The sequence below is a fragment of the Piliocolobus tephrosceles genome, chromosome 9 (assembly GCF_002776525.5).
Source record: "Piliocolobus tephrosceles isolate RC106 chromosome 9, ASM277652v3, whole genome shotgun sequence".
In the NCBI taxonomy this organism is placed as follows: Eukaryota; Metazoa; Chordata; class Mammalia; order Primates; family Cercopithecidae; genus Piliocolobus; species Piliocolobus tephrosceles.
The window spans coordinates 37,387,501-37,459,388 of NC_045442.1; the positions used below are offsets into that span (position 1 = coordinate 37,387,501).

Genomic DNA, 71,888 nt, shown 5'->3' on the forward strand with positions numbered 1-71,888 from the left:
TAAGACCATGCAGCTTCCAGTAGGGCAGCTGTGGCTCCAAACATAGGTCTCTCCAGACCATGTTGTCACCAGTAGGTTCAGTTTAGGCCGTCACTGTGGAGTCTTAGAAACTGGAAGCCCACGAGGCAGAGGCGGCACTGGTCTTGGTGAGGATAGCATCAGTGTCTGCCATGTTGCAGGTGGCTGATTACCACAGTCCAAGAACTGATTAGAACAGCAGCTGTCACCCCTGACTGCTCATTAGCGTCCCCTGGGGATGCCCCTGCTTCACTCTGATCAATTAAGTCAGAGTCTCTGAGGGCAGGTTCTAGGCATCAAGAGTTTTTATAACCAGCCCCCCTACTGCCTCCTAGGTGATTCAGGCATGCAACCAGGATGGAAAAACCACCTGATTAAAGGCAATCTGGTCTCCACTGTGCCACTAAACTGCTCTAGTCAAGGCCACCAGCAACCCCCATACTGGGAATCAGAAGGCTCTTCTGACCTCTTCGGAGGCTACCTCTCAGCAGCAGTTGATGCAATTAACCAACATCCATTCCCCTTCTTGAATCAAATTGCTTTCCTGTGACCCCCAAACTTCTCTGATTTTCCTGCCTCACTCAACTCTCCTTGCTGGCGACACCCCCTCTTCCAGGCTGCTAAATATCTGTCAACCCCTGGCAGCTGTCCTGGTCCTCTGCCCTGTCTACCTGCTCATGCACACCTGTGGCTTTAAAACCATCCACAGACTGGCCATTTCCAAACGGACGTCTTCAGCCTCAGACCCCCTTTATCCAATTGCCTGCTTGGCACCTCCACTTGGACAGCCCCTAGACTACTCAGGTGTAAGGGTAATCTGTTTCTCCAGTATTACCTGCCTAAGCCAATAGTGTCTCCATTTTTGTTAGTCAAGCCCCAAACCCAGGAATTGGCTTTATTCTTCTCTTCCCCTCACCTCTCTCTTCCCCTGCCCCATATTTTTTTTCATCATCAAATGCCAGTGGCTCCACCTCCGCAGTAAGTCACACACTTATTCACTGCTCTCTTCCTACAGCAGCCACCTTCATCGCTCACCGGAACTCCACTAGCCAGCCACCTGCTTCCACTCTCTTCCCCTGTAATCTTCCCTCCACAGAGAAGCCCTAGCAATCTCGGTCACCAGCAATTACATCATGCATCTCTTCCACTGAAAAACCCTTGGGAAAGGCCCTAAGGATGAAAATCTTACCATGCCCTCCCATGCTGCATCAAAAGGGCTAAAACTCATTCCTTCGGGTTCTGGGAGTGCACCGAGCTTGCAGGGCTTAGCATTTGCTGTGGTTTCTGCCTGGGACTCTCCTCCCTCAACCCTTCACATGTCTGCCCTCTTCTCATCTTTCATGCACAGCTTCAGTGCCATCTCCCAGAGTCATCTAAAGCAATGGCCTCCTCTCTCACTTGAGTCGCTCTCTCCTTACATTCCTGTCTGCTCCTTTCACAGCGGTTTTCATTTCAATGGCCAAATTATTGGTTTAATTCTGTGGTTTTATTGGCAACTCATTCACCATTTTAAAGAGGCAAATCCCTAACAGGGAAATTGTAAGTTACAAAGCAGCCCAAGTCCATGGCTTCCTCCAGGTCTAGAGAGCTTCTCACCCAAAATGCAAAAACAGAGAGGGGGTGAGGCCAAACTCACACCAGGCAGTTCATTGTCCAGTGAGTGCAGCACCCTGAGGCGGCTGGAGCCCCCAGCAGTGCTGCTCCTGCAACAGAATGGGCCCCCACCCCTCCTCCAGACATCCTGAACGTCCATGCTGTTGTCCATGGAGCACATTGACTCCATCATGAGCAGTAACATGGTTAATGTGGGCTCCTGTTAGCTGGGGATGGAGTGGCCAGCCTCAGCCTTGTGTAACCCATTGTTTCCAAAGAGCTGCAGGCTGCAGAAGGCCCCAAGCTCTCAGGCCAGCTGTGGCTTCTTTGCTGAGATGGAGGTATAGCCAAGAAAGCAGCCTGGAAAGTAAGAAGGACAAAAAATCAAGGCAAAGAGGGTGGGTGAACCAGGCCATACACGGTGGCCATGGAGCAGCAGCCCATCTTTCCCGAGGGATGGACTGAGGGCTTGGCTACTCCCCTGACCATAAATGGCTTGACTAGGGTTCTCTTGGAGCCACCTCTCAGCCTGCCTCTGCAGCTTTGTCAGCTAACTGTTTCTACAAATGAAAGACACAAGCCAATAACGCCAGCGAGAAAGGAGCTTGCCAAAGGCAGTGTACGAAGAAGGTTCTTGGGAGACTATCAGAAATGGTGAGTGAGAGCTGGCATCTGTTCTCAATCAAACTTTCATTGCTTACTATAAAGAACAATTCCCAGGCTTCTAAAGCTCACATCTCCTAATTCAATTAAATGTACAATGAAGCAAACAGACTTGATTTTAAATTATTTTTGTATATGCAAAATACTAATACCTTTTTAAACTTCTCACTGAATATTTGCTGATCTTGTCTGTCTTTTATTTTGATATTAAGGTTTGTTTTTAAACCGCCACCCCCACATACAAGAGTGCAGAGCAGATGTTTCATTTATGTTCACTTTCTAGTTGAAGCAATGGATCTGATCAGCGATTTTATCTGTCTTACTTGTTTAATCTGGCTTTTTGTTCCATTATCAGCAACATGGATGGTCATCATTGATCAGAAATTTTCCATCTTTCTTGTTTACTTGTGATACATGTTTGGTTGTGACTCAATCAAATGAAGTTTGCTAAGTTAGAAGAGAAAACAGAAGAAGGTTCTGTGATTTACTAAAGAATTATGGAAACAACCTAGGTGTCCATCAGTGGATGAATGGATAAAGGGACTGTGGTTTATATGTATATATACAATTGAATATTAGCTTTAGAATAGGAGGAGGTCCTGCCATTTGCCATGTTTGTCCTATTTGGACCTGGAGGACATTATGCTAAGTGAAATAAGCCAGACACAAAAAGAAAAATATTGCATAATCTCACTTTCTTGTGGAATCTTTTTTTTTTTTTTTTTTTCTCACAAAAAGGATTATGAAAAGGAGTAGAACTCAGTCTTTGGAGTTAGGAAGATCTGTGGTCTAACCTGATCTCTACCATTTATAAGTTGGTGAACAAAAACCTATCTTGGTCTCAGTTTCCACAGGTATAATATAGGAATAATAGTGCTCCCTTCATGGGGAGGTTGTGAGTACGGCATCTTATACCCAGCATACCTTCAATAGCAGTAAGTTTTTATCCTGTCTTTTCTTCCTTTCTCTCACAAACTGCAAACTTATAATGAAGGACATTCAGCCACTGAGATCCCAAAGCGCCTTCAAAATCATTGTGTAGATATTGCATAGTGCTTAGGATAGCAGTAAGCAATAATTGTATTATATCAAATTTTAGTACTTTGATTATTGCTAATTCATACTTGCAATTCCATTCCACAAGAACTTTCCTATCCTTAGCTCTGTGCTGGCCAGGCCATAAAGAATATACTACCACGTGATCCCTAAAACACAGAGGGCATTTTACAGTTTGGGAGAAAGGAGCTGCCACAGATGATGTTACGGTATTCCCTTGGGTCTTATCTTGTGAAGTGGGCAAGGCAAGTTAGTAGCATCCCCTTTTGAGAATGGGAAAACTGAGCCTTGGAGAATAGATTTGTTGTGAGAAAATGAAGACCAGAGAGTTTGAGTGATTTATTCAAGACTACACAGCTCCTAAGTGGCTAAGTCTGGACTCGAATCCAGATCAGATGGCTCCAAGCCCAGGGTTGCATCACCCTACTCAGCTGTGTCTCTGAAGGGCACTGCATCAGATTCTTCTCCACCCCAACTTGTGCGATGTTTTTCTCTCCATGAGAGCACTGTACTGTGTTTCTACAAAATATGAGTGTCTTTCTAAAATTGGCCAAAATCTCCGTCATCCAAATGTTGATAAACAACGCATGCATGGCCCACTTGTTGCTGCACGCCCTCTTCTGCTGTCCTCCCAAAGGAAGCTTTGTCTTAGGGCCGCTGACATCAGTCCTCAGTGCCCACAGATGAGATAAGGCTCTGGGCAGCTGCATTCAGTGCAGCGACCAGCCAGTGTCCTTGCAGCACCTGTTGGTTTAGTGCTAGTGTGAGGAGAGGTGGTTAGGTCCCTCAAGCAAGAGGCCCCTGACCTAAGAGGCCCAGACGTCCCTGTGTTCCAACATCATCCCAGAAGCAGAGGTGCACAGTGCTGTCGGCCTGGGTGCTCTGATTCATCCACAGAGACTATTGGAGTTGCTTGGAAGCCCTGCAGAGTGGTAGAAAGAGGTTGTCACCAGGACTCTCAGGTTCTGGTGACGGCTAAGTAGTTGTTTGGACTTGGGAAACCTGTTCAAATTCTTGAGGCTTGGTTTATTTTCTATAAAATGTGGGTGTCCTATTGCCCAGAGGCAGAGAAGTGAGCAGAGTCACCACTGAAGCGTGCTAGCTGAGCAGGGCCACCTTGATTGAAGGACATAATATTTGGGGCAAAAGCTAGGGGGACTTACACATTCTACGTGCTTAAAACACTTCTGGTTCACAAAAGATTTTCTTGTTCATTAACCCATCTGAATTCCAACCCATCAGTAAGTCAGCTGAAATAGGTGTTTTGTCAGTTTGCCTGTGTTGGGGTGAGCTCCTCTGTTACTGTCTTTTGGGTTGGGGTTGAGTCACATAGACCGGAGCCCATTGACTGGTTTTGAGACATAGGCTCTAACTGTTCTCATTTGTCCATGAGGTGATTTTTGATGAGTCCCTGGGTTTCAGTTTCCTCTGCTGGAAAATGAGGATTTTGAGAGAGATGATCTTTCAGGTAATTCAGGTGTGAAACATGATTCTTTTGGATTCTTTAATGTTTCACAACATTCCTCTTGTTGGATAACATTTAATTTTAAAACTTAGTAAATGCATTGTTTCTAGAATGACAGAATCTGGTCTTGGGATGCTGGAAAGATGGGGAGCTGTGGTATAGGCCAAGCCCAGGGAAATCTCTGGGGGTCAGGGAGGCCAAGGCTGAAGGAGGGCCCTGCCAGGAGGCATTCATCCAGGGTGGCTGGACCCAAAGGGCTGAGGGTCCAGAAAGTGGGAACAAGACCACTTCCACCCAGGGAAAGAGGGGAAAATAGTTTCACCGGCTGAGTCAGAACAGATCCACCCATCATTCCAACCTAGGTAGGGAAGGGACTTGGTAAGAAGCAGCCTGGAAAGGCTGGAGTAACAGGGGCTGGGGACAGGGAGAAGAAAGGAGCCACCAGAGGCCCTGGGCAGGCTATTTGGTGCTCCATCGAGCCCACGATCTTTAAATTTGGACTCCATATTTGCGGGAGAGATGAGACCAGCTACTAAGTGAGGGGAGGAAAGAGAAGGATTTGCTGCTCCCCTGTCCTCCTGGCCACTTCAGCTCCAGCAGCCTAGAACCTCTGCCTCAGATGCAGCAAAAACAGAAGCCTTGCCTTCCCCAGGTAAGGATCAGATGTTCTTGTCAGACCATGCCCTTTGGGGGTCTTACCTTCTACTCCAAGGAGAAAACACAAAGTACTTCTAAATTCACCAGTTTTCTCTCTCAAAGGAGTTCTAGGGGAATAAACATAATTTTAGCATTTTGCTTAATTTCTAGTAAGTGTTTGGGGCCCTTATGAATGGGACCCCTCAGGCAATAGCCTTGCAGGCTGCCTCTTCATCTGATCCTGGTTCAGGACCTGGTTGGGGGCGGTGGCAAGACTGACTTGATGCTGAGGGAGGAATTCATGACAGGCTTCTTTCCTCCCCTTCCTTCTTTTGGGGCCCAGATTGGGCGTGATGATGGGGACTGGCTGAGTCTATAGGATGAATGACCTCTCGGAATCCACCAGGGTCAGTGAGTTTGAGGAAGTCAGGAGCTTGCTGACCATCCCTGGGAGCTTTAATATTTACTTCTATCTTGCAGAGTTTTTCACTGAACTTCACCCTGCCGGCGAACACAGTAAGTACAGCAGCCCCCATTCACCAGGCAATGCAGAGAAGACCCGTGCAGAATTTACAGTAGGTCTCTAGAACTCACATAAACCTCACACATGGTGATAAGTTACACAGACTTTCTTTTTTTTTCTTTCTTTCTTTCTCTTACTTTTTTTTTTTTTTTGGAGACAAAGTCTTGCTCTGTCACCCTGGCTGGAATGCAGTGCCACGATCTTGACTCACTGCAACTTCCACCTCTTGGGTTCAAGCGATTCTCTAGCCTCAACCTCCCGAGTAGCTGGGATTATGGGCGCGCACCACCCTGCCCGGCTAATTTTTGCACTTTTTTAGTAGAGACGGGGTTTTGCCATGTTGGTCAGGCTGGTCTCAAACTCCTGACCTCAGGTGATCTGCCCACCTCAGCCTCCCAAAGTGCTGGGATGATAGGTGTGAGCCACCGTGCCCGGACATTTACAGAGACTTTCAAAACGCACTCAGGAATAGTTGAGAGATGCTGAGATAATTTATTTCCATTATAAAATTTATAAATACACATTTTGAAAACGAAAATAGGAAAACAACAACAGCAATAAAACATTTAAACTCTCATCAGCAGAAAACTGGTATAACCCCTTCCTGTCCTGTTTGGCGTTACATAAATTTTGACTTTTGTTGCTTTGTACTATTGTTTCCTTACTCTACATATAATTTTATATCTAATGTCTTCCACTAGTCTTTATAACCATAACTGTTATATGGTTGATCACATAATCATGTGATCATATTATGATTGCATAATATTTTTTCAAGTTAATTATTTCTTTAGTTGATTAACTATCATTAGGAATAACTTTGTGATACATGGCATTATAGAGAATCCTCATCTGCATTTAAGATAATTTCCTTGTGTGTATTCTAAAACGGGAATGATTGGGTCAACAAGAATGAACATTTTATGGCTCTTGATTATGGCATTTAGTTGCAAGTAAAAATTGAGGTTTTCAACTGTCAATGGTAGAGTTTCGGTCCACAGCTGATCCTCCATCTTCTGTTTGCAGATTGCATGTAGATAACACTAACAGCCAAGGTGTGCTGCTATGGTTGAGCAAGGCATTTTCTGGCCCAGTTTTTTAGTGGGCTTGGCTGTGCCACATTTTTCTGATAAGTTGTATGATTATTCAAAGAGAATAAACTGATTCTTACTTGTAAGAGGACTCCTAAGCCAGTGCTCATTTTACTGAAACTTGGGGGCATAGTTCTAGAGAGTAGCATCAGGTTCTAGAACCTGGTGACTTATTGCTGGACCTGTGGTGCCCACCACTGTCTGCCCAGACCTCTGTGAACTGAATACACTGGCACCTGCTCCAGCCTTTGGTAGGGGGCACTTCTGAACCTCCCCAACTTGCTCTGCTTCCCTGCTTCAGCTTCTGCCTATTGGCTCCAGGCAAATTCCCTAATTCTTCCTCCTTTTCCTGTTAAAACCTTTCCCTTCCATCACTGCTGGAACTTTCCCCTGGCTGTGGGAACCCAGCAGGTCCATAGACACTCCAGATTCTGTGTTATCTTGGCCCATCACATCAAGAGAATGGAGAGAAGCAAGAAGCCATTGGGGAGTGGGGGTGAGTAGGATGGAAGAGGGCCCTTCTGTGGCCAGTCATCACCCTTTGGAGTACTTTCGTGGTTAACAGCTCATTTCCCTGAGAACTGTCTCTTCACCCCTTTGATCCCATGTAGAGCAACCAACCATCTTGCTTTGCCTGGTGTTTTCTGTTTTTAGCACTGAAAGTCCCGCAGCGCTCTGGACAATGGGGATGGTAGGTCATCCTGCCTGGAAGTCACGTTTCTCCTGCAGAACCCTTCCACTTCAGTGCAGCTGGGTAGCCTGGGAATGCCAGTGCCCTGGGAAGTGGGACAGAGGTGGACACCTGGATCTCTGTGGGGAGTTTGGAACAGGGCTCCCTGCTGGCCAGTCCCTGCTGAGGACTGAAATGTCAAGTTCAGTCAATTTGTCAGTTCAGTCTATACTGAACTGTCAAGTATGAAAAATGGGGCTCAGACACTGCATTAGGCCATGGAGGCCATGTAGCACAGTGTTTAAGAGCATGGATCCCAGAGCCAGACTGCTTGGCCGGGGGGGTGTCACCTAGGGCTGTGTGACCTTACACAAGTTGCTTCACTTCTCTGTGCCTTGCTCCTCTCATCTGTAAAATGAGATTGTCATAGTCCCATTAGTGTTCACTGGCAGTTGTATAGAATAAGTAAGTCAATATGGGAAAAATTCTTGAACAGCCTGGCACATCCTAAGTGCTCCATGGCATTAGCTGGTACAATTAGCAGAAGTTTATGAGGGCAGAAAAATCCATCTGAAGAGAAAGAGAGAAGCAAACATCAGAGAACAGTATAGGCAGAAGGCCATGCTGCTCCGGAGTGAAGGAGAAAGGAGGGTGCCTTCAGTTCACACAAGTTCCCCGTTCTGAGCTCCAGTCCCTGGAGAAACCAGCTTCCCACCTGTCCTTGGGCTCCATGGGACACTACTATATTCTTAGAGTTAACACCTTCCTTTTTTTTTCTTTTTGGTCAAAGCCGCCCTAAATGTATTTCTGTACTCTGAAGACAGGAAGCCTTACCTGAAACAATGGCCGATTCTTCCTACTACCCTTAGAAACAGAACACCTTAGGGAAATGCAGGATTAAAGTAATGTGGGGATGGGGGAGATTGTGGTTAGGTCAAAGTACAACCATTTAAGTACCAAGTGTCAGTGCCTGGTCATCAAAAACTTCTTTTGATGGGAGCTCTCTGGGAAAGAGGTCTGGGCTTGGAAGTCAAACACCCAAGTTTAGATTAGAGTTATGGTTATCTGTGAAACCTTGGACAAGTCCCGTAACTTCTCTGAGATCTATTACATTTTTTTTGTAAAATGGAGTTAATCATTGTCAAAAGTCCAAGCCCCAGGACTCCAATATACTCGATGAGACTGCTGAGAGTATTAAATAAATAACAGATCTGGACAGAGCTTTGCAAAGTGTAAAGGGATAACAAGAGTTCATACTTCTGCTCCTCATTCGATCCTCCTAATAACCCTAGAGGCAGCTACTACTATCCCTGTAGATATTGTATAGATGGAGACAGGCAGCCCCTTATCTTGTGAATGGAGAAATGACTGTTCTATGGCAGGCAGTGTGAGCCCAGGACCTGTGCTCTTAATCCCATAGCATACCACTTAGTGTGGTTTACATAGTTTCTCATGCAGAACTTTGTTCCTTTAGATTTCTTAATCAAGGTAAACTCTCGCCTGAAATATCTTATAGATGAGTGAAATCCAATAACCTTGCTTAAGAGGTGAACCAGAAGCATGTAATGCATTCGTTTCATGTGGAATTATCCCCAGGAGCATGGATATTTGACAACTTCTGCCATTTGCTTCGTCACATACTTACTTGAAAACAAGCAAGGCTTCCTTAAAGAGCCTTGCTTCCACCAGTATTTATATGTGTTTCCCTTCTAGCAATGGGGACAAGTAGGCCCAAAGTGTGCCAGGTGTTCTGACTGGGACACAAGGAAGCCCTTTTGAGTTGTAAAATGTGTCACGGCACATCCGCAGGGTGAATAATGAAGGCATTGCCTGAATTTCCTAATTCTTTTCTCCTGGTAGCCAAATTTTATTCCAGTTCTTACCTGGGAAGCAATCAAGTTAGGTTCTGTTTGGTAGTTGTTAACAGAAAGTTTAGCAAAGGGATAAACTTTAGGCTTTATGGCCTAACCTTTGGCAGATTGTCTTATATAATGTGTATTCTATAGACTTTTTGTTCTTTTACAATATATGTTCTTTTTCCATACAGACATCCTCTCCTGTTACAAGTGGGAAAGAAACGGTAACTATAACACTTAAATTTATAAAATGGGGATAATAATAATGCTCCATCCGTCTTGTGTATTTGTTTTGAGCTTTAGGTTTGATAGGTGAACTGTCACTAAGCACAGAATCTGGCTCAAGAATTATTCTTGACCAGCTCAGCTCAAAAGTGAGGGAGAACATGCAAAATCACAGATGGATTTCACAAAGTGTTGAGCAGAAGAAGCCAGACACAAGGAGTATATATCTTATCTTTGCATCTATATTATGCTGAAAAACAGACAAAACTACTCTATGGCAATAGATTTCAGAATAGTGGTCACATACAAGGAGGCTGGAAGGGATTTGAGGGGGATCCTGAGATGCTGCTAATGTTCTGTTTCTTCATCTGGGTGTTGGCCTTATGGATGTATTCCTCATGTGAAAAGTCATCAGCTTATATATTTATGATTCATATACTTTTATTATTCTTCAATAAAATCAATTCCCTCCAAAAGTGAAGGTGAATCCATTATTAAATGAGCTGCACTTTTATAGGGATTCTGCAGATTATCTTCAATATTTCCAGATAGTCTGCAAATCTGAAAACTTATGCGACTAAAAGCATGACTATTTCCACTCCAATCAAAGCAAAATAGGAATTTGAAAATTAATTGGTTAATGCATTTAGTGCAAATAAATTTTTTTTGAAAGGCTAAAGGTCACTTGTATTTATTTATTTTTTTATTATACTTTAAGTTCTAGGGTAGATGTGGACAACCTGCAGGTTTGTTACACATGTATACATGTGCCAGGTTGGTGTGCCGCACCCATTAACTCGTCCTTTACATTAAGTGCAAATAAATTTTTTAAAATTCATATTAAAATAGTGTGGTATGGCTGGGCACAGTGGCTCACGCCTGTAATCCCAGCACTTTGGGAGGCCAAGGCGGGCAGATCACAAGGTCAGGAGTTAGAGATCAGCCTGGCCAATATAGTGAAACCTCGTCTCTACTAAAAATACAAAAATTAGCTGGGTGTGGTGGCATGTGCCTGTAGTCCCAGCTACTTGGGAGACTGAAGAAGTAGAATCATTTGAATCCAGGAGGCGGAGGTTGCAGTGAGCTGAGACTGTGCCATTGCACTCCAGCCTGGGCGACAGAGCGAGACTCAATCTCAAAAAAAAAAAAAAAAAAAAAGTGTGGTATATAATAAAAGCTTTTATTTTTAGCCAAACAGGCGAAAATGGCATCTAATTGTTGTTCTGAATTGTATCTCAGCTTTTCCTATGTTGAGGAGACATTTGTATTTCTGTTCTAAAGAATACCTGTTCGTATCCTTTGCCCATTTTTCTGCTTGATAATTATCCTTTCCAATAGATTTAAACTGTTTAAATTAAGTCCTATGAAAGTAAGTCATTTCTCATGGGTGTTACAAACATTTTTGCACAGTATTTCATTACCCTTTCGATTTTGTAGATGATGTTTGTGATCCATGCAGATTTTTTGTTTTACTTTTATTCTATTGAATTTTTCCTTTATTCTTGAAGACTCTGGGCTTCCCCTGACCCTGTGCTTTTCATTCTGTGCCAGGACTGCGGGCCCTCTCTTGGATTAGCGGCGAGCATCCCATCCCTGGTGGCCACAGCCCTGCTGGTGGCTTTACTATTTACTTTGATTCACCGAAGAAGAAGCAGCATTGAGGCCATGGAGGTGATTACCAGCTTCTTTGGGTCCAGATGTGTAGGCAGGCAGTATTTCAGTGAACTGGCTTTTGGACTAAGGGTGTCAGAATTCAGGTCCCATGTCTATTTCCTGAGGACAGAATGCTGGAAGTTTCTGGGCCATAATTTCCACTGCAGACACGACATTAGGCACCAAACAGAGCTGATTTGTCATAAAACCTTCAGGTCAGTTGAGGAATTCCTGGCAAGGATAGTATTTGGGGTAACAAAAAGTAGCAGTGGAGAGGGATGTCTGTTGCCATGGCAAACACATGTCTGCACAGTGGGTGTGCTTTCTAAAGTTGAGAAACAAAAGCACACAAGCTTCACAAAGAGAGGCTGGAGATAATGTTAGGAAAGATAGGAGACGAAGAGGGGCTGAGGTGTCCATGTAGGAATGTATCCAGAAGTACGTGGCTCTATCTATCTTTGCCTTTTTCACACATCTGAACATGTATAATTCACAAGGGAATCTGTATCCTCCCCATCCAATCCATGCCCCCAATGCCAGACTGTTCTGGGGACTGTGTTTAGAATTCAAAGGCCACCTAGACCCGTATCCAACAAGGTTCCATGGTTGTGACAGAACTGTGTTATGTGGACTCTGGGTTCTAACTCCATTCTCTATTTATTCGCATTCACAGTTGTTATCATATGGGTAAGCATTAATTAAGAGATGGAAAATTCAGGTTCTAAACCAGACTCTGCCCCTTTATGATTTATATGATCCTGGACAACTTGATTAGTTCAACTCCAAAACAGGAGTCATAGAAACTACCCTCCCTATTTTAAGAGGTAGGGAAAGTTCTAAGGATGAAATGAGATAATGGATGATGAACATCTTTACATGTAAAGATGTGTCGACAAGCTGTAAATTTTAAACACATTAAGAAGTTTTGTGGTTAGTGGTGGTATTGTTTAAGTAATAGTTTCTCAACCTCTAGTGCACTTTAAAATTATTTAGGAAGCTCAAAATTTCCAATCACCAAAGCCAATTAAATCAGAATTTCTGGATGACAAAGCTGTGGCACTGATCTTGAAAAAACAAAAACAACTTTTTAATCATAATTTCAAACTTATACTAAAATAGAGAGGAGAGTATAATGAAGCCAATTATTAACTCATGGCCAATATTGTTTCATCTCTACTCTCACCCTGGATTATTTTTGGATAACTCACAATGATATTTCTTGGCTTGGGTATGGGTTTGGTTTGGTTTGAGGTAGAGATGTTATTAGATGCCTCTGTGTTTGTTTTGTTTGTTCTAATGCACACTCAGGTTTAAAAACCACTGATTTTAATCATAGTTATGGTCAAATGCTATGCCTCTTCACTTCTTTTTCTTTCTTTCTTTTATTATTATTATTTTTTCCAATTTAGGAAAGTGACAGACCTTGTGAAATTTCAGAAATTGATGACAATCCCAAGATATCTGAGGTAAGAACTCTTGGTTATACTCTCTCTATATACCATTCACACAGTAAACAAGCTAAGTGTTTTAAAGCCTTTCACGCACAAAAGCAGCACAGTATGAGCACATGTGGAAAGGAGATGACCAAGAGGAAGTTCAAGCACAAAGGAGGTTCTCAGTGCATTTTTATTGGCTGAACAGAAATTCAAGCTTCCTTTAATATTAGAAAATCAATTTAATATGATTAATTTTACTGACAAACTAAAATGGAAAACTCACGTGACCATCTCAATAGGGGAAGAAAGTTCAAAAAAATGTAACAGTGATATGAACTCTCAGCAAACTAAAAATAGAATGGGAACTTCCTTGACTTGAAAGAAGATATCTTTTTTTAAAAAATACAGTTAGGCCAGGCGCGGTGGCTCAAGCCTGTAATCCCAGCACTTTGGGAGGCCGAGACGGGCGGATCATGAGGTCAGGAGATCGAGACCATCCTGGCTAACACGGTGAAACCCCGTCTCTACTAAAAATACAAAAAACTAGCCGGGCGAGGTGGCGGGCGCCTGTAGTCCCAGCTACTCCGGAGGCTGAGGCAGGAGAATGGTGTGAACCCGGGAGGCGGAGCTTGCAGTGAGCTGAGATCCGGCCACTGCACTCCAGCCCAGGAGACACAGCAAGACTCCGTCTCAAAAAAAAAAAAAAAAAAAAAAAAAAAAAAAAAAAAAAAAAAATACAGTTAACGTCATACCTAACAGTAAAATGTAGAAAGCATTCTCTTTAGATCAGAAATAAAACAAGGATGTTCACTAACACCACTTCTATTCAATATTATACTTTAGATCCTAGTCAATTAAGTAGGATTTAAAAAAATTAGACAGTATAAGCCTGGTGCAGTGGCTCATGCCTGTAATCCCAGCACTTTGGGAGACTGAAGCGGGTGGATCACCTGAGGTCAGGAGTTTGAGACCAGCCTGGCCAATATGGTGAAACCCCGTGTCTACTAAAAATACAAAAAATTAGCTGGGTGTGGTGGCGGGCGACTGTAATCCCAGCTATTTGGGAGGCTGAGGGAAGAGAATCGCTTGAATCCAGGAGGTAGAGGTTGCAGTGAGCTGAGATCGCACCATTGCACTCTAGCCTGGGTGACAAGAGTGAGACTCCATCTCAAAAAAAAAAAAAAAAAAAAAAAAAATTAGAAAATATAACACCGGAAAGGAAGAAACAAAATTGTGATTATTTGCAGATGATATGATTGTCGACATAGAAAAGCTAAATCTGGCTGCGTGCAGTGGCTCACGCCTGTAATCTCAGCACTTTGGGAGGCCAAGGCGGGTGGATCACCGAGGTCAGGAGTTCTAGACCAGCCTGGCCAACATGGTGAAACCCCATCTCTACTAAAAATACAAAAATTAGCCAGGCGTGGTGGCAGGTGCCTGTAATCCTAGCTACTCAGAGGGGCTGAGGCAGGAGAATCGCTTGAACCTGGGAGGCGGAGGTTGCAGTGAGCTGAGATCGCGCCATTGCACTCCAGCCTGGGGGACAAGAGTGAGACTTCGTCTCGAAAAAAAAAAAAAAGAAAGAAAGAAAAGAAAAGCTAAATCTACAGAAAAATTACTTGAATTAACAAGAAATTTTAACAAATTTACTGTATACAAAAATCAATATACAAAAGTAATTTACACTTTCAACATCAACAACAATTAGAAAAAGCGATTTTAAAAATTACCATTTTGTGATGGTAATTGGTAATAAAAATATGTAGAATGCTATGGAATAAATCTAACAAAAATATGTAATACCTTTATGGAAAATAATAAAACTTTGGTTAAAAAAACTATTAAATAATACCTAAATAATGGGGGTCATATACTATGCTCTTGTTAATAATATTACAATGTCAAACAATGTTAATCTATATAATAAATGTAATTTCAATACAAATCCCAATCGATTTTTTTCATGGAACTTAATGAGGTCCTTCTAAAATCTATATGAAATAAAGTAGAAAAAGAGTTAAGAAGACACAAAAACAGATAGGTAGAACAAACAGAAAATAAATAGCAAGATGGTAGATTTAAACCCAACCATATCAGTGATCACATTAAATGTAAACAGTCTAGATACCCAAATTAACAGGAAGAGATATTCAGATTGGTTATAAAAACAAGGTCCAACCATATGATGCCTACAAAACTCACTTTAAATATAAATTCACAAACAGATTAAAAGTTAAAAGACAAAAAATGAGATACTTTGTTAACAATAAACAAAAGATAGTTGAGTGGCCTGAAAGCTCTCCCAAAGCAGTAAGATCAGGCAATGGTGGGTCTCTCCTCATTTGTTTTCTGTCTCTCAAGGACCATTGTCCTTCCTTGCCTGTTGTCTAATGTCTTGAAAACTATTGCTTCAAATGTTGTGTCTGATTTTGGTTATTTCAGGTGGGAGGGTAAATGTGGTTGCTGTTAGTCCATCTTGTACGGAAGAATTCTCTGCAGTCGTTTTTTAAAAAACCTATTTGTTTCCTTAAGAATCCTAGGAGATCACCCACACATGAGAAGAATACGATGGGAGCACAAGAAGCCCACATATATGTGAAGACTGTAGCAGGAAGCGAGGAACCTGTGCATGACCCTTACCGTCCTACTATAGAAATGGAAAGAAGGAGGGGATTGTGGTGGCTTGTGCCAAGACTGAGCCTGGAATGATGCAGCTCAGTCAAGGAGCAGACCTGGCACTGGAACAGGGTTGAAAACCCAGGGTTTTGTACTTGGAGAGGAGAGATGCCAAGCTGCTTCTTAATCAATCCAAATTTCATTTACAGATCTGGAACACTTTGGGGCTGATTTGTCTCCTTAGGGGATATCCCCAATATGGTTAATTCCAACTCTCAGACCTTGTGCTTTAGTTAGTACATGTGACTCACCAGATGGGGTCCTTAGATCCTGTTCCTGCTCCCAATGGGAATTTGCTTTTCTTTGTCATTTTGGGAAAGGGGCTTGGTTTCTGAGTGTCTTGCCTTCTCATCTTTTTTTTCATATCCTTTTTCTCAAAAAAGCCATCAGCTCTGACTTCCATGGAAGTGTTGCCAAGGTCAGCCTGGTGCAAGTTGGGATATAAATGAAACTTATGCAGGATGTATGAGAGGAAGCAGTTAATTGTTTCTGAATAACTCAGGGTAGAAATCACATGAAGCCACACATTCCCTGACCACAGGGAAGCACATGGCTCAGTCATGTCATACAGCAGTGGAAAGAATATGGATTCTTAAGTCACACCTACCACTGAGCAGCTATACGACTTTGGAGAAGTTGTTTAACATTTCTAAGCCTCAGTTTTTGCTTTTTTAAAGGAGGAGAAATATTTGCCTCATGTCATAATTGAAAAGATTAAATAAGAAATAAAGGGACGTGTCTGCTACTTAGTTGCCAGTCAAAATGTTAGTTCTCTCTCTCTGCCCCCTTCCTCCTACCTCTTCCCATATTGCTTGCCTGATAAAATAGCTAGTCACCAGCATTTGTTCCCCATAGTCACAGGGTCACACAAGGGAACATTTAGGGCAAACTTTCTGCAAGGCCTGTGGTCCAAACTGTTATCTAAAGATGATTCTAGGTGTTGCTGGTAGTATGTGAATCTTCCAATCTAGGTGTAATCGTGTCCTCATATGAATCAGGAAAAGCCAGGTTCTTACAAGTTCCAAATTCCATATACAGAAACTGGTGGTGTTACATTTAACCTCAAAGATGTTAATGTTGATGGAAATTCATGTTTCATATTAAAACACTTCGTCTTTACAATGAAACATTTTGCTTAATTTTTAAAGTAAGACATTATGATACCTCTGATGGCAGCTCCTCAAATAGCTTTAACTTTTGTGCTTTAGGGATAGTTGTTAAACTTACAGTTTCTTTTATGTTATTTTTTAAAGGCTTCAGATTAAACAAGAGTCCTTAAGCCCATGCATAGCATTGCCATTTCAGCTTGCTGAGGACTCTCTCCAAGGAGGCCAAATGGAAAAGGAGAGGCCACTTCAAGTGGTGCTGGCTCATTAAGCCTATTGGGCAGACTATAACCAGGTTGCCTTATTCTGTGTGGATTACTCCAGGACAGGCCACCCTCCAGCGTTCTCTTATCCCAGTAACTCCTCTTCCCATTTTCCAATCCCTCCCCAGCCTTTTTTTTATTTCCCTTCTGTACTCTTCTTTTGCCTTCAATACAAATTTCATTTCTTCTGTGACTTTGGTCAGACTTCCTTCTAGCATGTGTCAGCTACCCCACCCCCCAGCTGGCCTAGGAGACACGTCATTCATTGCTCCTACTTGTGTCTGTAATCAGAGAGTATTTAAGGAGGGCAGTTCTGTGATGGACTGTGTGTGTGTGTGTGTGTGTGTGTTGAAAATAAAGATGGCTGGGGGAAGGCAAGAGTTTCTCCAAGATATTATTAGAAATGAGGGAAATGGAGAAAAGACCCAAGTCCTTGGATATCATGGGGAAAAGCTGTGTGGCAGAAAGAAAAATCAAGAGGACCCAAGTGGATGGAGACAGGACCACAGGAATGGGCCAAGGAGCAACATCCTGCCATTCAGCCAGCTTGGGACAGGCTTTCACCTTCACTCCCATGAGGAGGCTTCCAGGCAGCCTGGTTCCTCCCAGTGGGAAGGCCTGGTCCAGGGCATCTTAAGTTCATTCACCAACTCCGTGAGCCACACAGATATCCTAGAAAATTCCTTTCTCACACAAGGCTTCTGATTGCTCAGAAACGTGCCCCTCTTCTCTGAATAACCAAGAACATGTTCTATAAACCCAATCTCTACCACATGTCAACACCTGCTCTTCAAAGCCCCTTTTGAAACTAGTTTTGTGCCTTGGCTTCTGGATCTAATTACCTTAAACAAGCAGATTTAGCCATTTTTAAAGAGACGTGCCCAGTCATCCTGGTGCTTGTACTTCTCTTGCATGTCATGAAGGACCTTGGATTTACTGAGAGCTCAGCCGTGGCCTTGGCTTTGATACTTACAGGTGTCAGCCCTTGGGCCGATTGTTGATCATCCAGAGCCTCAGTTCTGTACTTGTGAAGTGGAGACAGCAGTTCTCATCCCCCTAGCCCATGGAGTGGTTGTGAAACTGGATTGAAATATGCATGTGACTAAGCCATGTAGCTATAAAGTGAGGGATGACTTGTATTTTGGATCACTTATTTTAATTCTACTTATAATTCATGGCTTAGAATCTTTATTTAAACATTGTTTCTATTAAACTAGAAAGGTTCAGCATTTCTGTCATTTACTTCTGCTATGATACCCAAGAACTTATGTTGGAATGAAGTGAAAAGTAAAATGGCCATTCTTATGAACCTACAAAATGTTTGTGGCTTTTCTTTGTCTATATTAGAGAACACTGGCCCTGTCCTTGGAACCAAGATTATCCCAGGGATGTTCCCGATATTGGCACTTTCTCTGCCAGGCTAGAAGATGTTCAGTCTTTCATGGAGGGCAGCCCTGTGTGGTGAGCAAAATGATGAGACCCAAAGTCAGAAGCTCTGCTTCCCTAACCCAGGGCTGATGGTAAGTTGAGAGTCACCTTAGGCAGGTTGCACGATGCGTGTGGGTCTCATTTCCTCCTGTATCATCTGGTGTTTGAATTGGTCTGTCTCTAAAGTGACATCCATCCAGTCCAAACATTCTGCTTTGATTTTCCCCAAACCCTGCAAAGCACTCCTTCTGCCTGCCTGTTCCTCACTCCCATCAGCACAGCCTTCTATACCCTCTATGATTCTTCTCAGTTTCTGACTGCTGGTGGAGAGAGAGAGTTACTTATTTATTTTGCCAAGAAATAACAATTATTAGTTTTGCTTAAGGCATTTCTCCCTGCAACATTGCGATGTTAATTGAAGACAAAAAAGTGATAACTAATTTTTGAAAGAATGCGAAGTCATATAATCTTTGCACTCCCACCATCTTGATGAGAATTATTGCTTAATGCATGAATTGATTTAACAAATGTGCACTGGCTTCCTTCCAATGTCAGACAACCTGCCAGGTCCTAAGACAATGTTGGGGGCATAACGAAAATGCTAAACGTTTGTGGAAACGTTTCTCCACCCAATTGAATGTGAGTCTCCATCCAAGGAAACAATATCAGGAAAGCTTTTATACAGGTGCTTTGCTTCTAAGCTCAAAGACATAAAACTAGCTCTCTCAGGCTCAGATGAGATAAGAATCTATACTCTCTTTCTTTTTCCTTTATCTGAAGTTAGAGGAGAAGGAGAAATGGGCATAACACTTCAATCCTCTGAGAATTCCAAATGACTGAAAAGTCTGGTTATGTCAGGGCATACATTAAAGTGCTGTACCTCCAAGTAAAACTCAGAAAAAAACCTTCTCTCCTCCATCCTCTAGAGAGGCTACCTGAACTCCAACAAGTTAAGGGGTGAAAAATACAAAAACTGGACAGGTGAGACTGGGGAACATTTTGGAAGTTGGCTGAGTCTGTCCAATAGGCTGTAGAACTATTTCTAAAATGGATGGGGGCCTCTGAAGGATAGGCTGAGTGTACCCTGGGCTTAAAATCTGATTTGTAATGACAGAGAATCAATGTATCATAGACTTTCATTTCCAGGCTAAAATGATTTGAGAGATTTGATTGTGAGCGAGAACAAACCATGTTGATAAAATTCTACCATAAATGTGACTGATTTTGTCATGAAGAGTCAAACAGTGATTACTGTTGACTCACCTGGCCAGGGATTACCCACTTATGAAAGCCAAGGTAAGGAGATGGGTCTTTGTTTTGAGAGCTGGGGAAAGCCTAGCCTTGTGTCCCAGCCCTTCTAGTTTCTCTGCCCCAACCACTTAGGCCTCCTCTCTGCCCTTCAGATGCCATGGTCTGTCCACAAACATAGGCTTTCTCTCTGCAACTCAGACACATGGGAACCTCCAGCTGCAAGAGCTTTGTCTCTGCTCATTTTATGCCATGGCCCTCCTGCCATGTGGGCCTTTTCTCTGACACCATGGTCCTTGCACCACATGGCCTTTGCACACGCTGTTAGTGAGATAGAGCTGGAAGTTCATGGAGGCCAAGGTGAATAGAATTTGCAGCGTAGAGTACTGGAGACAGAGTTGCACAGAAACAGAGGAGATCCTTTGATTATTCTATTGATCAGCATATGCATGTGAGAAAACTAGCCAAGGCTGGAGAAAGAACCACACAAAGGGATTAGAGGGAACAATACTCTAAGCTCTAATGGGTCAGGCCTCTCAGTGGGAGGCCAGAAACAGTGCCTGTTCCCAAACAGCCAGAGTAGAAAACATCATAATTCACCAGGCATCAGGTAGAACACTGAGAAAAGTATTGCCTCAGTAGTGGGGAAGAATATTAACCCTGGATTAGACTATGTTAGTGCTGCCTAACAAAGCTCAAAAGCAAGATGAGGACACATGAAACTGTTTCCAAGTAAGTTAACCACATCCTGGAACAAAGTTTAAGAATATTAACAGGAATACAAAAATATCCAGGAAAAAATTCACAATGTTCACAATGTCTAGAATCCAATATAAAATTACCAAGCTTGCAAAGAGGGAGGAACATATGACCCATAATGAGGAGAATACTCAGTTAATAAAAACTGACTCAATATTGACACAGATGATATCATTAGTAGACAAGGACATTGAAACAGTTACACTATATTCCATGTATTTAATAAGCCAGAGGAAAAATTGAATATGTTAAATAGAAGCATGGAAGATAGTTTTTAAATCCTAACTCATAAATCTAAAAATGAAAACTATAATGCGTGAGAAAAATACTGGAGAGGATTAATGAAACTAGACATTGCAGAAGAAAAGATGAGTAAACATGAAGATACACAATAAAAACTACCCCAAATAAAACACAGATTTTAAAGACTGGGAAAAAAGTGAACAAATAGAGCATCGGTGATCCATGGCTTCTTACATATAGTTGCAATGTGTTTAACAGATAATCAGCTTCCTACTTTATCTGCTGTATCATACTGTGCTTGCCTCCAAGAGTTCTTCTGTCAGCCATCAGAGGGCGCTCTGCTCCCAAAGTAGGAGTCACTGGCAAAGGCTGAGTTCTGGTAACTAGGCACCACAATAATTGAAAAAAATTCTGGCCTACAGCAAAAAAAAAAAAAAAAAAAAAGGGCCAAAAAAGAAAAAAAATTTGGGCTAAAAAAAAAAAAAAAAAAAAAAAAGAAAGAAAAACAAAGATATGGGCATTTGTGGAATCTCCAACAGGCCTTTTCAAATAAGGAAAGCAGCATTTAGAATCTGTGAGGTTCTCTGATGGGGAACTCCTCTGGCATGGACCTCCTGGGGTTATTGTGTGGTGGAGACCTCCAGAAAATAGGGCTGGGGGGTTGCTCAGTGAAGGCGACAAGGCCATCTGCACATTTCCCAAATGTCAGCCACCTGCGTCCCTGTCTCCTCATTCTTGCCACACCCCCATTCCACTGGTAATATTTCCTAAATGATTTCCCTGACCTTGAGTTGCTTTTCTTATGTAAATAAGCCTACTCCAAAAAGGAAGCTTTATATCACTACCATCAATAAGGAACCATTTTCGTAACACCTCTCGAACACAAACACCTTTCTAGAACATAAGCTTTATGCTTATAATCATACAGGCAGAGATTTTTGACAGTTTTGTGATCTTTTCTATGCCCTGTGCCTAGAAAAATGACTGACATAGTAAGCACTCAATAAATATTTGTTGATTATATCAGTATGAAAATATTAATCTACTTACTACCTAGAATAATCTTGAATATCATAACTGAGAAACACTGAACAGCAGAAAAGACTAGAATACTGTGTGGATTTTGGGATTTGAGGTCAGTGGGGGTGGCTGCTGTTCACCCTCTTGTTGTCTCCAGTTTTTTTAGCCATCAGCTCAAGATGTGACACACACACACACAACCTGAGGCCCTTTCAGTGTGTTGGTTTCAGCCTGGACTGTCTTTAGGTTCCAGAATGGGCAAAAGTTTTCACCTGCCACTTCACACCCATTAAGATAGCTATTACAAAACAGACAATGCAGAAGATAACAAGTGTTGAGGATGTGGAGAAATTGGAACTCTTGAGCACTGTTGGTTAAGAATGTAATATGGTGCAGTTGTTATAGAAAACAGTACAGTGGTTCCACAAAGAGTTAAACATAGTATAGAATAACCATTGAGTCCAGCAATTTTATTACTAGGTCCCTACCAAAAGGATTGAAAGCAGTGACTCAAACAGATACTTGTACACCGAAGTTCATAGCAGCATTAGTCACAATAGCCAAAAGGTATTGTATCTCCCAGTATTCTCTTCCCAGCGGGACTGGAAGGAAGGGAGAAGGGTCGTCATGGGCCTCCCAGCTCTTTAGCAGGCTGAAGACACGGAAGCAGCTGGAACAGATGGCCTGTTAATTCCCTTCAAGGCAAAGGGTCTATGCCTCCTGGAGGAGGCAGGAGGAAAGAACAGGTCTGTAGCCTGGGAATTCCGAAATTTCCCTCAGCCAGGGCTCCCTCCCTTCCCTTGGGTACCCTCAGATGAAGATGCCAGGAGAGATTGACTTCCTGAGAGAGACTAAGCCATGGGTGTAGACAGAAGCTCCAAGATGGAAAAAAGAGGGAGATATTTCTTTGGTGGTTGAGGACATTGTTTTTCCTTCAGCATGATGGCAGGGAGAATACATCCTTTACGTGGTGTTGTGCTGGGATGTTTAGGGAACCAGCTGTACGATGGCCAGGAAGGAGCAGGCACTGAGCCAAGCTGAGCCAGTCCAGAGGCAGCACCCCTCCTCCACAAGCTCCAGAAGGGACCCAAATCCCCTCTGGAATCTCTGCATCTTCTAATTAAGCCTGTTTGTCCCCTTAAGAGAAACTGTAAGCTCTTCATTCTTCCGCTTGGTTACACTTGTGTTTTAAAATAGTTTATAATATCTGAGTGAAGAAAAACAGATTCCATCATCTTGTTTCCTTCTGTTTTTATTAGAGATAGACAGTATTTCAGCTACACTGTGAACAAAGTGGGCTTTGATGAGCTTCTCTGAATCAGCCACCAATGACAACATCGTTTCTCTTGAAAAATGCATTGTGAATTCTACGCAACAGTCATAAACATGGCCTTATTAGAACCTTACCCATTACCAGCGGCGCCTTCCCATGTTTCCAAAGCTATATATTTCTACTAGCGATCTGCATTTCACTAAGACCTAAATAACCCCGAACTTTCCTATGGCATCTTTTACTAATATGAAGCATAATTTATTTAACTTGAAAACAATAGGGAAAAAAGGTTGACAACATTTTCCTAGGCATTTCTTTCCCATGGTTCAATATAATCCAATCCCAGATGCGCAAAAATTTCTTCTTCACTTTCTGCTTTGAGGAATATCCTCTGAAAACATAACAAGAAATATGTGCATTCAGATATTTTTCATAAGCGCCATGATGTGGACACAGTGAAAGTGTTACTTACAAATCTGCCTTGTCAGAATGAATTATAGCCCAAACAGGAGCCCTGCTTCTGAGTATAAATGTCATTTTAAATGACTTTCCAAAATATGGTACTAAATGAATTAAGGTAAAATCATAACAGCTTTAACATATTCAGCAAAAGCCATTTGTATATTTTTTCCTATGGGCTGTAGTTCTGAACCACAGCTATTTATTAGAACAACCTGATGGAGTTTAAAAGATAAACATTGAAGCTTGAGCCATACCCCAGTCCATTGAAATCAGAAACTCAGGAGAGGTCTTGTAATCAATCTATTTGAACGCACTGGGTAATTCTAACATGCAGTCATAATTATGTACTGCTGGTAATTATAGGATACTTGTATGTGTTGGGTTTTCCTCTAGCTTTCCATGCTTGCCTCTAACCCCAGCAGGATCCCACCCTGTTATCTCTTTAAGACCAAGCAGCTCTTCTCCTCCCTCCCTTCTTGTACATAGCCCAGTGCTAGGCACATAGAAGGTACTTGCTTACATTGAACTATTTAGAATGTATTAATTGGTAAGTGTTCCTTCATTGTACTATGTGAATCTGCCTTCACCCACATGCTTAGCGTCCGAGGCTTTCCTGCCAGCATCCACAGCCCCCTCTTCTCTGAGCAGCACCTGGATTCTTCCATGGGAAACCGCTCCTCTTGACTCTCAGTCCAGGAGGGTTAGGTGGAGCTGCTCCCAATTCCAAGAAAGCAGCACATGACCCAAGTCTGGCCAATCAGAGCCACAGAAAGGGGTTCAGGGATAGGCACATGACCCAGTCCTGGCCAATGAGCACCAGGTAGGATTCTTGGGGGAACTATTAGGAAACAGGTTCTTCTCTGTTGAAGTAACTGGAAGAGTGGGACTTATGGGAAAACCTGCCTGTGAATAAAGGCAATACTGAGGGAAGCCTGCCTGAGCACCCATATTCAGCTGCCCCTGAACCCTTAGATATTGCGGTATATAATCCAAGTTCCCTTTTTCGTTTATGTCACTTTAGATTTGATTTCTGACGCTTGTAACTGAGACAACTCTTAACTGAGTACACCTCATTTAGACTACAAGCTCCCAGAGGGAAAGGACCATTACTTTTTTTTTTTTTTTTTTCCCTGACACAGAGTCTCACTCTGTTGCCCAGGCTGGAGTGCAGTGGCGTGATCTCGGCTCTCTGCAGCCTCCGCCTCCTGCGTTCAAATGATTCTCCTGCCTCAGCCTCCCAAGTAGCTGGGATTACTGGTGCGAGCTGCCACACCTGGTTATTTTTTGTACTTTTAGTAGAGATGGGGTTTCACCATGTTGGCTGATCTTGAACTCCTGACCTTAAGTGATCCACCCACCTCGGCCTCCCAAAGTGCTGGGATTACAGACGTGAGCCACTGTGCCTGGCCAGTACCATTACTTCTAGTTATTTTGAGTTTTCTTTCCCCTGGAGCCTATTCTGGTGTCCTTGATCACTGTAAGAAAAGTAGCCCTTAGTACTGTGGATTTAACAGTTGTATATTTAACTCTTCTTAACTTCTCCAGTCATCTATCGTTTTGCTGAGGGCTGAATTGGATCATGACCACAGTAAGACTACCATGCCATGCCAAATGGGCGACATGGCTGGTGAGTGAGACTGGCTGGCTGCTCATTTATGTCTCGGGGCAGCTCTGTTGCTCTCTTTCTTGCAGCAGACTGTTGTTAATGGCCTACATGGCCACTCAGAATGCCACTGCCCCCTGCATTTGAGGGGTACACAAGTAGTATTTGTGATTTCTGGGGATCCCTGGTTTACTTTGGAGTTACTCATTGCCAACACCAAGGATATACCAAACTCGTTAATATTCACTGCTGGACTGGTTCTGGAAGCCCAATTAGCTCATCATCTTTCAGCCAAAAGCTCTTGAAGTGCATTCTGGGCCAGGTGGAAACTGTGAGTCTGTGGAAATCTTTCCTGCTGCCCTCAACTCTCATCAACTGGAAATAGAACACCCATAACAAAGGAAACCATACTTGGATACTAAAATCAGTTCATGAAAAGAGCTCGGGGGCCAGCCTTGGGGATGAGGATCAAAGTAGCCCATTTTAGGAAGAGAACTGTACCTTGGTCTTGTCATATAAAGCATGGTTATCCAGAATCATCTTCCGTTCATGTGTGGCATAGCGCCGGAGGTCTCTCTCAAACTGCTGGACAGGAGATAGTTAAAATAAATTATTAACACGTCTAGAATGTCTTCAGTATTAGGTGGCTACATCCCTCTAGTGAAATATCTAACTCCAGTAAACATTCTCAAAGTGATTTTCCTTCCCCATGGCCAAGTTCTCTGGTGACAGAGGTCTGTGCTCCCACGAGCACACTAGAATGTAAGCTCTGTGAGAGCAGGAACCTGGTTTGTTCTGTCCGCAACCATATTCCCTCAAATAGTGCCTCACATGTAGAAGATGTATAGCAAATGTTTTATTGAATGAATAAATGAATAGCGTGAGCATTGTACCAGAATAATGCCTGGTCCAGAGTGAATGCTGGATAAATACTAGTTTGGTGGGTTTTAAATGATTTAGAATATTGTTATTGTAAAAGAGGATGGAGGAGTCCGGGAACCCATTCCAGCTTGGATTTTGTCCCTTCCTGGCTATGCATCTCCTGACAAGTCATCCAGACTCCCTGAATCTTGGTTGAGTGAATGAAAGGATGGAGGAAGGACATGATTAAGGCTCCCTCTGGCTTTAACATCCTTTCACACGGAGATGCCATGAAACTGATGTTCTAAGTCACCTGCTCCCGGATGACATCTCCCACGTCAGGAATGGGCTCTGAGACTGAAGAGAGCAACACATGAAGCCTAAGACAGAGGACAGGAACACCTTGGCAAAAGAGGGCAACGAATTGCCATGGAGACTAGTTATCCTGAGAGAAACGCAATCTAGAAATTTTGTCCTCTTCATGTGGGATTAGGGAGCAAGCCTGGGATACTGGTGCCCTCTAGTGGTAAGGAACAATTTGCTATTTTAGGAAAGCTAACCTGGGATGGGTGAGGAGATGGACTTTGGAATCAGAAGTCCTTTATTCACCCGGCTAACAAGCAAAAGAGTTTAGTGCTCTGCCAGTGCCTTGCAGAACCAACAGCAACAATTTCTGAGAACTCTGAGAAAAGAGACTAGAATGTGCTGAAAACATGTCCATATTAAAAATAAAATGGACAAAGGTCAACCACTTCAGTCAGTGATGCTTAACTGGCATTACATTGCATAACCAACGACTTCTTTCTGGAACTTTCCCCTTTCTCAATCAACTATGTGTTCCCAAAGATTTATGTCTATCAGACAAATTGCATTTATGGTATATTTTTTCTCTTCTTCCCCCTTTTTTAAGAATGAAAGGAGCATTTAGTTGTCAGTCAACATTTGTGATTAGAGTAAGAAATCCCACTGCTAAGATGCTGTGCTGAGTTAATTCCAGTCCAAAGCAAAGACACCTGATATATAACCCAAGGCTGAGAACAATTAATTTCTGTTGTGTCATTCATCTGTATAAAACCCTCTACGAACTCATTTCACTCAAAGCAACAGCCAGCTACCTGGGAAAACAGGAGAAACAGTGTGAGGTGTTTAGTTGGGAGGGTGAAACACATGCAAGTGGGACTCAAATCACAGGTGTCCTCTCCTGTGAGTGAGAGGAGATGGGAACTACTGCTTATCCAGTACTGGCCACGTGCTGGCTTGGTGCTGAGGCATCACCTAATGTCTCTGCAACCCAAGGAAGTAGCTAAGGTCATCGTCCTCATTTTCCTGATGGGAAAATTGACTTTTACAGGATATAGGGAACTTGTCCAAGATCACCCAACAGTAAGAAGCAGAGCAGGAGCTTGCAACTAGGTCTGGGATCAACTGATACTCTTTCAAAAAAATTTTATAGCTCGATTTTATTTTTAATTAACATATAATAATTGTATGTATTTGTGGGTTATATGACATTTTGATACATGTATATACATTGCAGAATGATAAAATCAGACTAATTAGCATGCCCATCACCTCAAACATCTACCATTTCTTTGTGCTAAGAACATTAAAAATCCTCTCTTTTAGCTACTTTGAAATATACATTTTTATTAACTATAGTCACCATACTGTGCAATAGAACAGAGCTTCTTCCACCTACCTGACTGTACTTCTTGACCCTTTTCCCTCTCCATTTTCTGCCCTCAACCCCCAGCCTCTGCTAACCATCATTCTACATTCTATTCTCTACTTCTACGCATTTGACTGTTTTTGATTCTACATATATAGAAACGAGATCACACAGTATTTGTCTCTCTGTGCCTGACTTATTCCACTTAACATAATGTCCCCTAGGTTCAACCATCTTGTCTCAAATGACAGAATGTCCTGTTTTCGAAAGGCTGTGTCATACTCCACTGTGCATATACCACATTTTAAAAATCCATTCATCTGTTGTGGATGCTTAGGTTGTTTTCATATAATATCTTGGCTATTGTGTATCATGCTGCAGTGAACACAGGAGTGCAGACCTCTCTTTGACACACTGAGTTCGTTTCCTTTGGATATATACCCAGAAGTAAGATTGCTGGATCATATGGTAGCCCTATTTTTAGTTTTTTGAGGACCTTCCATACTATTTTCCAAAATGTGTAATTTACAACACCACCAACAATATAAGAGGGTTCCCTTTTCTCCCCAGCCTCACCAACACTTGCTGTCTTTCAAGTTTTTGGTAATAGTCAATCTGACAGATATGAGATAACATCTTATTGTGGTCTTAATTTGCATTTCTCTGATGATTAGAGATGTTAAGCAAGATGGCAATATCTACTTGCCATTTATATGTCTTCTTTTGAGAAATATCTATTCAAGTCCTTTGCCCATTTTACACAGGGTTATTTGTTTTCTTGTTATTGAGTCTTTTGATTTCCTTGTATATTCTGGATAATGGCCCCTTATCTGATGTATGATGTGCAGATATTTTTTCCCAATCTGTGAGTTGCCTCTTCACTTTATTAATTGCTTCCTATTTCAACCCCCTTGCTGGTTTCTGTACTTCAGTGGTTCTCCCACTTGAGCTGCATCAGAAACACCTGGAGGCCTTTTCCAAACACAAATTTCCGGGCAGAACTCTCCAGAGATGCTGATTTGATTCCATAGGTTTGGAGTGGGGTAAAGAATTTCCATGTCTAACCTGTTCTTGGGTAAGGCTGCTGCTGCTGGTGTTGGGGACCACACACTGGGAATAACAGTTTTAAATTAAATTTAAATTGACCATGTGTGGACAGGATGCCTTGATTTAGAGGTTTCTGGGTACTGCCCCCTCCCCTGTCACCCGACCCCTGTTGCCATCATCTCTCCCCTGGGCCCAGGTAGACTCGACCTACGTCTTTCGGAAAGCTAACATCATCCCATGGGTCCATGTAGCACTTACCCGTGAGCCAGTCCATCCCAACAGGGCGAAGGCACGACGCTCGTAGGGGCACATGACTAAATCCACACGGATGGCCTTCCAGGTCTTTCCCCCCTGCCAGCTGGACTGGTCACTGTCCACTCTTTGAAGAGGCAATTTGAAAATCAAAAAGCACTTTTGAAAATGATCCAAAGCATCAACCTTCCTGCTAGGCAACCTGAGCTTTTCAAATGTTGACTCCACAAGGTCATAATATAAAAGTAATCCCTGAAAAGAAACAGAATGGCGTCAGGAAAAGGCCCTGACGAAGAGGAGCCATGATTTTATACTGGATTCTTAACGAAATCGTCACAGATCTGAGCAGAACATGGACATGTGTTTGATCTTTCATTAAAGGTCTACCCGCAAGCACCAGGAGAAAACACTAAGAAAGTGGTTGCATTATCTTCCCTTTACAGAAAAGGAACTTAGCGATGAGAGAGGCTGAGGCAAAGCCACTTAATGGCAAAACTGCAAGAAAATCTCCGTCTCCACTTCTGAACCTCAGCTAGTGCTCTGGGCTCTTCTTAGTCCTTTGAAAACAAACCAACCATAAACAAAAAGCCATGCTGCAGGAATTTGAGACCAGCCTGGGTGACATAATGAGACCTCATCTCTACATAAAATTTAAAAATTAGCCAGGTATGATGGCATGTGTCTGTAGTCCCAGCTACTCAGGAGGCTGAGGTGGAAGGATCCCTGGAGCCTGGGAGGTTGAGGTTTCAGTGAGCTATAATCACACCACTGCACACTAGCCTGGGAGACAGAGCAAAACCCTATCTCAAAAATAAATAAATAATAAAATAAAAATTCATATTGTTTCTGGGGAGGGCAGCTTTGAGTTAGTGTCTGCTACAGTTTGGATGTTTGTCCCTCTAAACCTTATGTAGAAATTTGACCCCCGGTGTTGGAGGTGGGGCCTAATGGCAGGTCTTTAGGTCATAGGGGAAGATCTCTCATGCATGACTCATCCTCATGGTAATGAGTGAGTTCTCACTTTGTCAGCTCCCATGAAAGCTGGGGGTTACAAAGAACCTGGCTCCTCCCCACTCTCTCTTGCTTTCTCACTCACCCTGTGACCTCTGCATCTGCCAGTTCCTCCTTGCCTTCTGCCATGAATGTAAGCCCCATGAGGCCTCACCAGAAGCAGATGCTTGGTGTCATGCTTCTTATACAGCCTGCAGAACCATAGGCCAAGTAAACGTCTTTTATTTATAAATTACCCAGCCTCAGGTATTCCTTTATAGCAATGTAAATGGACAAAGACAGTGTCCCTTTATATTATACCGATGACTAGGTTTAACCCGCCCAAAGCGTTGTGGCTGGAGGCTGAGTCTAACTTTGGGGCAGGATGACTTGCTATTTCTAGGTAGCACTTCGGAGGCTCTTTCTCATGATGGTGTTACTCCACCTGCCTTGGAGAAAGTGGGATAAAGTTAATGACACGTGTCATCTAAAGTTGCCTACCCAGAAAGTGGACAAGTGATTCTAAGGTGTGACCAATCTAGTTGCCATTCTTGGTGGGAGCTCCTGATGGCACAGGGCAGATGTGGGAACAGGAGAGAGAAACATGCTGTCAACCACTAAATCCGGCAACAAAAACAGCAAGTAACCCTCAGATAATGTCATCAAGTTACTGGGATGTGTGATTTGTTACCATGTACTCCTTAGGTTCAAGGTTTAAAAGCTCTATCATCAGAAGCATTTGGAAGGTTTGCTAAAGCGCAGTGTGTGGGGCTCTGTCCCCAGAGTGATGCAGGAGGGGGAGGGAGGCATTTGGGACAGGTTCCCAGGCAATGCTGGTGTTCCCGGGCCGGGACTACACTTTGAGCATCCTTGGTAAATTGATTATTGTTAGGAGTCATGCTTTGCCTTTCTTCTACAAACCTGCACAAGACATTATTTCAATTCAAAAAGATACTTTTTATTTTGTTGACTTCAATAGAGGGAACTCTTCACCCTTCAACGCCTTGAAGAACAAACACTATTTGAAGGGGGAAGCACTAATGCTAGGGAGGCCCTCTGGAGGAGGTGGGAGATGTTGCCCTAGTTAACCTCTAATCACCAACTCAGGAAAACACATTTCTACTTTTTTAAGGAAACTTGCTAAAATTAGTACAGAATAGCAGCCTTTTGTGTAAATTTCAATCATGTAAATTTGAAAAAGGAGATATAAAAAATATGAAGAAGTCTCACATGAAAGCCAAATTTGTAATAACACACCTTCCCTTAAAAAAAAAAAAAAGGCCACAAAGCTGGATTCCTAATAGTAAACTGTGCTTGTCCTGTTGCCACATGGTGGAGTCACTTGGTGGGTGAGAGAAAAATGGGCCATTCTTTACTGGGCTTTTGTCTTGAATTTTGCAAGGTGTTTGAGAACGCATCCTTGAACGTAATGCTCCTGTCTGTGTGTTCAGAAGGTTGTCTGCAGCAGGCCACAGCTGTCAAACATGCACACAATCCCTGATGCCACCTCTAGAATTCCAGCCCCAGCTATCTACGGGGCAGCCCTCTGGGCTCAGGCTTCCCCATTAATACCCACTGGTTGACTGAATATTTACATCAGCATGTTCTTTTATTTTTTCCTACCAGACACTGAGAAACTCCTGACTAGGAGGAGGCATTTCCCTGCCTCTCCGTCCCTCCTGTCCTCTCCAGGGTACAGAGCAGCCAGTTCTCAGGAAGAGAGCTGTGGGGCAGGAGGGAGATGCACTCAGCTTGACCTCCCACAGGAAGGCTCCATCCGAATTTAGTCTCAGATGCCTTCCGAGGAGGGTCACATGGCTGAGCGTGAGGCTCTCTAGCCAGGATCCCTTCCCTGCCCTTTGCTTCCAATTCCCTCCAACTCCTTCTGGGAAGACTCGACGCCCAGTATTCAAACTCATGTCAGTTTCTCAAAGTGAATATGTTCTTTACCCTCCAATGTCTGTCAATACATTCCACCTCCCAGCAGTTCCATGAACTGGGGATGTGGCCACACGGAACAGTTAGGGTCCCGTACCCAAGGTCTCACCCACCGGGCAGGAACCAAAACCAAAGTCATTTAACCTCCCCTCTTTGGGTTGAACCACTGGTGCCATTGAGAACTCAGGCTAATGGAGTCTTTGGGGATGGCAGCCCTCCCCCCAAGATCAATATTTCCAAGATTTTTGCTTCCCTGTCTCCCACCCCTGACCAAGGGGTTTCCTGCAAAGATCACATTTAGAGTCACCTGATGGGTGACTCGACCGGATACCATTGGTTATTCACTATGCTCGGCAGGTGTTTTGAAACACTGATGCGTATGTTGTGCATGTTGTGAGAGAATGTGCATGTGTGTACCTGCACAGACTTTATAACCTGGAAAGTGCAGCTTTTGGTCAGCATGGCAGCGCATGGGAGTGAGGCAGAGGGGGAAGTTAAATATGAAGAAGTCATCTGCCCATTTCACAACCGAGGTGTTGTGGGCAGACCTGGAACTGCAGGGGTCTAATCAGGGCTGAGACACCAAATTGCAAACTGCCCCACAGCTTCTCCCTGCTGTCAATGTTTGTCAGTGAGCGAAGGGGAAGAGTAAGCCCCTACCCACTCCTGAGTCCCTCACCTGGCCCAGTGCCAGGCTCTCAGGCAGAGTTCAACAAATAATTGTGCATAAGAGATAATGATAATAGTCAGCACCATTTGTTAGGCTTTTACCATTCATCAGATACTGCACCAAGTGCTCTATCTGATTCTTTCATTTAATCTGCTCCTTTAATGAATGAGAGAAGCTTGTTACCCCTGTTTTATAGACGGGGAAAGTGACACTTCGAAAGATTAAGTAACCCATCCCAAGTCATATAGCTAGTGAACGGCGGAGCTGTGCTTTTAAAATCCCAAATCTAAAACCCATGTGCTTACATTAACATCAGCCTCTGTGCAGTGCCTGCATATAAAATGCCCATCCCTGCTTGGGGACCAGCAGTAAGTGTGACTTCCTTGAAACTAAGGAAAGACCAATGGAAAGAGGACTCTCTGCTGCTATCTCCCTATTCCATTCCAGTCTTTAATAGTGTTGGCATGGGGAGGGGAGGGTGCCTGTAGGACAAGGTCAGATAGGTTCATTTTTGCAGGGCCTCCAGGTACGGAGCCAGACAGCCCACTCTCCACCAGGCCTCAGTTAGCAGGGTCCACAAGCCATGCTCCCTTGTCTATCAATGAGAATTTTTCGTTGATAAGAAAGATTATCAACAAAAGCTTGAGCAGACCAGTGGGCCACTTCGCTGACTCTTCCTTGTGCTGCCATCCCCTGGCTTTGTCTATTATGTTCACTCTTAGGGCCACTGGCTGCCCTGTGTTCATTCCCCTGAGAGGGACAGAGGGGGTTGGGAATGGCTTCAGAGAAGAATTTGGATCTGGTTCTAAAGTTGAGTCTTCATTTCCAGTGCCCCTGGCCCTAGGGTTGTGTTTCTATCTTTTATTTTCACTTTATCTGAGGTCTTCCTTTTCTGGGATATCAGTAAGCTTGGTCCACACCCAAGAGAAGCAAACTACTCAGGAAAGATGAAACTGTGAGGAGAAACACTAGCCCATCCAGGCCTATCTACAGGTCCCAAGATTAGGACCCTCTGGTCTCTCTAGGAAGTGAGGCTCTCACTGGAGTCGGACAGGAGTCAGGGCCTGCATGCGGCTCTGGCTGCAGGGTTAGTTTAGCTTACTTTGGTTTCCTCCACCAGGCAATAGGCCTGTCACAAGTCTGATCTCTGCAATACATGGGGGCTTCTGAACCATGACCTCTGCAGAGTTCAGCTTGCCCTCATTAGTTTCCTTCATTCCATCTCAGTACAAAGTCAAGATGGTAACTGACCAGCATAGAATTCAAGGCACTATCAACACCTCTTAGACTGATTTTATCCCAGTCTTTGCAGTCCTGCCCCCTCACCCAAGCTTGCAGCTTTCTGGCTCACATTTCCCAGGTCTTTAGAGTGCATGCTTTTCACTTTGTTTGGGTGCCTCTGTATGTCAAACACAAATGCATAGCCACCCTTGGCCCTGTTGGCAATAGGGTAAGTACAAATAAACAAGATACAGGACATACTCATAACATGTACTCTAGGACCCAAACAGGAAAGTCTTATTGTAGGTCATATGGCTTTGTATAAGCTGCTGCAAATAATTGAGAATTGATTAGATGGTCATTACACAAATATAAGGCATGTAATGTACAAAATTCAAGTGTTAACATAATGTATGAGTGTGCATGTATTTTTCATCTTTCTTCTCACCTTCTTTTCCCATAAGTTCATCACTTTCTGTAAAAGTTGTTGCTCTTCATCCTCTGTTGATCCTGGGCTGGTAATTAAAAAATCTACATCGTGCCCCATCTTCTTACCCCTAATTTTCAAAAGCAGTATAAAATGGAAATCAATTAGATTTTAGTCTTCATTTTAAAAAAATCACCTTTGTTTCTATACCCTATACTTAAGATTTGCAACATAGAAGGTTCTTGACATTTTTTTTAGAAACAAAATATCCTTGGTTATACATCTTTATTCCCTACAAAATAAATTTATGACACAGAAAAAGTCATATATAGCATGTATGTGATTATGTATATCTGGGCAAAAAATAACAAAAAATTATTTATTCTACACACTCACACAAACCTACATGCACCCACACATACACACATAGAGACAAGCATGACAGCAAGCAAACCAAGAATTGTTATCACATAATACAAGGTAGCACTCTTGGAAGTATGACATGGAGTAAAGCCATTATCTTAGATTTGATCTTCTCTTACTTTCTCCCTTGCCCAAACCTATTTTGTTAGAATGGCCAACAGCCACCAGGTAAGAGGGCTGGAGAAAGAGGTGGTGGAGGCTGCGGGAGGAAAGACATCCCTTTCTGAAATGTAGGCCTCAATATCCAACAACCACACACATCCGTGTGAAGCGTTCACTCATTCATGAATTCATTCAGTCAGTCATTTATTAACTCAACCAAGATTTCTTGAGCACCTACTTTGTGCTAGGCATCATGCAATAGTCTTACTGAGAACTAAGCTCTACAAACTTAGTGGAGAAACCACACACAGGAACAAATCACTGTAACTCTGTGGATCAAGGGCTTTGCAGGTATTCAGGGAGCATGGAAGAGGGGGCTCTAATCCAGCATGGAGAAGGAGGGAGTCAAGGAAGGCTTTCTGTAGGAGGTGCCATCTAAATTGAGTATTAAAAAATGAGGGGAAGTCAGCCAAGTGACAATTTGAGGAATGGCAGTCAAAGCAGAAAAGTCTGAGTAAGCAAAGCAATGGGCAAGAAACAGCTCTGAATGTGTAGGGGATGACAAGCCATTTGGGGTTGCTGAAATGAAATGTGAGGGGCAGGAGACAAAGCTGCAGAAAGAAGCTGGCACCAGATCACAAAAGGCCTTTTGTGCCATTTCAGATGCCTGTCCGAGTCAGGGAGCCACTGAAGCATTAGGGCAGAGGAGGCAAATCCACCCAAGTTATTTACCTCCGGAACCCTCCTGTCATGGTGACGAAAGCATCCGGAAGAAATGCCCAGACAGCCTCTTTAACCAGCGCACTGACAGCCTCTGCTTCTGCCCTGGTCACACAGCTGACAAGGTCTTCATAATACAGAAATCCTGAGAGGCCATTTGACAGGTCAATGAAGAGAGTGACACACGTGTGAAACAACCAGCCCTCAGTGGAAGGGGATTCTGTCCCCACAATAGAGCTAACATGACTACAGGCATCAACACGAAAATCCATTTCCATGGAGACAGAGCAATCCATGTGGTTCTCCTGGTTGTGAATTTTGCAGGGTAACATTGGTTCTTTGCTTTCTAACCGAGAGATTTACAATTTCCTAAGAAGGAGACAATATTTCACATCCCTCTGGAATCCAAACTGTTCAGATCTGACTTCCTACCGAAGAACCAGCCTTCTTGATCAATAAGCTGTGTCCTACTATTTTTTAAAAGGTAACACATAAAGATTTGGAGTTGGAAGGTGATGGATCCATTAAAAAATTAAGGTCAAGAATAGGAGCAGGGTAGATGTGTGTCTGAAGCAAGGCAGGAAATATCTTAGGTGGTTTAGCTTGTTGCTTCTTTGCCTGACCAGCATGAATTAATGAAAGTTCAGAGTTGCTATGATGAAAAGCTAACAACTTGGTTCCCACAGAGTGGTGTGGAGGGAGATTTGGAGGGGAAGAGCAAAGGAGAAGGGAGGCTTATCTCCAAGGACTGGGGTGAAGTATTGGCGAGGAGATGAGCCCGGCGATTAGATCCATAGAGCCTGAGGGACATAAAATCATGCTTCTGTATCACTGCTCTCCTATCTAGGGTCTCCAAGAGGGGGCCATTCAAACTCTGTTTGACTCTAATAATGGGGAACTCTGATACCTCCAGAGGAGCCTGTTTCCTAATTGTAAACTTTGTTGCGCCAGTTCTTTCTTTTGAAAAGCCTAAGTCTACTTCTTTGTGATTTCACCTACCACTGGCCCTCTGAAATGACAAGAGTAAATCTATTGGTCCTTGTTTCTCACTGTGGGATTGTGGAAGGGAGGCAGCAAGGGTGGCCATTTGGCTTGCACACCCTGCCAAACTTCCCATGTTATCTCTAATGGGGACAGTCACAGAAATATGCTGGCAAGACCAAGAGAAAATAGCATTCATATGAACACACCTATAAACTGTGGTCCAATACCAAACCACACCACTTGTGGAACACTACTTTCTTTATATCAATACGGATACTTATTTTTTATTTTTATAAAAAGCCACATTTCTAAAAATTATTGCAACATGGCCATTTTTGTGAGCATGAGGAGTTTGATCTAAGAAGTAATGCTCTGTTAGGCTCTAATGCAGAAACCGTCATCATGACTAAGATTCAAAGCACAGCTCACTGGGTAACCACAAACACCTGTGCTTATGCAGTGATACACATGATCCAAAAGTCATGATTCACAACTATTTCTTTAAGAAGATGTGCAGGTATCAGGAATGAACGTGTAAGACTATGATGATTTGTTGGCATCCATGAAAGTAATTTAATTGACTTTCCTTTTTGGTATAGCAGGGTGACTAACTTATTACAGGAAACTTATCACACAGCATAAGGTTAAATATGTGCTGCTATAGTTCATAAATTGACTTTTCAAGGCAAATGTGGCATGTGCATGCTCAAGCCTCAGGGAACTGCAATCAAGTGCAAATATAAGTAAAACTTAATCAGGTTATCCATCTGACCCATGAATTGTCCTTTCAATGTGTTCAATTAGCTTACCCTTCACAGTATTCTAAGCTATTCCCATTGACAATTCCATTCAGTGTAGTGCTGCTCCAAGGGGTGCCTATAGCCACTTGTGGGGGTATAAGTATAGTGGGAGGGCATTCCTTGATTTCTGCATAGAACTGGTAGCATTAAACCGTTCAATGGAAATCACTAATTGACTAAATGAATAAAGCTGCTTCATTCAAAGGGTTGGAAAAGCTCAATAGGAAGAGCAAAAATCCAGTTTACAAAGCTGGGGAATTGGAAGCCCTTAGATCCTGAGAGCACTGGACGTCATTTGATAAGGGTTTCATCCAAGTGAAACACTATATTGCTTCCCAATTTCTCTCTAAGCATTGAGAGTCTTTACTCATCATTCCAAACCACTTACTTGCTACTTATGTTTAATACTTATTTAAATGTATTTTGAGTGGCATCTTGAGAACTGGTGTAAATCATGCTTATTAAACGTGTGCTTTCAGGGTCCTGGAATATAAATGCTGGATCTTTTTTTCTTAGACTCTTTTATTTCCTATGTGGCATTGTATTATCAGCAATCTTTCAAAGATGAGCAACTTTACAAAAAAATGAGTAGGGGTCTTCTGTAGTATCACTGATAGGACCTACCACGATTTGATTTGCTTCCTCTACCATTGCTTGCTTTTGTTTATTTGTTTGTTTTTGTCGTTACTTAAACAGAAAATCTCTGTCTACCTTTTTCTCCTGGTCTTCTCTGGCAACAGATTTTCTTACTTTCACATCATTAAAAATCTGGGGCCAGGTGTGGTGGGTCACACCTGTAATCTGGGCACTTTGGGAGCCCAAGGCAGGTGGATGGCTTGAGCCCAGGAATTCAGGACCAGCCTGGGCAACATGGTGAAGCCCCATTTCTACAGAAAATTAGCTGGGTGTAGTGGTGCACACCTGTGGTCCTAGCTACTTGGGAGGCTGAGGTGGGAGGATCACTTGAACCCAAGAGGCAGAGGTTGCAGTGAGCCTTGATAACACCACTGTACTTCAGCCTGGGCAAAAGAGTGAGAACCTGTCTCAAAAAAATAAAAAGTAAAAAAAAAAATGATGACTTCATTCTCTATAACTCCAGGAGCCATGGTGCTGGGGACTGTGGCTGTGACTCCTTTTGAATCACAACTGTGTTGTATTTTTATTACCTGTTAAAAGTAAACATTTTTTTTAAACACAATTTTTTTGACACTGTATTGTCATCTCTTCATTTTTAAAAAACTTACTGGGAGCCTCATAAATGGAAGTGACTAGGCTACCTTCAACCTCTGAGAGGCCCTGCCAGGCTCTCAGGTGGGTGATGACAGCACTCAAGTCCCACCACAGTCTTCACTTAGGCTAAAGAGTCTTGGTTGGGTACATCAGCCCTGTGCCTAGATTTCCACCACTTCCCTTCTATTTTCCTGGTGTTTTACAGTTTCTAGAGCATCTTCACATTTGTGCCAGGCAACAGCTCTAGTTTGTTCAAGCAGCCAACCCTTCTGTCTTTGACCCTTCACCCACAACTCTTACCCAGGGAGAAAGCCAGGACCCAATGTCCAGAAGAGTCAGTAAGGACCAGATCAGCAGCACAACCTGGCTTGACATTTGGATGAAGGACCACCAACAGCCACCATGGAGGGTGCCTTTGCTCTGTGCCAGACATAGTGCTGAGGCATTGCCTGCATTATCTGATTGACCTCCCAGCTAAGTATCAATGTTATCTCCCTTTTATAGATTAGGTAACTAAGGTTCAAAGATTTTAACTAACTTGCTCAAGATCACACAACTGGAAACTGCTGGAGCTAGGATTTAGATCCAAGCATCAACGGACATCAAAGAAGTGTCCCAGCTCTCCCAGATGCGAGTTGCAGTGTAATTGACTTAGAGCTCCACCACGACCCGACCAGCCCATAGCAACAATGACTTTTAGGAGAGAATTTACCTGCTCTCTGCATTCGTGTAAATTTCAGGCTTTCGTCCGACCTTACTTTACTCAGAGTTCTGAAACCCATCCTGAACCACTTCTCAGAAGTCTTCAACCCCACTCCAAATACAGAAGTAAAGAGCTAAAATGGAGGGAAAGGTATGCTATCAGTCTCTAAAATAATCATTATAACATCCGAGTCATGACCCTTCCTAGGTCTCACGCAACGAAGAAAAAGTATAAGCACTCTTTGACCTAGTTCCTCCTGAATATGACAAGCAGGTGGGTGATGGTCATTTTTAAGGGCATTTTCGTTTCAGATGAGTCCTTTCTTGACATGTGGCATTACAAAATGAAACAGAAGTAACAAGCAGGTTCTGGCACTTGTGCAGGGCTTAGGTATAGTCTAATGGATGGCCTGCCAGTGCTGTCCATGAGTGATACGGTATCTCTATAGGGCTCTCCACTTTGCTGGGTCTCTTACCGACACTCGTGCTCTGCATAGGTACCCTCACATTTTGAAAAGAGCTGCTCCTATAGGTTATATAGTTTCTCCACCATCACACAGGTGAGAAGTGGCACAGCCCAAACTTAAACCCCGGTCTATTTACACTCCAAGCCTGTGCTTCTGCTCATGGCCATATTTTAGGCCTGTACCTCACCTTTGCAATGAAGGGACTGGTGGAAGTCCCTTCCACCTGCAACTCTAAGGCAGGGAAAATTGGGAGGTAATAAACCCTGCTTCCAACTAAACAGAGAGGCAGTAAGGAGATTTTCAGACACATATCTGCTCTTTAACAGCAGTTCTGTCCTGTCCCCACCAACCCCCCGTGATCCTCATGTCCCATGATGTTTGTACCCATGAGTGACAGACTCTTGGAGGGTAAGGCAATTTGTATATCACCATAGCATGGCAATTATCTGGGCACCTGAATTTATTTAGGCATTTTCTTCCTAGACCAAAGCTATGGACTGAATTCCCCCTCCCAACCCAATTTGTAGGTTGAAGTCCTAATCCCCAGTATGATGGTATTTAAGACAGGGCCTTTGGGGTCATGAGAGTGGGGCTCTCATGATGGGATTAGTGTCTTTTTGTTTGTTTTGTTTTTGAGACAGTCTCACTCTGTCACCCAGCCTGGAGTACAGTGGCGCTATCTCAGCTCACTGCAACCTCTGCCTCCCAGACTCAAGCTTTTTTCATGTCTCAGTCTCCCAAGTAGCTGGAGTTACAGGCATGCCCCACCACACCTGGCTAATTTTCGTATTTTTTAGTAAAGATGGGGTTTCACCATGTTGGCCAAGCTGGTCTTAAATTCCTGTCTTCATGTGCACCCCCCCTTGGCCTCCCAAAGTGCTTGGATTAAAGGCATGAGCTATGGTGCCCAGCCCAGGATTAGTATCTTTATGAGACCAGAAAGATTGCTTGTTCTTGCTCTCTTTCTCTTGCCATGTGAGCAGGGGAGCATGTGAGGACACAGCAAGAAGCCAGAAAGAGAACCCTCACCAGACTGACCCTGCTGATATCTTGATCCAGAACTTTCAGCTTCCAGAATGGTGAGAAAATAAATTTCTGTTGTTTAAGCCAACCCATCTCTGTATTTTGTTATCGCAGCCCAAGCTGACTAATACAACCAGCCAGAATAAGTAATAAGATTAACTGAAAAGCCATTTGCAATAAATATATGTAAAATCACTTACTTTGAAGGATTGATATCGTTCATCATTTAACACAGCTTTAACTTCAGAACTTTCTCCATCTTCAATAATCTCCTAGTGGACAGTTGAAAAATACTTTAAATAAGTGATGTTGGACAATGACTGTCTAAGACTCTCAAATTCATGGATCTAGTTGCTTGGTTTCTCATGAAATGTGCATGCATCGCATCCTGGGGTATTTCCTTAACTGATCTGGAGAAAACAAGACAGTTCTCTATAATCTTGAAAATGCTAGCTCATCATATACCCAAGGACCCCTTTACGATCCTTAGGAACAAAGATACAAATGGTTAGGGTCCAGATCTACAGAATTCCAAACCAAAATCTTTGCTGAAAAATGTATGTCCAAATATTGGTAATAATTTTCTCTTCAATGAATATGACCACTGAAATAAGAAGACTTTTCCATTGAGAAGGTTAATTTTGGACCCACCAAAAAGCCAATCTACATTCAAGCCCTTGTAATATCTAGCTCAGAGCCCCTCTCCTCTGAGTAGAGTTGGGATAATTGTTCTTGAATAATATACCTTGCACTTGACTATATAGAAACTTACTACCAGATGACCGACTTGCTTTGCTGGGGAATCCCTAAACACCGTTCAATAAATAAGCACAACCTCCAGCGCTCTCCCTGGAGAGATGTAGAACTAACTCCACTTGATGTCAAATGCACCGCTGCTCTAAGGTGGCGCCCCCAGGTGGAACTGAGGTCCTCCACACAGCCTCTGTTTGAAATCAGACCATTAGCCTGCTGTCAAGCTTGTAAGTCACTTGAGTCTTTCACAGTGATTAATAACAATATGGGAGAGTTCTGTTTCTACTAACTGGCTCCATGTAACTCCAGCTGTGATAATATTAGGGTATGGATTATACATAACATGCCTCTATCTATCTATATGTTATAGTAGGTAGCTAGTTAGGCATGAGCGGAGCAGGAGAGGGCTCCCCGCTCCAAACCAGGAATGTCAGGCGACCATCAGGTGATGGTCCAGCAGTTATCACACTGTGTCTCTAAAATGATAATTGGTTGCAGCTGGTGCTAGAGAGCGGCAATTCCCTGACGGTCTGGCAGTTATCACACTATAAAATGATAATTGGTCACAGCTGGTGCCAGGGAGAAGCAATTTCCCAATAGATAAAAACACTTGAAATTGGTAATCAGCAGCTTCCAATAAAATCTCAGGAACTGGGTGAGTGGGCATGAGCATGCACATTAAGAGACAAAATGGCAGAGTATGATTTTCTGGGGCATTCCACTGGAAAAGGGAAGAATGCCTCAGGTGAGCATGCATACAACTCCAGTAGACACACTGTGCATGCACCCCTCCCAAGCACAAGGAGGGCACTGTGCACACGGGTGACTCACCCTAAGGGAAGAATCATGGGAAAAGGGATGCAGGACCCCGGAAGTAAGCCAGCGTATAAAACCCCAAGTCAAAAGGTCAAACGCTGCACTTGCCTTCCAAGTTGCCCACTTGGGTCTCTTCCAAGTGTACTTTCCTTTCTTTCCTGCTCTAAAGCTTTTTAATGAACTGCCACTCCTGCTCTGAAACTTGCCTCAGTCTCTTTTTCTGCCTTATGCCCCTCAGTCGAATTCTTTCTTCTGCAGAAGCAATAATTGGGGTTGCTGCAGACCCGAACAGATTCACTATCAGTAACTCTGACACCTGCCACCACTAACGTATTTTGGTGCCATGTGACTAGGATATTCACAACCCCTAATATATACATACATACATATATATATATATATATATATATATAGTCTAAATAAACACACACACCACACACAGAAACAGGAGAGACAGAGGAATATGTATAAAGGAAAATTTGTGATGTGCACCACATCTACATAGTTGACAGGAAAATCTGTTAGCTACATCTGTCTCTCCCCCATCCCCACCTACCAATTGGGAAGTGGGACAAATCCCATTTCACCCTTACCTCTATGATACACTTCACCTTGGACCCCAGGCAGGGAATTCCTTCTGTGTCCTTCATACTGATGATTGTGAATGGCAGAGATTTCAACACAGAAGCTGCTCTCATAAATGTCACACAGGAGTCTTCATTTTCTCTAAACTCACAATTTTCAGCCAGTATATCAAAGGCATCCTAAAGGATAAAACCAGATAAGCAAGAGATCTGCTTCCAAGCCCCTGAGTCAGTGATCACTCACAAAGGCCTCTTGCTCTCCTTTAAATATTGGAATACCACTTGAGTGTTTCCTTCTAGGTCAGGATGGGGTCTCCTGTACCCTTGTATTCCTCTCTTGTGTCATGGAGTAAAGTTGAATTGAAAACACAGGTACCAGAGTGCATTATACAGAAACTTGGAGTACACTGCCATTAAACATTCACAGATGATTTAACTAAAGAGTGCTTTGGTGCTCACAGCATCTTGCTAGTCATGACTCAGCATAATCCCTCCTTCTGTGCTATCTTCCCACTAGCCTGTGGCTAGAATTCTGCCTTGATCACTGAGTATCCCCGTAAAACACAGCGCTTAACACAGGCTTGTTGAATGAATGAGTTTAGTCATAGGCACACTGACCCAGAGCCAGGATTATTTAAGGTAGGGCATGTTTGCATTTCTAGCAGGGGAGGAAGCCGCTGCAGCTGTGTGATCTCATGCTCAGCATATCCAGTAACTACAATTTCCTGGTCTTTCCGACACAGACATAGAGCTGGAAGTCTAGAAATGAAAAGCTCTGTATTGATCTACTACTACATGTTTCATCCAGCTAACCACTGACTCTAGGCTAACAGACAAGCAGTTGTGAGCTTTTAGGGCCAGGGCCGTTCAAAACACCATGACCAATCTGAGGGCTGAGTGGAGCTTTAGATATGATCTATCCAATTTCTTTTTGAATAGATGAGGAAACAGGCTCAGAGACAGAAATTGACTTGCCCAAACTAGTGAATATCAGAAAGGCTGGAATCTAGGTTTGCTCAATTTTTTTGGTTTCCCAGCAAAGGCTGTTGATGCATTGTTACCATTTCTATGTAATTTACTCTTACTATGTTTTGGACTAATTCCAATATTTGGTTTTTCAGAATATTTGCCTTTGACAAGTGTTGTGCCCATTAATGACAACTCTCTGTAAATAGTAATCTACTGTCTCTAAAGAATATAACCTAAATGTATTTGTCCATTTCCAGGAAGGAAGGAGACCCATTCTTGATAGAAAGAAGGATAGAAGGATCAGAGATCAGGCTAGGGCTGTGGGTAGGTGGGAGGAAAACTTTCCCAGGTTTTCAGAAAAATTTATAATTTAATTTGCGGCTCCATGGAAAGAAGCTGCAAGCCCTTCGTTTGCCCTGGGTATTGATGTAAAGTCCTGTTACCGTGAATATCTGGTTACAGTTGTTTAAAGTGGTTCTTCTCTGACACGCATACTGGGAGATCTTTTGTATAGCAGTTGGTGGAGTCTTCGGGAGGCCTGGATTGGTGCTATCTGAATAGTCTCTTCTCACCTAAACAAATGCATAAGCATCCATTTTCAATAAAAATTAATAGTAATAATAGATATGTGTGGAAAAATTTGGAAGTAGATGTCTGTGATTGGAGGATAAAATTATAGGAGACTCAAAATTTATGTTATATACATCTCTAATATTTGAACTTGCTATTATCAACATGTATTATTTTTGAAATCTGAAAAAAAACATGAAAAGGCGTATCAATTAAATATCATCTTCCTTTTCTATGAACTTATGTACTTATGGTTCAACCCCTCTTCCCAAAGATTCTAGCGCAATTGCTCAAATATTTGGAATTGAGAGCTTAATTTTTGTTTTGTTTTCTTTTGTTTTCTGAACAATCACAGTAAGAGAAAAAAAGGAATCTCCTGCTTTTCTGGCTGCCAGAATATCAAGGTTTAAATCTTTTGAAGTATTTGTTTATAAATGTGTTCAGGAAAATAGCTACCACTCATAAGGTGCCTACTATACTTAACACACTGTATTAAGTGCTTTACATGTATATTATTCTAATCTTCATGACCATTTTGTGAGGCTGACATTATTGTTATGTCATGTTATAAAGGAAGAAACTGAAGCTTAGTAAAGCTAAGTGACTTGCCCAAGGTCACACAGGAAGTAAGCGGAGAATCTAGGATTTACCCCAACTCTGTTGATTCTAAGCTTATGTTCTTAACCATCAAGCAAAGAACAGTGAAAATCACACTCATGACACTTACAACAAGCTGGTGTTTTCCTGTCATCTCCACCGGTTTCCCTGCTCCTATACATTCTATCAGCCAGGAGACATCAAGGAGTTCTGGTTGTGAGCTGACTTGTATTTTCTGTACTTGAAGCCACTCCAGAACATCTGAACCTGAGTTGTTCTCTGCTACAATGTGAGTAACAGAATCACTGCAAAATGCAAGACAGAGTTACCAGTTGAAGCATCTTTCAAAAATCGGAAGCTCTCCTCTTTCCTCAAGGTTTCTGAGCATTCCATCTGCTGGAGAAAGACACATGCTAGACCTAACCATAGGAATGGAGAATTTAGGCCTGCATGCAAGTGAATTCTCTCTACATTAATTAATGTGGCAACAGTGGTCTGGATTACATGTCAGATGCATGAAAAATAAAGACAACATTAGCAGGACTGAGGTGTTGATGGAAAACCAAGGTCCAGAGAAGATGGAAGATGAAATTGCTCTTAAAGTAACACCTAGCATTCCACATGAGGTTTTGGCATGCTGCTCCATTTTTACTAGTGGAGGACTTTAATAATCCAACGGCTTTCAAACTTGTTTGACTGTGACCCACAGTTAGAAATACGTTTTATATCATATCCAAAGTAAACATAGAAATAGGTACAGATGTAGCTATTCTTACTTGGATTAAGCAACTGTCTTAATCCATTTAGGCTGCTTTAACAAAATACCTTAGACTGAGTAATTTATAAACAACAGAAACTTATTGCTCATAGTTCTGGAGGCTGGGAAGCCCATGATCAAGGGGCGGGCAGATTAGGTGTCCAGTGAAGGGCCATTCTTCATAGATGGCACCCGCTACGTGTCCTCACATAGCAGAAGGGGAAGGCAGATCTCTCGGGCCTCGTTTTTAAGGACATTAATCTCATCCACTAGGTGGAGCCCTCATAACCTACTCGCCTCCCAAAGGCCCCACCTTCTAACATCATCGCCTTGGGGATTAGGTTTCAATTATGAATTTTGGGGTGACACAAATATTGAGACCATAGAAACATCCCATGAAATGTTCTCACAGTTTATTATTAATAATAAATTAATTATTTATAACCAGCCTTCAAGAAATTTTGCTTTACATGTTTTCAAAGCCTGGACAGGGATCTTCTTCTTAGCAGGTACTTAGCACTTACCCTGTTTAAGGCATTGGCCAAGTGCTTTACCTACAGCATCTCATTTAGCTCCTCAATAAGTGTTACATCATTCATACTTCAAAAATGAGGAAACTGAGGAACAGAGAGGTCAAGTGACATTCTAAAGGTCACACAGCTGGCAAATGATGCTCATCTTTTTTATTGTTTTCTCTGGGCCAGATACGTTATTTCTAGTTTTTAATAAGTCTTCATGGTCAGCCTTATATTATTGCACTCAGTGATTTTTAAGATCCTTTCAGTTCAAATAGTCTATAAATCTGAGCAATAGCATGAGCACACAGCATACCCAGGCATGACAGAGAAAACAGCAATATTTTCTCTTCCTCCTCCTATTTTGTTTCCTTGATTTCCTCTTTCTCTATCTTCTTTTTTTGATAGAATCTGATTCATGAGGTTTTTTTTATTTACTATTATACGCACAACCCTAGATTCCTTGTGATAGTGGTGGTGGTGATGGTAGTAGGAGGAGGCTGGGTACCAAAGAAGACAAAGGAAGTTCCTGGACACTAGTATGTTATGTGAAACAGATGGCTTATGGTGTGAATTATGACAAGACATGAGGCATGAAGATCTGCAGTGTTCAGAGAAGGAAAAGAACATGGTGTGAGCTGGGAGAGGCAGCTGGTTGGTGGAAGAGCTGTTTCGTGTCTAGTCCTGAATGACACACCTAACAGGCAGAACTTAGGGTTCTCCTGGAAGAAAAGGGTCAGGGGCCAGAAGGACAGGGAGGAGAATGGCCTGGGTTGGAGTGGAGAGTTTATATTGGGAAGTAATTGTAGATGCAGCTGAATTGGTAAGGACAACTACATTCTAGAGGGTCTTAGAAGCCTGTTGAGGTTTGATCTTATTTTCTGGGGTTGTGGAGCCAGTGAAGGTTTTTGTGAGCAGAACATTGATGGCACGACAGTGTTATTTTAAAAGATGAGTCTGGTACATAACAGTGATTTGGAGGGGAGCATAATGGGGTAGGGAGGGTTGGGGAGCTACTTAGGAAGATGAAACGATAGTGTAAGTGTGAGATGATTTTAACCCAGTCTGGCACAGGAAGGCAGAGGAGAAATATGGTGGACATCCGCATCAGCTTACCTCTGAAAGATGAAATCGGGGAGGGAGTCAAATAGTACTCCAGCATATTCATCACAGTAAGGTAATGGCACTTTTGGTAGAAATCGAGATTTAGGAAGTTGCGTCTCTTTGGGGGAAGGGGTGGAGCAGTGGAATTGAGGTTTATTTCAGGCATGCTGCATTTGAAGGACAGCAGGAGATCCAAATTAAAATATCTGGTTGACAGTTGGGATCTGAGGTTGGTGCTCGGGGAGAGGTGGGGGCTGGGGTCAGAGCTGAGACCATCTGGATGGCAGGATGTGCAGCAGGCCCAAGCAGAAATAAGTCGTGGCAAAGCAACGCTCTACAAGAATTAAAGGAAGACGGATAACTGCTTCCCTATTCTAGATCCACATTGTTCCAAAATTTATGTATAATAAAATTCCTGAAGGATTCTTTGGATCAAGGATTAATAGGAATTGTTATTCCATCTATATTTCTGCCCTTTGGAGGAAAACATTATTATTATATTCTTATACTTAGGATATATTCTTATTTATTATAATATTATTACAATAAATAGAGTTTTGCCTAACCCTGAGAGGGAGAAGTGTATGCTAAAGAGGACCCCTCACCACCTACGCTCTTACCACTCCCCCTACTGCCGCTTCTTCTGGGATTCTCCGAGACAGCGTGGAAATGTCGGCGCTCACATTGTTGGGTGAGAACCATATGCATTTCTTAATTAATACAAGCAAATTTGCGGATGACAGGCTGTACATCATATGAAGGAAGACTCTGAAACTCCCAATTCCTGTTCATCAAGAACTAGCAAACCAAACAAAACAACAACAATAATCTTAAGCATACACAAAAACCAAAAAGTCGGGCCAGGTGTGGTGGCTCATGCCTGTAATCCCGGCACTTTGGGAGGCCAAGGCAGGAGGATCACGAGGTCAGGAGATCGAGACCATGCTGGCTAACACAGTGAAACCCTGTCTCTACTAAAAATATAAAAAATTAGCCGGGTGTGCTGGAACACACCTATAGTCCCAGCTACTTGGGAGGCTGAGGCAGAAGAATCACTTGAACCCGAGAGGCAGAGGTTGCAGAGAGCTGAGATCCTGCCACTGCACTCCAGCTTGGGTGACAGAGCAAAACTCCATCTCAAAAGAAAAAAAAAAAATGGGAAGAGATAAACTTGGAGACGTTAAAAATTTCTCCCAGCGAATAATTATTTGGTGGAGCAGGGATTTGATCTTATAACTGTTCTCATCAAAGTCTGTGTGTTTGGCCATCCATCACTTTGTGTTATTTGGAAAAGGAGGGAGCTGCTCACTTCCTCCTGTTGCAGAGGGACAACATCTGGATGAGTATCATAATAATAAGAAAACTGATTTCCTCCCAAGGGCAGAAATACAAATGGAATAGCACCTCCTATATAACACCAGTAAATGTATTGCCTTGCTGCTGCCACATAGAATTTATGTTTTGCTATTTTATGTACAATATTATATGGACTAAACTAGACTACAGGACATGTAGCACTGCCCCAGAAAATCTGAAAGAACAGCTGCCATAGCTACACATCAAGACAGAGCAGCCACAGGGAAGCTGTCGGGCTCTCTGGGCTCCGGGTTTTCCCTAAACCTCCAAGGGAGTTGGATGTGCCAAGGGGGAGCCCTGGACTCACCGTCCAAATTCTGGCCTCTCATCATCCACTCCTACCTCCCTGCTCCATCGCCACCATCTCTTCACCTAGGATTCCTTTGGATACAGCCCTGCCACTGATGGGGACATTAGAATGCTGGGGGGGGTACAGAGGGGAGGGGGCTTAAGGCACTATTAAGTAACCAACAATAAATACTGGCATATAAAGGGAATCAGACTAGAAAGAAATACTCCCCTGACTATTAGCAAAGATAATGGTAACAACATACACAATGCAGATATTACTACTTAATCCTCACAACAGCCTTGCACGGTAGGCAATATAGTCACAGAGGAGAAAACCAAGCCTGGGGGAGCTTACATGAAGCCAGGGTTCAAACCCAGGTGTGCCTGACTCAAGCAGCCTCTTAACGTTCTGCTAGACTGTGGTTAGATGCCTGAAGGGGGCTTTGTTTGCTTGTTTGAAATGCTTTTCTGTATTTTCTCATTTTCTGTAATGAACTATCTATGGTCACTTTTCTACTTGGGGGAAAATATACATGAATGTCATTTTCAAGGACAAATAAATCTGTGATTGGGGCTGAAGTTGTTTCTGCCTTGCCCATAGAGACCTTGGCTTCCTTCTTATCATAAAAGGTGACAGAAACCCTCAGGTAGCCAACCTCAACCTCGGAGATCCCAAGGTTCTACTGAGACGGCTATTCCTGAAATATCAGTGAATTCAATCTTCTCCTAATTTCTTGGCCACGACCAATTGTTAATGCATTGGACTGAGTTTGGGAGGTCTTGAACCAATTATAGCAATTCTGAGGGAACTGGGATTGGTCCCTCAGCCTCCTACAGGGAAGAAGATTCAGGGTCTCCTCCTTCAACTAGTGCTTGACTGTCAGGTGCCCAGCTTGGTCCTTGGTGTCCCTGAGGGCAGAGACAGTGGCATGGTCTCTGGGTTATCCCTGCAGCCCAGCACATGGCCAGGTTTGTAGTAATGGTAAAAAGATGATGGTAGACTGGATAGATGAACGAATTAATTAATAGCTCTAAAGGAATGTCTCTCAAACTCTAGTGTCTACCAGAGACATCCAGGAAGCTAGGTTAAAATCAGATTACTGAGTCCCATTACCAGACTTCAGAATCCCTGGGGAATTACACCTGGGGCCCAGGAATATGCATTTTGACAAGCTCCATTGGTGGTTCTGACATAGTCAGTCTGTGTTCGTTATCTACTGTTGCATAACCAAAGATCCCAAAATATAATGGCTTAAAAAGGCAACTATTTTATTATATCTCACAATTTTGTGGGTCAGGACTTCAGGCAGGCTTGGCTGGGTGATCCCTCTGTCCTGTATTGTTCTGCTGAGGTGCTGATGCTCCCTGTGGTTCTACATTCTGCAACCTTGGTGAGGATGGCTGGAAAGCTGGGCTCAGTACAACTAGGGACTGGGGATCCAAGCAACTTTATGTGGTCTAAGACGAGGCTCCAATGTCTTATATGAGGCTCTGGGGTCCCAGAGCTTGTGTTCCAGGGAAAGTCACGCAGTGTCACTTCCACTGTACCTTACTGGTTGAATCAGTCACCAGCCCTCTCAGATGCAAAGGACAGGGAAATCGCCCGTCTCTCTCCACCGGAGGACCTATGTTTTAAAACCAACCTACAACTCCACTTCTAGAAACACCACTGTAGAGAAAGATCTTTTCTATTGAACTGCCAGAGCCTAGATTTGATTCCCACTTGAGCCTTTGGCCTCAATGACAGCAATGTTTTCCAACATGGTACTTGTTTCTCTGCAGAGACATGACATAATTTTAGGAGGTACACAACTGAATATTTAAAAGGCCTACGTGTTCATTTATATCTATATTTTAAATTATGCATCTCAGATCATAGTTTTTATAGATATTATTCCTTAGAAAAAGGCTAATTTTATTTTAAATGAGTCAGTTTAGGAGCAATTAAAAGAAACACACTGGCCAGGCATGGTGGCTTATGCCTGTAATCTCAGCACTCTGGGAGCCCCAACTGAGTGGATCACTGGAGGTCAAGAGTTCAAGACCAACCTGGCTAACATGGTGAAACCCCGTATCTACTAAAAATACAAAAATTAACTGGGTGTGGTGGCACGTGCCTGTAATCCCAGCTACTTGGGAGGCTGAGGCACGAGAATCGCTTGAACCCAGGAGGTGGAGGTTGTAGTGGGCTGAGATCGCGCCATTGCACTCCAGCCTGAGTGACAGAGCAAGGCACTGTCTCCCCCCCCAAAAAAAACAAAGAAAAGAAACAGATTACATATATATTATAATAATAGATGTGGTAAAAGATATTACAAGAATCGTGACTGTGGCACTCAGATGTCTGAAAAGCCCTGGGTTATGGAATTGACTCACAGACTTCAGTTCTGCATTTTTTTCCTCAGGTAACAATTTTTCTGTTCTGTCTTTCTTTTCCTAGTTGGTCCTGCCTTTCATGAAGTATAATTAGAAAAATCCTCCATGAGGAAAGTGGCAGCTATTTTTGTTTGCCTAGGCATAGACTCCTTCCCACCCTGTCTGACTTTCTGGATCCTCATGGATGGTCACCTGCTGTTTTCTTTCCAGGGAGAGGTCATTCCTGATTCTTCCCAAAGTAGGACTTACCTTGTAAACAATGACTTAAATAGTCATTTACAGTTAAACTGAACTGTTTACAGTTTAAAAACCCTTCTACCAATTTCACTTAGCAACTAATCTGTTTCAGGATCCTTGGAACAGAAAGATCAGGCAGTTACGTTTGGTTTTATCGCAAACTCTTACTAGCACCACAAAGGACAGGATTCTGTTTCCAGTCCTGCCGTACTTATGACTGAGACGATCTTGCCTCGATTTTTTTTGGTCCACCTTAAATGGGATTAAGAAAATTTTTATTAATTTAAAGCCGCAAATTTTGAAATACAAAGTAATTTGGATTGGAGCAAGACTAAAGTTTACATCCCATGTTCATGCTCTTGAACTTATAAAAATAAAATATTTATTACGTTGCTGATTACAAAAGTAATACTCATGCACTGCAGAAAAAAAATTTCATTACAAAAATTACTCTTGGTAAACACAAGTTCCTTGGGCTGTTTTTATATTCACCAGATAAATCATTCTCTCAGCAAATATTTCTTGAGGCCTCCTATGTGAAAGAAAATTGTCTAAGTCTGTAGATGAAGTCTACACGTGGTCTCGTGGAGTCAGAGAGGGGTAACTGCATGAGATTAAGAGCTTTTGCTCATCAAAAGGGAAAGCTGGGAGCCCACCCTAGGCAGTGACTCCCACCAGCATTCTAGGGAGGAAGTGTCAGGCCTTGCGCCCAAGCTAAGCCATCATATTCCCTGTGACCTACATGTATACATCCAGAGGGCCTGAAGCAACTGAAGATCCACAAAAGAAGTGAAAATAGCCTCGACTGATGACATTCCACCACTGTGATTTGTTCCTGCCCTACCCTAACTGATCAATTGACTTTGTGACAACACACCCTCGCCACCCTTAAGAAGATACTTTTTAATATTCTCCCCCACCATTAAGAAGGTACTTTGTAATATTCTCCCCACCCTCGAGAATGTACTTTGTAAGAAGATCTACCCTCTGCCCACAAAAAATTGCTCCTAGCCCCACCGCCTATCCCAAACTTATAAGAACTAATGATAATCTCACCACCCTTTGCTGACTGCTTTTTCGGACTCAGCCTGCTTGCACCCTGGTGAAATAAACAGCCTTGTTGCTCACACAAGGCCTGTTGATGGTGTCTTTGCACGGACACGCATGACAGGAAGGCTTCTCTCTGGGGGCTTTCAGGAGTCTAAGGTCTTGGAAGCAGAGAGGTAAAGGGAGAAGGCACTCAAGGTAGTGGGGAAAGGCGAGAAAAACTGTAAAGAAAACCAGGAAAGCTGTGTTTGGATTCTGGACCTGGAAGAGGCCTGGGGAGTGGCCAGTTCAACTTTTATTTTCTAAAGCAGGTAACTGACCTCCTTCAACTGGTGTTCTGCTTATTTTGCAAACAATGACTTTGAATATTTTGATTTCAGACACCATAAATTTGAAATGTAGAATAGAACATTGCTAAAGATAAACAAAGCTGGGTACTAGCTACAGTGGGAAGGATGGTTTTGTTCAGTCATAATGATGGCAATAGGAAAGAGGCTCCAGTGTGACGTGAATTCAACTTTATGGGAACAAAAGGCATGAGACTTTTAAAAAACTGGGGTGTGCTGCTGGGGAAAGCCCTGAGGGGTAGTAGGGGTGTTGGTCCCTGTGACTAGGCCATCTGGGTTTGTTAATTGGAGCTTATCTGGAGGAGAAGCAAACTTTTGTGGTGTAAATTAGAGCATGGTCCTCTGAAGTTAGGCCCTCACCCTCCCACAGAATCTGAAACTCCGAGTTGTCTCCTTGAAGAGTTGCTTTTCTCAGATCCTTGGAAGACAGTTCTGGATGGTTAGAAGATTTACATCTCAAAGGGACAGGGAAATGATTTATCATTGCAACTTTCTAAGTAACTGCTTTAAGAGAGGGTTCATGGGGCCAGCTGCCTATTGCCAGGGTTTGACTGGAATAAACAGGACATTCTCCTGGCAGTGATGAACTTTCTCAGGCAGGCATTTTAAAGCGGGCCATCCTGGGGACATGGATAACTGCTAGAAGCCATGCTACAGTTTGGTCAAGGAGAGAGTCTTTACCAACATTGAGATGGAAAAAAATCATGCATTTTACTACCATGAGATTGACAGGGACTTTTAGAGGCAATGGTTTTGGGATAATGAGAGAGACAGAATCCACATGTCAAACATTATATAGTGTCTGGATGGAAAGTGCAAGCAGCCAGTTTAGATAAAACTAGACCAAAATAATACTAGAAGACTAAAAGTAAAAAATGAGCAGGCAAATGCTAGTTTTTTTTTCTAAAGAAAACTCGTTCAAACTTGGAATATGCTATGCTACTTTTCTAATTCCAGGTGGCAACAAAGGTACAATTCCTGACTTTCCTGTCTGACTGTAAGCTGCTTGTTTGCAGGACTCATGCCTTCCACTATTTTGTGTCTCCACAACCTGACAAATACTGCACAGAGTGGGTACTAACAAAGCCCTTTATTGGTGATGACATGATGCTGCATCTTGCTTTCATTGAAGACAATGCCTTCCAGTGGCACCCTTGTAGATAAACTATGAAAGTCTAGGAAGGATGACAGTATCCTCTGGTCATGTCAAGCTGCTTGAATAATGGAACTTGGCAAGTGTTAAACTGCTAAGTTGATGCAAAGATGGAGAACCAACCTTCCTGGCCGTGTATTTTCTTCCTCAACACCAATGATTTGGGTCAAGACACAGAGAGCTTAACTAATGTGTTTATGGAATAGGATTGGTGACAGAATGAAATTTTAAAATAGCTCTATGTATTGGAACCCAGGATGAAATAAAGTGACAAGTAGTAGGTTCTGATCCTTCTCCAGCTCGACCTGGGTGACAAGTTGCTCTAAAATTTAGGAAGTTAGCCATGGAATAAAATTCAGTATTCTTTTAATAAATATGCAAAAATACCTCAAGAGTTTTAATACTTTGCCTGATCTACGTTTTAAAACCAGCTTCCTATGGCACACTGAATGGCACGTATTTTGCAATATAGCATAAATGTTAGCGAAACCCCACCCAAATATGTTGCATGCATGTTGGAGAATGAAATAGCTCCAGACAGTGCAACACTTTGAGGTACACCATTTCTAATTTGTGTGTTCAGGCCCAGGTAAAGCAGGAATCAGGTTTTTCCTGTAATTTAATCCTCCTGGCAGCAAAATAATGTGTTAGGAGCAATGAAATTGTTGCCTAACAGCTGAAAAAACAGCTTTCTTTGTTATTTTTATTTTTAAAATACATGCTTATTGTAGCCTGGGCATGCTGGCTCACACCTGTAATCCTTTGGGAGGCCAAGGCAGGAGGATCACTTGAGCCAGGAGTCCGAGACTAGCCTGGGCAACATGGCGGAACCCCATCTCTACAAAAATTAGCTGGGCACAGTGGCCTGCGTCTGTAGTCCCAGCTACTTGGGAGGCTGTGGTGGGAGGATCCCTTGAGTCTGGGAGATGGAGGTTGCAGTGAGCCGAGATGGCACCACTGCACTCCAGCCTGGGTGACAGAACAAGACCTTGTCTCAAAAAAATACATATATGTATATATATACACTTATATATACATATGTTTTAATATATGTATATGTGAACATATATATATGCTTATTGTAAAAAATATATTGGAGGCCAGGCACGGTGCTCCTGTAATCCCAGCATTTTGGGAGGCCAAGGCGGGAAGATCACGACGTCAAGAGACCAAGACCATCCTGGCCAACATGGTGAAACCCCATCTCTATTAAAAATAAAAAAAATTATCTGGGCATAGTGATGCACGCCTGTAGTCCCAGCTGTTCGGGAGGCTTAGGCAGGAGAATTGCTTGAACCTTGGGAGGTGGAGGTTGCAGTGAGCTGAGATCGCGCCACTGTACTCCAGCCTGGGAGACAGCGAGACTCCTTATCAAAAAAATAAATAAATATATTGGAAAACACAGAAAATAAAAACAGCCATAATCTCTCCCTACTAACCCCCACCCCCAAAAAACCACTTATAACATGTTGAGGGGTTTCCTTCCTGTCTTTGTTCTATTTGTTTATATCATTTGACCTAGTTCATATTGTGGAGGGAGAGCCCGTTCCTTAGGGTTTTGCTGTAAAGGTCAATGGAACCAGCAATTCACAAGAAAATAATGACACTTTACATCTGTCTAACTGTTTTAGTTTATCAAAGCACATTGACATGCATTATCTCATTTGGTGATCACATCAGACAGGCCATTTATCAGGATACTAAGATCAATGGCAAGAGAGGGGACCATGCCCCATACCCCATGGCTGGGCAGGCTCAGAGCCAGGATTTGTGGTTTCTAAATTTCTTATCTAGAGATTTTTACCCTACAATAATTTTTATTTTTCTATCCAATTAAAGTCTATATATCTATGTACAGAAATTCCGTTTGAGACCTAGAACTTCTACTTCCTGTGGTTTATTTTTGCGCCATAGAGCACATTTGTATTTAATGTGTCTTCTGAGCTACCAGCCTGGGAACTTTGCCATCATCACATGCACAGCAGCAGTTTGCTCACCATGCACCAGTTAGCTTCCTCTGCCTCCTGAGCAGCTGGGCTTGGTCTCTGGCGGCAGGCGTCTGGGGCATGTAGCTGCCTCTTCAGCTGTCCTGCCAACAGAAGAAACTTACCTCCCATCATCTTCCTGAGTGCCTGCCTCAGCTGCCTTGTATGTATTCATTGCTGGGTCTATAATAAATCAGTGGGTCCTTGCTGGAAGCTTGGACGTTTCAATGGAGAGCTTTCCAGTAAGTGACACTTCTGGCTCTTTCCTTCCTGCCTAACCCTTGCCAAATTTCTTTACCATGAAAAGCAGTTCCATATTTGCAAAGGCTTTTAATTTCTTTTTTAAAAAATCTATTTGTGGCCAGACATGGTGGCTCATGCCTGTAATCCCAGCACTTTGGGAGGCCAAGGCGGGCAGACACGAAGTCAGGAGATGGAGACCATCCCGGTCAACATAGTGAAACCCTGCCTCTACTAAAAACACAAAAATTAGCCAGGTGTGGTGGCACGTGCCTGTAGTCTCAGCTACTCGGGAGGCTGAGGCAGAAGAATTACTTGCACCTGGGAGGCGGAGGTTGCAGTGAGCCGAGATTGTGCCACTGCACTCCAGCCCGGGCAACACAGCGAGACTCCGTCTCAAAAAAAAAAAAAAAAAAAAAAAAAAGAAATCTTTTTTTTGGCTTCTTTACCTATATAATCTTCCTGTCTTCTCCAACTCTAACCTTCTATGTAAGTCTGTAAGATTAGGCAGGCTTAACAGTTAGATGAAATGTAGGATTTTCTTGGAACAGATGTTAGAAAATGAGATTCAGAGTGGCTGTAGGAGGTTAAAAAGAGGCAGCAAGGGAGAAAAGGAGACCTTGTAAAGAGAGAAATCAGGCGGAAGAAAGGCCATGGGAAACTCAGGAATTTCTGAATGGGGCATTTTAGCAAAAAATGAATGAAAAGTCAATATCATATGAATCATGGTGTTGTGAACGTGAATATATCTAAAAATTGACTTTTGAAATATGTCTCCTCAACACTTGGAAGCTGACATTTCTTCTACATGACATGGCTGTCAGTTTTATTTTCAAATATCAAAGACTATTTTTACAATCAAAATGTCTTTTCATATAAAATTTTTATAGTTTGTCTGAAAATTTGTGGTCAATTTATTCCCTGCACAGTCAAAGCAGTCAATTGCATAAACCATTACTCCTTCATTGCAAGCCTCTTAACAGTTTAATCCAGAACCATCACTTACATAAAGGTTATAATACCATTTGTTTCTGGATTTTGTTTTGTTTTCTCTTCATCTATTTGAGACCAGTGAAAAGTTTATACAGCAGTTAGAAAAACAACAAGAATAATTGCTGTTCAAAGTGAGTGGATTAGTGAGTGAACCAATCTAGGTGGTCCAAATGCTTCCATTACCTCCTTGCCTGGGCTCTGATTACATCTAACTCAGTGTGGTGTCTGTCACCCCTGGACAGAGCTGTCTTAACAGTGAATACATCTTTACCCAGCATCTCTCTTTCTAAGAACCCCACTAGGACCGCTCTCTGGAAAAACGTGATCAAGGCCACATCTGGGTGCCTGTGGTAAGCTGGCTAGTCATCCTAGCCCACCACAGATGCTAGTTGCCTTAGCACGCCCAGATGTATAGGTAAGAGCCAAGCAACCAAATCATGCTTTCTGCATCAAAGTAGCCAAAACTTTTTTTATTGAACTCAGCAATACTTTGTTCAATTTGGTCAAGAATAAAATTGAGTAGTTCAGCATTACATTTACCAGTTAGTGTTCTGCTTATCATCCCTAAATAACGCATCTCATAGGAGTGAAGAGCAAAAAATAAAAAATTTATCTCATCTTTTGGTGTCAACTAGTTTCAATATAATTGTATTCAGTCCCCACTTATCTTGTTTTCCTTAACTAGTTGTTCTTTGATTTCAAATCTGCTATTCTCCCAGTGGGAAGATCGCCTCTTCCACATGTGGAAGAAAAAACAGATTCCTTGGGTTCCCAAGAAGTTATTCACAAAGCCCCTGCCTATTTACAAAGCGAGATCGATGCTGTCCTACCTGAGCTCATTTTCAACCCTGAACCCTTTCCTGCGGGCCAGCTCCATGAGGAACGCTCTGCGAGTGGTTCCCATTTTCTTCTCCAAAATGAAGACGACCAAATCTTGAAATTTGATGTCTTGAGGAGAGGAGGCCATCAAGGCACCCGTCTGCCGGGGTCTCTTCTTCCGAGGGCTCAAGTGGGATGCTCGTGGTGGATCCATGGGAAGAGGCTGCTGCTGCCTCTGGCTGGCCCATCAGGTGGTGTCTCCAGAAGGGAGGGAGACTGCCACCCTTCTACATGAAGGGTTTTGATGTCATCTCAGCAGCAGACTCTGAAGCCAGGGCAGGGCTTCACGGGTGCTGCCCTGGCAACAGCTTCCTGCCAAAGTATGATGGGGAATTTTTATCTCTGTTCAGTTCATTTGTCCAATATGGAGATCATAATGAAGACAGCCAATTAACCTTTGTTTTCATATGCACAATCTCATTAGCTCCTCAGAGTAACCTTGCGAGGAAGGTAGGGAAGCATGGTTTGCATGTTATTTGTTTCTAAATATACTGAGGCCCCTCTGTGGTCTTTATTTATTGATCCCTTTTAAACCTCCCAACTCACTTGCATTCTCCTCCTTTTGTAGACAGTCATGACACTGTACTAGATGTCTGTAATTTGCATGGATGTTCTATTCTGCTTGTGGTTGTTTTGATTTTACATAAATGACATTGTTACATTTCTCATTCTGCCAATCACCTTTTTATTTCACTAGGAACTATGTTTTCCAGGTCTGTGTTTTAATTGCTCTGTTGCTTCTAACTGCTCCATAGTATTTCATGGTGGGCATTTACCACCTGTTCACTTACACAGGTACATTTTATAAACAAGAGAACCAAGGCTCAATTATTCAAGATCACAGAATAAGGGGCCAAACCAGATCTTGAATTCAGTTATTTGGATTCCAAATGCTGTATACATTTATTAGTTTTTTTAGGTGGATTAAGTTTGTCCAGAGTGTAGTCTGTTATAAACCCTAAAATAGGTCTTCTTCAGTGGGATGGTATGACTTTTAGATCAGAATCACTGCCATAAGGAGACATTTCATAACTTTATGTGCAAAATTAAATTTGTCTTTCATTAATACATGCTATAGATCTCATTTCCTGAGCATCTGCTACATGACCAAGGTAAGCACCTACCAGCCTTAGCTGACTGGATCCTCACAATACCACTGTCAGGTGGTCCTACCTTTCTCATTTGGCTAAACAATTTGCCCAAGGTCACAGAGCTACTGAATTGTCACAACTGAGAAATGATTGAGCTAGGATTTGGACTCAGATCTGTCTGATTTCAAAAGACACACTCTTAACCACAAAGGAGCCTTCCTCTGTACTTGTCTTCTCCAACACCCTTTGTCCCTTTTTTTTCTGAGATGGAGTTTCACTCTTGTTGCCCAGGCTAGAGTGCAGTGGCACAATCTCGGCTCACTGCAACCTTCGCCTCCTGGGTTCAAGCGATCCTCTTACTTCAGCCTCCTGAATAGCTGGGATTACAGGTGCATGCCACCACGCCTGGCTAATTTTTGTATTTTTAGTAGAGATGGGGTTTCACCATGTTGGTCAGGCTGGTCTCGAACTCCTGACCTCAGGTGATCATCCCACTTCGGCCTCCCAAAGTGCTGGGATTACAGGTGTGAGCCACCATGCCGGGCTGTCTGTGCCATATTATTTGAAACTTTTGCTATCTCCAAAAGCACATGAGCACCTCACAACACTGCTGGGGAAGAGTGATGTGACAGCTGCCTTAAGTCATGGGCAAAGCACTCTGTGTTGCTCAAGAAAGCAAAATCAGAAATCTTCAGGTGGAACTTGTAGAGTAATAGATTCCGTTCTCCTCAAGTAAGAACTGTTTAGTCACTCAGCTGTCTAAAAATATACAGAGAGCAGCTTTATACAGTTGTATGTTACATGTCATGAAAAGTATTCAAACAGGTGCTGGATAACTGTTTATTGAGCTGTAACAGAAGGGAATTCAGACATCTGGCAAGGGCCTATAATACAGCTCTGAAATTCCCAGATGCTATGACTGTTTGCTAGAGATCAACTGGGAGATGAGAGTCCATTTTGATCCTCACTATTAGGTGTTTGGTTACTGAAGAGCTGAATGCTTCATGTTAGAATGCAGTCATAGCTGCCAAATGGTGCTGCAGCAGGGAGTATGTAAATCATTCTAGCAAGAATCTGGGGTTGTTGTGTTTGTTTCCAAGGTATAGCCACCTAATGGTAAAGGCGCACCACCTAAACAGTAAAGAGAACGTGGAGGTAGTACTGAGATGTGACTAACAGCTCAGGCTTCGTCAGGCTGCCCATAAAAATTCTGTCTCTATTGCTTTGAAGCTTCAAAACAAGTTGCTTAACTTCTTTAAGCCTCAGCTTTACCTCATCTGTAAAATGAGGACTGAGATAGCCCACATAACCTGCTGGGCAGAGTGCATGACACAAAGGTAGCCCTTTCAATAAATGTCAGTTCATAGTAATTTATGTTTTGTTTTCAGAGACATTCCAGTTCAATCTGAAATCAGATATATATGTTTTGTAAAACTATTAAATCATCCAATGTCATATTTAATTTGCTTTGAGTCACTGGTATTGAAAAGATTACCAACAAAAATTTCAAATGTACCGATGCCTGTCTGGTTATCAGGCTATCATCTCTCGGCTGCAAATCTACCTTTTTTTTTGTGGTGGATTCCATGAGGTTGAGGCCAGGACTTAGCAAATTCTCTTTCTCATTTGCCAGCTGACTTTATGTCAGGCTCTGCCGATGGCGATACCAGAGGGAGACTAAAAGTCTGGATAAGAGGAAAAAGATGACCTTTTTTGTTTGCTTGCTGCTACTGTCAGGGTCTTCGCAGTAATGGTTCTCTACTCGGACAGCAGTGGTTGGTTCCAGTCTTTAGCTTTTTTCTTTTTCTTTTTGTCTTTTCTGCACAACCAGACCCAGCCTTACTGTACCCTTCAGAGGTATCAATACGAGCTAAGCGACATCTCAAAGGTCCCAGCTCGGCAGAGGTTTCCCTATGAACTTCTGTGGCACCAGGGGCGACAAGCAGCACTTCCTCGTTAAAGATCTGTGTTCCAGCTCCATGGGAGCCCTGCTCCAAACTTCCAGTTTTCAACAATCCCGGTTCCATCCCTTTGTTGCTCTAGCCCAGTGGTGTAGTGTGCTTCTTGCAGTTTCTTTCTCTGAGTTACCTCAATGTCCTCTTTTTGCTTTTTCAGCCATTAATGTAGTGAAACCAATCCCCTGTGGTGAAGGGAAGTGTGAAATAAGGTCTGAGAACACAGATGTCTCATTGCCTTTTCAGGAACTCAGTTAAATCGTGCTCATGAAGTGCCTCGAAAATAATAAAACACTACACAGAGTTCCCTTATCCTCTTTGGCATTGCTGCCAATAGCAGGAATTGATTTCTTCCTACTATACAACAATTTTCCAAAGCTCTTTGCATCAGATGTTGAGCACTCTCCTTGATCTACTAGATTGGTCAGTAATCTCCAAATCTCAGTGTCTTAAGAAAAGTTTATTTGCTTATGCTACTTGGTGGAGAATTCTGCTGCATTCAAGACTCAGGCTGATGGAGGTTTCACATTTGTGTACCTGTACCACCTGAGCTATGAGCCCATCTCAGTCACCATGGCAGGGAGGAGAGCACTGAGAGGAGGATGTCTTGCATCAGCAATTAAAAGCTTTGTCTCAGAAATGATAGACATTCTTGCTGGTCATAGCCCACAGGCCAGAACTAGTCACGCAGTCCCACCTAACTGCAGCAGGGCTTGGAAATGCAAGGGAGCACATGGGATTTGGAAGGAAGTATTCCTACTCTTGCCACACCCAGGATTACATGACGTGCTGGTTGATGGTTGTGGAGACTCCCAGTTAAAGGGTTGTTACTACATCTGCACTAAGCCTGGGGCAGAGAGCAGGGAGGCCCCAGAGCCCTGCACTTCCTGGAGAAGAACCTTCAAAAGGAGGACCACAGTGTGCAGTGGTCAGGCCATTCTGGGGCCTTTCTACAATTCCAAGCTATTAGTGTGGATCTGTGGACAAGAAGGTGTGGTCCTTCTGAAACATCTCCGTACCATCCATTCCTCCTTTTGAGCAGCATCTAGAGTGAAAAATCCTTAATACAGTGGAATACAGTGAAATCCTTAATAAAGTGAAAAACCTTTCCTGATTCCACAGTCTTCTGTGCCTCTCTGCCCATGAAAGCATGTGTCATCCTGTGTTGTAATGATTTAATCCTTTGTGTACACCCCACGCTGGACTATAAGTCTTGCTGTATTCACAGCTGAATCCCCAGCACCATAGTACAGTACCTGGTAAGGTAGGCTGACTAGTAAGTGTTTGAAGAACAAATTCAAATTCAAATGTAGTTGATTTTATTTATTTATTTATTTTTGAGATGGAGTCTCACTCTTTTGCCCAGGCTGAAGTGGCATGATCTTCGCTCACTGCAACCTCCAACCCCCAGGTTCAAGTGATTCTCTTGCCTCAGCCTCCTGAGTAGCTGGGATTACAGGTCCATGCCACCACACCCGACTAATTTTTGTATTTTTAGTAGAGACGGGGTTACTCCATGTTGGCCAGGCTGGTCTCGAACTCCCAACCTCAGGTGATCCACCTGCCTTGACCTCCCAAAGTGCTAGGATTACAGACATGAGCCATTGCACCTGGCCGTTGATATTGTTATTAAGCTTTTACACTGCTTGGGCAACTGTGATATAAATCTTCTGCCATGACCACCTTTCTCCATCTTAAACATTCCCAATTAAATGTCCCTTCAATATGAGCAAGTAGAATACAGGTGTTAAGGAACCAGACGACCTGAAATCAAAACCCAGACATTTATGAGCTGTGTGACCTTGGGCAAGTTACCAAACCTTTCTGTGCTTCATTTCTCATATCTCTGCAATGGAGGTTAGAATGATTTCTATCTTACAGGTGCCTATGAGGACTAAAGCACTTCAAAGAGCACTGGCATGCAAGTTCCCACAACTGTCCATTGCTATTGTAATAGCCCAGGTTTCTCCTTGTTCCCCCTTCCCTTCCCTGTGTTCCCATATACAGGTAGGTAACCCTGTCACAGTCCTTCCCAATGGCCTTTTGCTTTCCCTAGACTCTTCCAAAAGTGGTGCCAGGCCCGCTTAGGAACAGCTGACACAGGAGGATCACTTGAGCCCAGTAGGTCGAGGCTGCAGAGAGCCCTGTTCATGACACTGAACTCCAGCCTGGGTAACAGAGTGAGACCCTGTCTCAAAAAAGAAAATAAAACAAGACAAAAAAATAAAACAGACCTAGGACTCTAATGAGACCAGAGGGATGTCCTGCAATGATTCATGGGAACACTGGTCCCATGAAGTGTTCCAGGCAAAACAAAAATTCTGTAGTGAATTAAGTGTAGGGAAACCAGAGAAACTCTATACAATGTGTGTTAGAACATTAAAGGTTTGTAATAAACTGTGTTCACCCATTATATTCTCAGCGTGCTTACCTTTTGTTTGTTTGTTTTGTAGAACACCTACAGCACCCTTCTCAACGCAACTGGAAGTATTGGTCCTAAGGAGCTACACAAGCCTGAACCTCCTGCTACTTGCCAGATGTGTGATCCCTTACCCCGTGGGGGGATCACAGCTTCCAACATGTAAAATAGCAGTCATAGTGCCAACTTCTTCACATTATAGGTGATGAGTAAGATAGCATGACCACTGCCTGCCTGGTCCACATGGGAGCTGGGCCACTGTTCTGTCTTCCCCTGCACACTGCCAACACCATGATGCTGGCAGATGTGACCAGTGCTCCTGCCTATTTGGTTGATGATGGCTATGAGGAAACAAAGAACACAGCAGCTCACTGGCCTCCGTGCTGATGCTCCCAGGTAGCCACTGCTCCTCTTAGTTCGGGATTGTTTTTAAATTGTTTCCATTTTGGGTAATATTTAGTCTCCACATGGTCATTCTTACAGATCTTTATTGAGTACAAGTGAATGGGGCAAGAAACAATGGGGAGGATTTTAGGTTTTCTATGGTTCAGTGGAGAAGCAGTCCTCTCCCCATCAGCAAACATTATTTTTATCCTTAGGAGTCCTGTTGTTATTCTCTGTGCACAGCGGAGGAAGTCAGTTTGAGAGAGAAAACTTCTGTTTCCGGCACTTTTATTTTCTTTTATATCAAATATCTTGTATCATCTATTCATTTCAAGGTGTAGATCTGGGACCTGTGCCATCCTCAAATGTGCGGGTAGGGTTTTGTTTGGGTTTGGTTTTTCACCGAGCACCAGCTTCCTCTGTTGCCTGAACAGCTGTGTTTGGTTCTTGGCAGCAAGTGTCTTCTGGAGCTTAGAACTGCCTCACCAGGAACATGTGTAGGGTGTCTTGAATGAAAAATAAACCTTGAAAACTTTGTTTCTTGCCATTAAGAAGCATTCGGTAGCTATACATGTTGGGTGTCTAACAAGAACAAGAAATTTTAGTTATAACAGGGGTTCACCTTCATCTACAAGGTAAGAAGTGATAGTTAGAACAATGGAACTGATATACAACAGCAGCTTATTTGTGACTTCTAGTCTTTATTCCAAAATGTGTATTAAACTTAGCTGTATACAAAATTATGGGTGACAGCATGAATATCAGGCATGGAGGGGAGAAAGTACAGGGATTTGCTTCAAGGACAAATTTGAATAGGAGAGTTGGGATTTTATTTGCAAAGAGTTAGGAGCTGTGGAAGGTGTTTAAGCAAACACTGAAGGTGACCAAAATAGTGCCTTAGGGAAAGTAATCAGGCAATAATGAATGGGGTGAACTGGTGAGGGAGAAAGAAGGGAAGCAATCAGGAGACAATTATAATAAGATGTGACTTGGGGCCACTGGAGAGAATGAGAACAGAGCCTGGGCGAGATGATAGACCTTGTGCTGTGGATCAGTGGTTGGGGCCATGTCTCCCGGGTATCTGGGGGTAAAATCCTCTAGTCCTGCCAATATCCCATAACTTCCAAATCTTTATCTCTAGCCCATTTCTCTCTCTTGAGCACCAGACCCATTTATATTCCACTGAAAAATATTATTCAAAATTCCTAAAACAGAACTACTTATTATCACTCCCCAAACTGCTCCTTTACTTCTCTCACCACATCCTTTTAATTCTTGTTCTTGACTGATAATGTCTCTAAGGTAAGCAGTTAAACACATCTTTCTCTCCTGGGGCTTATGAACTGAGTGTGAAACAAGCATGGGTCTGTTGGCAGTGGGGTGCATGTGAATGTTTAGCAGCTGGCTCTCAAAGTTCCAGAACATTTGACCATGGGTTCTTGTGAGCTGGCATCAGCTGACTCCAGCACACCACTGTGATCAGAGTCACAAGATCAGCTTTATTACTGGTAAACTGGAGAATCTGGCTTGATGCTTTAGCTCCAACCTTCCAGACATATATAACTGAATTGAGAAGTTTATGATACAATAATATTATCAAACATACGGGTAATAATAGTCATCTCTAAAGACGTTAGGCTTTGTGAAGTGCTTTACCATTTATCCTCACATTCCTCAGAAGGCCCTGGAAGATGTTTAACTTGCCCCCTTACACTCATCTGCGGTAGGAATTCAGAGGAGGGCGGGAAAAGGTGGCAGGAAGGGCACTCACAGGGGAGGGAGCCTGTCACGGGCCAGGAGGGCTGGAAGGATTTGAGCAGATGGGGGAAACGGAGAGAAGCCAGGTTTGGAGCAGACCTCACAGACCGCCCAGAGCCTGAGTTGGCACTGAGAAGTCATGGGAGCTTCTGAGCAGGACAGTGGCAGGCCCAAGGCAGGGCCACAGAGGGGCAGCCCGGCAGTGATGTGTATGTACCATGGTCCAGAACGGGACTCCTTGAAGGTACAGAGAGCTGAAGCTGCTACTCCAGCTGGGTCACTATTGCAAGTGGCCAGAAGAGAACCGTGGAAGCCTCAACTGGTACCATTCATTCATTCAACTCATATTGACTACGTGCCTACTATGTGCCAGGCACTTCTAGGCATTAGTAATACAGAGTGAATAAAACAACCCCTGCTTCATGAGATTTACATACTTGTCTGTTACTGGAAGGAAACAAACAATAAATAAAATTATTCAAGAATCTCAAGCAGGCCAGATGGTGATAAATGCTGTAGAGAGAAATAAAGGGGACAGGGCATGCTAGGATCGGGTTGGGGTGGCAGTCTAAGATTATCCAATTAGGCTGCATTGAGGAGGTGACATTTTAGCAAAGATCTGAAAGAAACTAATGATGGTAGTGATGGAAACAGGGATAAATGTGCCAGACCAAGGAGGCAGATCATAAAGAAATCATTTTAAAAGGAGAGAGGATGGGCACATCAAAATCTCAGAAATCACACCTAACTTATCCACGTAACCAAACACCACTTGTTCCCCAAAAACTACTGGAAAAAAAGAAGTCTACCTTAAAAAAAAATTGAGGCCAGGCTCATGCCTGTAATCCCAGCATTTTGGGAGGTTGAGGTAGGAGAATCATTTGAGACCAGGAGCTCAAGACCAACCTGGGCAACAAAGCAGGACCCTGTCTCTACAAAAATAAAAGTAAAAAAATTAGTTGAGTGTGGTGGTGCAGAAGGATTGCTTGAACCCAGGAGGTTGAGGCTATAGTGAGCCATGACTGTGCCACTGCACTCCAGCCTGGGCAACAGAGCCAGATCCTATTTCATAAATAAATAAATAAAGAGAGAGACAGAAAATCTCACAATTATTTAGGCAGTGAACTGGAAAACAATAGTTTTGGGTTATAAAACCAAAATTATAAAATAGAATTAAACCAAACTTGAAATGTGTTTAACCTTTATGGTTTGAAAAGAGTCAGTTAAATATTTCAGTTATTGTTTACTGGATCTTATGGAGGGCATTTTATGCTATAGTAGTATTTGTAGTGTTTATAACACTAGGGGATTGAGACAGTCTTATCAGAGTGAAAAGAATAGCAAATAGAGACTGATCATAACAATATGCTTCAGATTCCCCAGTTACTCCCAGTGCCTTAGTAATGTACCTTTTTTACCTTGTGCTATAAACATTTATCCTTGGCCCAGGCATGGTGGCTCATGCCTGCAATCCCAGCACTTTGGGAGGCCGAGGAAGGAGGATTAGTTGAGGTCAGGAGTTTGAGACCAGCCTGGCCAAGATGATGAAACCCTGTCTCTACTAAAAATACAAAAATTAGCTGAGCATGGTGGCACACAACTATAATCCCAGCTACTCAGGAGGCTGAGGCAGGAGAATCACTTGAACCCAGGAGGCGGAGTTGCACTGAGCCAAGATCACACTGCTGTACTCCAGCCTGAGCAACAGAGCAAGACTCCATCTTGTAACTGGTTTCTCTGGATGGAAGAGGAATGGTGTTCACAGTCTATAATTTGGGCCTGTATTCTGTGTACAAAGACATGTGCCAAGTCCTCTAAGGCATACGAAGAAGGTTACACTCTAGAACAAAGAATAAAAAACAAAATGACAACATCAACAAAAAACATTTATCCTCAAGGTCACAGATCCCCCGCTGTAGTGGATGCTGTGGTGAGCTGCCCAGAGCCCTCTTCAGGAGGGAGGCACCATTCCTTCTGCCACTGACAATGGCAGAGCTTATGGCTTAGTGTTAGGAGGTGATAGCTCACTGACAAAGACAGACACCTGCCTAAGGACAGGCCCCTCCACTTATTGGTTAACGATCGGGGGAAGATTACAAAGGCCAGGTCATCTCATTTCAAGGGGTGACAACTCTGAAAGACCAGCCTAACTCTAGAGCATCTTATTAGATTGGCTGAGATCTGTACTGTAACCAAATAGTGGTTCAACTCTTTTTCTGCCCAATCTACTCCTTCATGCCCCCATAGGTGATGATCCCAAGGGCATCCCCAATAGACTTCTGCACACAAATTCCCATCTCAGGTCCGGTTTCCTGGGAACTCACCCTGAGAACACATTGTTGATACTTACCCTATTTTAGTTACCTTCTGCCCCTGACCGCCTTATTTTATATACACAAGTATGGCTTGTCTTCCCATTTAGAGTGTAACCTTCTTTGTATGCCTTAGAGGGCTTAGCACATGTCTTTGTACATAGAGGACAGGCCCAAATCATAGGCTGTAAACACCATTCCTCTTCCATCCAGAGAGACCAGTGACAATTCTGTCAATGATACACCCTTAATGCATAGAAGGGGAGAGCTCAGACCCACAAGTATTTGTGCTAAACCATTTATCGAAAGCTGGTTTTGCTGGGGATGCAGCCAAAACTCTCTCTTATTCTTTGCCAGGAAGTGAAAGTCTTTCATCACCACCTGGGAGGAAAAAGGGGTTCAACGGCCCAGCAGAAACAATGTCACATTGTGAATTTGGTACCAAACTCAGCTCTCAATGCAATGAATTTGAGACATTTATTTTAAACGTGTTTTTCAGTCAGAATAATTTGATGGGGGTAGGGGGAAGTGGGGACTCACTTTCAACATAGTAATCTTTTTAATAAAGGTCTGTGAGTAATTGTTTACCTTTTAAAAATAACAGAAAATCTCACATTCAATATTTTTAAGTTGTGGGGGTAATAGTTTATAATTAGGTGCTAAATGGTGTGATTATATTTAACTAAAATGTTTTAACTTGGTGAAAAAGGGCCTAGCTCCTTTCCAAAGCTTTCTGAGAGAGCAGGTTACTTAGTCTCAGAGGAAGTAAACCTATGTACTACTAGTAAATCTCAGCTCTGTTAGAAAGGGCAGAAGAGTGTCCAACAGAAAAAACATCTACTGGAGGAAGAGGTTTGCCTCAGACAACTTAGGAGAAGGGCATAGGGAGAGAAGGGGAAGAGTGCCAGGAAAATCCAAGAGGAGGCTGGCAGCTCTTACAGGAAAACTAGGTAAATTCCACACATTAGAGTCTCCCAGATCACCTGGGTGTCTTAGTCACTTTGGGATGCTATAACAAAATTACCATAGAAATGTATTTCTCTCCATTCTAAAGTCTGGGAAATTGAATATCAAGGTGCCAGCTGGTGAGGGCTCTCGCTCTGGTTTGCAGATGGTCACCTTCTTGCTGTATCCTCACATGGTGGAGAAAGAGATCATCTCTCTTGTGTTTCTTCCTTTCAGGGCACTAATCCCGTTCAGGAGGGCTCCACACTCATGTCCTAATTACTCCCAAAGGCATAACTCCAAATACTCCTAATCTCATATGGGGGATTATGGCAACAACATGTGAATTTGTGGATGAAACAAACATTCAGTCCAGAGCAATGGATACAAAGCAAAAACAAACAAAAAACCAGTTTGCCTGTTACGTGAATACATTGTTACATACATGTTTGTTCTTTACATAGAACTTTGGTTCACAACCCTGGCTACACAATAAACTACCTGAGTTTTTAAAATATCAGTAACCAGGCTCCACTGCACACTAATAGAATCTGAATCCCAAAGGGTGGGGGTGGGGGTGAGTATCCATGTTTTTTACCAACTCCATAGTTATCCTCCTGTGCCACCAACCTTGAAAAACCAGTGGTTTAGAATATTTGTTGAGTACTGCTGAGATGGATAATTCCACTTGTCCTCCTTCACGTAAAGCTAAAAAGATAGAGAGGCATAGACTCTTTCCCTACTGTCTATTGATATTTGGGTTTGCTAAATGAAATAACTACTTTTAATTGGTGGGTCATTTTCCTCTATAGTCTAGACAACTCAAACTTGCACCACTAAGCCCTTGCCAGGTGGCAGAAAGCAGGACATTGGAAGATATTGCCTTCCCATTGAGTACCAGCTCCACTTCACCAGCCAACCTACGAGACAGTGTTCCACAATGCCACAAGGACAAATAGCCACATGCTTCTCCCATATCCCGGGTACCATGTTGAAGGGAGGAGACAGAACTTTGAAAGATATTACATTTCCTGGAGTTATCCAAGCAGAGAAAACTGAGTTACCTGATGGGACAGTTAAAATTATTGAATTGGACTGAAATGGCAAGATGGAACTAAGCTTTAGTTCTTTTCCCGCATCCCAGCAAGAAGAAAGAAAATCAGCTCTTCTACAGACAAAATAACAAAGCTCACATTTTCTCTGTACATATAAGGAAAGGTAAGGGATTTTGGACCCTGAAACACGAGCTTATGAATATACACATGCATACATCCATTTGCATGTGCATATGTGGATATGCACATCCACCCACTGTAGACCAAGGCAGAGAAAACTAGCACTTAGGGAGTGCAGCCAACAGTGGGCCACACCTGGCATGTTCTGGGATTCTGGTGGCAGAGAAGGAATGCCGGCTTCTTGGGAGCAAATCCTGACATACACGTGTGGGAAATGTTGCAAAATGAAACTCGCTGGGCGCTGTTGACAAGACAATTTTTCTGGGAACTAGTGCAGCCATTCAATGAGCTGGCCAGACACAGCAGAGTTCATTTCAGATGTTTCTATTGTCCCAGACATGGGAGTTCTACTTGTCACCATTTGGTGTCAGCATTTTCTATCCTAAAAGGCCTCTGGGTTATAAAGCAAAGGCCCTGTTGGAGAAAGTCTGGAGTATTTTATTGTGAATAAATAACTTTATTTCAGAAGACTTTAATATTCCTTTTAGCCTTCACTGCTTTCTTTTTTGCTTTGTAATTGTTTTTCTTTTTGCAGAAAAAAGGCAGCATTCTCTTCATCTGCAAAGGCGAACATCAGAATTACACCTTTCATTCATTGACCAACAAATCTTGAGGACCAGCATCTTGTAACGCAGGTCCCTCCTTCTACAGAGCTTTTCGGATTCTAGAGGGCAGCATGCACAGGGCAGAGGCAGCTGTTGGAGGCAGCAGTTCTGTAGAAAGAAAGGCTAACCCTGGCTTTGAGCCTGGTTTTACTACTTAGCAGCTATATGGCTGTGGGCAATAAACTTAACCTCTCTGAGCTGCAGTCTCTTCACACATAAGACATACATAATAAACACTTTTCTTCCAATTTTATCATGAAAATGAAAGAGGTTGAGGGACGCATAGGCAGAGCACAGGGGATGTTTAGGGCAGTGAAGCTACTCTGTATGACACTTACAATGGTCATTATATGTTTACCCAAACCCGTAGAGTATACAACACCAAAAACGAACCCTCCTGTGTAAACTACGGACTTTGGGTGACAATGATGTATCGGTGTAGGTTCATCGATTGTAACAAATGTACCACTCTGGTGAGGTGTTGAGAATAGAGGAGGCTATGCATTTGTGAGGGCACAAGGTGTATGAGATATCTCTTTACCTCTGCTCAATTTGCTGTGAACCTAAAACTGCTCTAAAAAATAAATCTGTTTTAAAAAATGGAAGATGTTACAATGGTATGTTTCTTGCAGAACTACTCACAATAGGAAAGACATGAAATCAACCTAAGTGTTCATCAATGGATGATTGGATAAAGAAAATGTGATATATATAATATATACAATGGAATACTACTCAGCCATGAAAAAAGAATGAAATTATGTCTCTTGCAGCAACATGGATGGAACTGGAAGCCATTATCTTAAATGAATAACTCAGAAACAGAAAGTCAGATACTGCATGTTCTCACTTATGTGTGGGAGCTGAATCATGTGTACACATGGACCTAAAGAGTGGAATAATAGACATTGGAGACTAGGAGGGGTGTGGGACAGAGGGGGAGATATTATAAAATTACTGAATGAGTACAATGTGTACTATTCAGGTAATGGCTACACTAAAAGCTTGGACTTTTTATGACTATGCATTAGACCCATGTAACAAAACAACACTTATAACCCCTAAGTCTATAAAAAATTTAAGTATTAAAAATGAAAAATATTACTTGCATTCATAGGTACAA

General features: G+C 42.8%; 2 protein-coding genes across 11 annotated transcripts; one reads left to right on the plus strand and one right to left on the minus strand.

Annotated features, from left to right (window-relative positions):
• The first annotated feature begins 1,792 nt into the window (after nt 1–1,792).
• On the plus strand, nt 1,793–17,340 carry OPALIN (oligodendrocytic myelin paranodal and inner loop protein). 10 transcript variants are annotated; one of them, XM_026446556.1, is made up of 7 exons: nt 2,145–2,265; nt 5,912–5,947; nt 7,657–7,736; nt 9,763–9,795; nt 11,348–11,467; nt 12,859–12,915; nt 15,418–17,340. In XM_026446556.1, exons 3-7 carry the CDS (start codon nt 7,728–7,730, stop codon nt 15,592–15,594), a joined length of 396 nt encoding a protein of 131 aa, XP_026302341.1. In that variant the 5' UTR covers nt 2,145–2,265; nt 5,912–5,947; nt 7,657–7,727; the 3' UTR covers nt 15,595–17,340. The 10 variants fall into 10 exon arrangements, with proteins under 10 accessions (XP_023062046.1, XP_023062039.1, XP_023062043.1 ...); XM_023206272.1 differs by having other exon boundaries at nt 2,160–2,265; nt 7,700–7,736; XM_026446557.1 differs by lacking the exon at nt 2,145–2,265 and adding an exon at nt 4,043–4,292 and having other exon boundaries at nt 7,700–7,736.
• A 5,524-nt stretch (nt 17,341–22,864) lies between these two features.
• On the minus strand, nt 22,865–58,383 carry DNTT (DNA nucleotidylexotransferase). Its single transcript, XM_023206269.1, has 11 exons — nt 58,013–58,383; nt 44,912–45,086; nt 44,058–44,186; nt 42,655–42,825; nt 40,693–40,764; nt 39,013–39,136; nt 35,299–35,431; nt 34,063–34,171; nt 28,802–29,047; nt 25,468–25,551; nt 22,865–23,292 (listed from the first exon to the last, which is right to left on the minus strand). The coding sequence occupies exons 1-11, from the start codon at nt 58,213–58,215 to the stop codon at nt 23,206–23,208; spliced, it is 1,533 nt and encodes a 510-aa protein (XP_023062037.1). The 5' UTR covers nt 58,216–58,383; the 3' UTR covers nt 22,865–23,205.
• Between the last annotated feature and the right edge of the window lie 13,505 nt (nt 58,384–71,888).

Coding starts and splice junctions, on each gene's coding strand:
- OPALIN (XM_023206271.2), top strand. Junction 5,948..9,762: donor TCACCCTGCCGGCGAACACA/GTAAGTACAGCA, acceptor TTTTCCATACAG/ACATCCTCTCCTGTTACAAG. Junction 12,916..15,417: donor ACAATCCCAAGATATCTGAG/GTAAGAACTCTT, acceptor TGTTTCCTTAAG/AATCCTAGGAGATCACCCAC.
- DNTT (XM_023206269.1), bottom strand. CDS start 58,215: ATGGATCCACCACGAGCATCCCACTTGAGCCCTCGGAAGAAGAGACCC. Junction 39,137..40,692: donor AACGATATCAATCCTTCAAA/GTAAGTGATTTT, acceptor CCTCCATTTTAG/CTCTTTACTTCTGTATTTGG. Junction 29,048..34,062: donor TGAACTTATGGGAAAAGAAG/GTGAGAAGAAAG, acceptor GTTTCTTTTCAG/GGATTACTTTTATATTATGA.